General features: G+C 36.9%; 2 protein-coding genes across 2 annotated transcripts; both read right to left on the bottom strand.

Annotated features, from left to right (window-relative positions):
- Positions 1 to 41,688: 41,688 nt before the first annotated feature.
- Positions 41,689 to 48,610, bottom strand: LOC135074050 (solute carrier family 22 member 3-like). Its single transcript, XM_063968357.1, has 5 exons — positions 48,060 to 48,610; positions 45,855 to 46,302; positions 45,347 to 45,754; positions 44,926 to 45,175; positions 41,689 to 44,532 (listed from the first exon to the last, which is right to left on the bottom strand). The coding sequence occupies exons 2-5, from the start codon at positions 46,280 to 46,282 to the stop codon at positions 44,122 to 44,124; spliced, it is 1,497 nt and encodes a 498-aa protein (XP_063824427.1). The 5' UTR covers positions 46,283 to 46,302; positions 48,060 to 48,610; the 3' UTR covers positions 41,689 to 44,121.
- Positions 48,611 to 49,138: 528 nt separating this feature from the next.
- Positions 49,139 to 65,708, bottom strand: LOC135074285 (solute carrier family 22 member 3-like). The gene is made up of 5 exons (XM_063968566.1): positions 65,619 to 65,708; positions 50,938 to 51,385; positions 50,265 to 50,672; positions 49,946 to 50,189; positions 49,139 to 49,854 (listed from the first exon to the last, which is right to left on the bottom strand). The coding sequence occupies exons 2-5, from the start codon at positions 51,354 to 51,356 to the stop codon at positions 49,447 to 49,449; spliced, it is 1,479 nt and encodes a 492-aa protein (XP_063824636.1). The 5' UTR covers positions 51,357 to 51,385; positions 65,619 to 65,708; the 3' UTR covers positions 49,139 to 49,446.
- Positions 65,709 to 72,089: the final 6,381 nt, after the last annotated feature.

Below are 72,089 nucleotides of genomic sequence, written 5' to 3'. Positions count from 1 at the left end.
AATCCTTGGGGGAGGCCTTTGTCCAGCAGTGGACGTCTTTCGGCTGAAACGAAACAACAAATTAAAACTCTTTAAAACTCTCTCATTAAAACTCATTTATTTCTGTAAATAGGCTTAAAAAAAGCACTTTTACACGTCCCAGTATTAACCTAAAATGTAAAATAATATTTATTTTAAGAATTTACAATTCTGCGTTCTCACTATCGGCGCTAACGCACAACTGCCGCGCGATCAGAATGGCGTATGACGCAGCGGGTGGAGGGGGTTTGTTTTGCTAGAGTGACGTATTACTTGCTGTACACAAAACAAGACTCTATTCTAATGATGTTAGTAAGATTTTCGCTATTAGATGATACGTTTGAAATGCAGTAACTATTTTATAAGTACTCACGTCAGTTCGGCTCATTTGCTGTATGTTCGACATCGTAAGATTTTAGGGCGGCTGAAATGCTGTATCTCCTTAAAAATCAATGTTCGACTCAGAAAAAGAGTGCTGTAACTGTTTAACATACTAGTAGTGTGGTCGTATCTATTTTATTTTCGAAAGTTGCGTTTTTTTGACCAGTTACAGCAATTGGTCAAGTAAATTGTAAAAAAACTGGAAAAAATTCTATGACGTATCTATATTTTTTTTCATCGTAGAAAGACGATACATACACCATTCGACGCGGCTTTTTTTTCTTAATACAATACAATTAAAAGTCATTTTACCCAATTTTTGAGATACGACATTTCCGCTTTCTGCCGTCGACATAGTGGTAGCTCCGGAAAAGGCTATTTTTATGTCTGGGTTGAGTATGAGTCTGGCCGAGGCACTCAGGAAGTGGGCTCGTGCCTCAAGAGATATATTGAAGATTATTTAAAAATTGGAACGACCCATTTGATCCTCTGGGCTGACTCATGCGGGGGTCAAAACAGAAGTATAAAACTAGTTCTCATGCTGAAATATATTTTACAAAGACATAGTACATTGAAGAAAATAACATTGAGATTCTTACAGCCTGGTCATACCTACCTACCTAACGATTCAGAATTTGGGGATGTTGAATGTGCCTTGAAGACTCATAACCGTTTGTACACTGCTGATGACTATATTGAGGTCATGGAGTCATGTAGGCGTAAAAATAAATTTACTGTTACAAGGATGACCAAAGAAGACTTCTTTTCTATTTCGCCAATTCAAGACAGTATAACCAATCGTAAAACAGATATTAACAAGCAGAAGATTTCATGGTTATCAACTTGTGAAATTATCATGCGGAAAGAAGAACCTGCAAAAATTTATATGAATGAGAATTTAGCGGATGCTGAGCCTAAAATCACCGACATTTCCAAAGGGACAAAGAGTCGTAAAACAAAATTAAATATCGACTTTCAGACGGATCTACCAGTTCTTTATCCTGAAGGTCGTGAATTGTCCAGCGCAAAAATCAAGGATTTGAAAGAAATTCTGAAATTAGTACCACAGGATGCTAAGACATTTTACAATTTCTTGAAAAATGCGAACAGTGCTGATTTCGAAGATGATGTTGACGGATTTGGTATCAATATAGATTTTGACGTTGATTTGGATGATGTATCTGAATAATATTGAAGTTACTTTGGCGCTTCTATTTATTATCCTATGCTGTTTTCTAATAAGTTACAGATGCCCACCTGCGATTAGGGTTGTTGTTAGCTTTTGTTTTAAGATTAATGTCACGGAAATGTGTATCCAACATTTTTAGATACCTACTTAGGAAGTAGGTGTAGGAATCTCGTTTTTGTTGTTATCGTAAGCCTTGTTAATTTTTTGACGGTTTTAACGTAAGAGTGATCTCATTTTGTATGCCATGTTGTTTAGGTACATTGTTTAATTGTGTTATAGTCTAGGTATAGGCTATATTAAGACTGTATTTTTGATACTAACATCTATTTTAGCTAAAAGGTAATGTTTTAAGTCGTTTTTGTTGTGTTTGTAATAGATTTATTCCATAGAAGACCAATGTCGTTAAACTTTTAAGACTGATCTGCAATAAGTGCCTAGCCTACCTTAGAAGGTACATACATACATACTTAAAGAAGGTTATGAATATTTTTTGTTAGGTACCTACTTTCTTACTTGAGTACTGTCATATTTTTATATGGGGATGTTTTTTAAGACTGCTGATTTTTGATATGTCTAATTGTCCACGTATCACAAACAACGAGGACCTACTTATAATGTGCCAAAAAATAAAACTATGTGCCTTAGTTTGATGTTTGACTTTTTAGCTTATTTTATTACGGTGTCTAACTAATTAAGCAACACAGTGTTATGTCTCTTGACATTACGTAGAACAAATAGTACCCTGGTTTAAGAGTTTTTCAAAAACGTTTCAAGCTTCTTGACACTATTTCGACTCAAATTTAGTGTGATTCCGGATTTCGCAATAGCAAAACAGTTAAATAATTGCATTATTACTTGATATTGCGTAATTTAACTATTTCCAATGAGAGCAATCAATATTAGAAAGCAGTGGGTAACAATTAATATGACCTTATCACTAACCGTTTAAATTTGGGGGGCAATGTGTTATCTGAAACTTTAACATCGATTTTCTCAAAATGGCCGACTTGTGGGTTAACATGGTATTGCTTATTGGCGTCCACGTAACGTTACATGACATTACATCGAGCAAAACCGCGCGCTGCGAGCGCCGTGTGCGTGCTCCAACCGCCTGACGGTATTTAGGCGAATCCTTTGCTTATGTCAGTCCCCTGTCATTAAAAGGGTTCGATCAAAAGAGCGTTACTACCATTTCTTTATTCACTAAGTATCGCATTTTTTTAGTTCGTTCGTTCATTTCAGCCAAACGACGTCCACAGCTGGACAAAGGCCTCCCCCAAGGTTTTCCACAATGAACAGTCCTGCGTTTGTTCCGGCGTTTCTTCTCAGCACTTGCCATATGTTTGTCTCGAAGCGCTGGTAGGGCCCAAAAGATAAAGAGACATGTAAAGTGCCCCATAAGGGCTACCTTTTTTTTATTTACTATTTTGACGTTCATAAGTGCCACCAGTGGTCTAAACGAATAAAATATTTTTGATTTGATTTGATTTGCGTTACCCTGGCCTTTTCAGTAACAAAGTAAAACAAAAAAGCTCTGCGTTTATTTCCCCTGACTCTTGGCAGCCCTGCGCAAGTGTCCGATTCAGTGCGACGACACGTTTCGCCGGCAAACGTCAAATTTTTTGTCCGCAAATTGACACCGCCGCAGCGGTATTTAGGAGCACTCATTGTGCTGTTTCTTTGTCGACCCGCGCTAAGTCCGGGGTTCGGTGCCTGTGTGATGCTGATTTGTGAACGGCACAATCGAATTAATATTAATTGGTTCTGTGGACGTGTACTGTTTTAATTCGAGGTGGTCTCTACATCCGCTAGTGGGATAGATTTATTTATCGTATGGTATTGAGTGGCGATTTTGGTGTGGTGTTCCGTATAACACATACCTAGATGATATTTTGGTACTTACGAGTATTAATTTATCGATGATACATACCTACTATAGATGTAATTACTTACATGAAAAATCTAAATGGCACAATTTAGGCGGTTTTATCACTAGAAAGTGATATCTACCTGACAGCCCGAGGACAGATAATTCGTTCGTTCGTTCATTCGTTTCAGCCGAAAGACGTCCACTGCTGGACAAAGGCCTCCCCCAAGGATTTCCACAAAGACCCGTCCTGCGCCGCTCGCATCTGCCGCTGGGGTAGGAAAGTTCTTGAGTGGCCACCACGAGCCGGAAGACGTAGCGTGGTCAGGCCTCCCACTAGGTGGACCGACGATCTGGTGAGGGTCGCGGGAGGTGCCTGGATGCGAGCGGTCAGATAATTATTTTAAACTTATTAATGGCGACTTACCTAGCGCCACAAGCATATCTTTAATCTACGAAACTAATCTAAATTATATTCTGAAAGGTTTCAGTAAATACCGTAACATCTCACACTCGTCATTAGCAATCCATCATCATTCATAAGACCTATCCCAAGTAAGCTGGAATCATTTTTCACACGCGGCTCCGAGCATGTCCATAAATTATTTATCATCCGAACCATTTACAAAATAAACTCATTAATCATATCTGGAAGTTTGGCGACAGCCCCGAGCTTTGAACGGTGTTCTGAAAAGCTTTTGAATTTGAAAGTTCGAAGTTCACGGAACGCGAAGCATGTTAAGAACGTTACGTTTTTGTGTTTTATTTGGGAAGCATTATGGTTATTTTTAATGATTTTTGAAATATCTAACTAATTTTATTGATAGTTCTCATGTTTTTTTGCATATAAGTATTCAATAATTTAAAAAATCGACTGCATTCGATCGTATTGATGATCTTTAGTGTACTATTGCAATTAACATTGCTACGAGTATAAATAAATTATCAATTTTAAAAGGTTTTTAATTAAGTGATACACTCAAAATACGAAAAAAAACATTTTGTAAACTATCGGACATTTATGAAGGTACTTTTTTTAGTGTTGCAATTATGAAACCTTATAGAGTCATAGTAATAAAAAAGAATCCAAAGTGTATTTGAAGGGTTAAGTTTTTCAGTTTCCTTTCTCAATAAAATCTAAAAAGGAAAACTAACGACTACGACACTACTAAATCCTTACAACTTTTAAGTCTTAATTATCAATAAAATAAAAGTTTATTTTATTTATTTTATTTTTTGTAGACGGATGGCGTCAATCAAAGTCTTGTCCCGCTACCAAATAAAGTTTTATTGCATTTTTTTAACAAACTTTTCGAACATTTCAAGTGCTAATCGTTGTAAGTTACAATCTCCAGCATATTATACTTTATTTATATTTCTATTTTATCTTGCAAAATGTAAATTTTAACGTCAACGATTAGCTCAAAGCGATAGTCTTTATTTTGCCAGAAACATGAGTGTCAATTTTCAAAATTTTTGCTAAGAGTCAATGTCAAGTAGTTCTCAAATGAAAAAAAGCTTGTAATGAAAGCTGTTTTCAATAAGATTCTAAAAAAAAATAAGGAAAATGATTTTTGCGCGAAGTTACTTAATGATATCTTTCCCTTGAGATGTGGCTTGCCACAATTGTATATTTTTTCGAGTGTCGTGTTCGAGTGCCATCTTATGACTTCTGTTTTTGTATGCAACTGTATCTTTCTAATCTCAGTGGGCCCATAAAAGTGCAGCGATTGCAGCCGCGTTATTTATCGCTTCCTACCGCAACAAGGAAGCTGCCACTTAACAGAAACAGCTTTAAATGTTTATTTTATCTGACAATTTAGTGGCTTGCAAAATTGGCGTGATGAAAACGATGAATGCACCTTTTAAGGAGTATTTTTGGAGAATTAGGTTCTATTCATACACAATTTGATTTGTAAGTGTATATTTTGAGAGCTTCTAAAGAATTAACTTAAGCTGAGTTGCACAATCTTGCTTTGACCTTAACTAACGTCAGAAGTCCGTCATACAAAAAACACCGGTTTTTGTTATAGTTACGGTTAAAGTAAGTTGGTGCAACTCAGCCTTAGTCTTCATGAATTTCATTATCTAATATCTTATGATAATGATAAAATGTTTTTGATTTGATTTACGTCATCATTATTTAAAGAGTCAACAGTGTTAGACATTTAAACTATGTCCCTTCCAGAGCGAACACACGTATTACGAGAAAACGTATCCATCATTGGCTGCACAAAAAGGAAAATATCCCTAATAATCACAATACATTGTGCAGGTTAAAAATACGTCAGCGCTGAACCTCCCTAATTGACAGCAGTGACGGACAGACGCTCAGCTGCGCGACTGATCTGTGTGGTGGCAAGATATAGATGCGATGAGAAGTGGCGATTTACTTACAGAGATGCCGCACTGGAGTTGACGTCAGATTTAAGGACGTAGTAGACGTTAACGATAAGTCTTTTTTGACCTTTATATGTAGAACTACGGAGCGGCACCGCTGCGACAACGCAACGCACCGCATCGTCAACGCCGTATGCCGTCTCACTTACACGCCGTCTCTCCGTGGTGGTATGGCTCGCCTGACTTGATTGTTATTAATGGGTTTGATTCATGAGAAAGAACATTGACAAATTAGTTTATGATAGGTACCTATTCAGGGTGTCCACATTCTGGAAAGTCAGGGAAAATCAGGGAAAAGTCAGGGAAGCTCATAGCAGTCAGGGAAAGTCAGTGAAATAGAGGGGTCACCTGGAAAGTCAGGGAAACATTGAGATTTTGTCTACCAAAACACTGTTTGTCTCCCGAAATTTCCCAGTGATTGTAAAATGAGGGATTTAATTAATTTATGCTCTAGAAAGACCTTTGATCTTGACTATCGAAGCATTTTTTTTCAGGTTTGGAGTGATCTACATTATGACTTTGTTTTTAGTCATAATTATATTAGGTACTCCTTTTTAGTTTTTTATCTAATGAAGTGGATTGATCTAAATTATGACATAATTTTGTTCTTAATTAGATTACTTTCATAAAGTTTTTTTTCAGGATTAGAGTGATCTATGTTATGATTTTTTTGTCATAACTAGATTGCTCCTTTTTGTTTTAATAGTTGTACTTTTTTGTTTCAGTAAAATGATATATTTTCTATTGTCGATGTGAAAGTGCAACTTATAACTTATGTTTATTTTTATTTTTTTAATAATTATTTATTGATTTGATTATTGAGTGCAGACTAGTAAGCAGTTCACTGTGAGTGCTATTAATACAGGGTGGAAACGATAAGTGATCTCATTCGACTATTTCTAAACTACACAAGATATCGAAAAACTGATTACTGATCTTGAAAGTGCTTCACGAGCTATTTCAAACGATATCAGTAATAGGTTACAGAATTAACTGGATCTATCCGAAAAGTCAACGTGTCCCAAAATTCAAGGATAAGCCGGCGCCGCAAGATGGACATAGTCATGACTACTTTAGGAAAAATAAGGAAAAAAATATATCTCAATTATTTTTTAAGTTACACAATAAATTACGAAATTCTTCGAATATTGACACCCCTTATGATATTTTACATTACCACGACCACCATTTTTCAAATATTTCTGTTTTTTTTTGTTTGTATCGGCAACTTAAGTAGTGTTGCTGTCCACCCCAACTCTTAAAACCCCCAGAATCCTTGCAGTTTTTACACAAAAGTTAATCAAAATATTTTATTTCCTTAAAATTTTGAACGATTTTTACTTTCACTCCACTTTGACTCATCGTTTTGTAAAAAAAAAGTATGAACACTACTGCGGCAAGTTTTTTATAAAGTTGACGCAACTATCCAAGATTCCAAAATTGTATAATACTCTAACAAGTCTAGTCGCAAAAAAGATATGCGTACCATTTTTACAAGCACTTCGTATGTTAGTTAGTATGGGATAAATCTTACAACTGAATTTAAAACCAGTTCTCCTCAACCGATTGAGCTGAAATTTGGTATACTTGTGTAAGTACGATGACAATGCAATATTACCCAAGTAGCAATTGGTATTAATGGCAAATTCTTACTTGTCTTAACTCGATCTAAATTTACACTTAAGCTAAAACCAAATTAACTTAGAATAGAGATTTTTTTCTTTAAGACTTTATATTCTTCATCGAGCGCTACTTAAGCAAATTAAGAATACCCAAAACCAAGTTAAGTATTCTTTAGATAATTTGGTCTTAAGTTATTCTAAGCTTAAGTAAAAAAAATCTTATTTTACTAAATTAAGATTTTTTGTATGCTCACTTAATACTAAATAGTATAGATAAAGTATTATTTAAGTGTTGCAAAGTAAAAAAAGTATTCGTAGATTAACTTAAGACTTTTTAAAGACCATTGTCTTAGAAATAGTTTTCTGAAGATTAAGTTAATTACTTTTTTACTAGAATTAGTACATTTTGAGAAAAAATACACTTAACGGGACAATTTCGATAAAACAGGATCACGCCTATTAATTCAAGGTAATGCAGGAGCACCTGCGTGCGCAGTTTATTGTATTAATTTTTGATACAAAATGCGTGCGGTCGCCCGCAGACTAAATTATGCTATTATAAGTAAACTCAAAATAATTATGATTTACTAAAATAGGTATTGTCTAAAATATTTTAGAAATTGTATGGTAAAGTTGGGTACAACATGATATTATACAATTTAACTAACTAGGTGACAGTAGGCCTACCTTTAAAAAATGTTAAGATAATAACTACCGAAAAATGTTTCTAATAATTGTAATCCACACTTATTTACGCTGCTCAATCTTCTCATTTAATAAATTAGAAACACTGTGTGATTAAATTTAACAAAATCACAAATTGTTAAAAGTTCCATAAAAACTATTAAATAAAAACTTTTCACAATAAATACGGCAAATACCATAATATCCGATATTCAATAAATTTAATTGCTTATCGCTGAGTGTTGCAATTACAGAGTTCAAAGAATACTTTACGAAATATGCGGGTGGTGCAATTTACATGTTATAACAAAACTAAAAACGTAAAAACCAATTAAAATCCTATTAGAACCATTTTCGACTTCCACACGGACAATCCGAAGGAGAAATCATGTAATTAATAAATTAGTTAGTAAATGAATTGTTCCTTAATGTATAGCAGCACCAATAATTTAGCAAGACTAAGACAGAATGAAAACTATCTAGTTTTAATTAAATAAAACTAAAGAGCTACTTGATACCATATGCACTTAAGTAATACTTCATCAAGTGAATTTTAAGTGTAAGTTAAATCTAATGTTTCTAAGCTAATACTATGTAAAGTATAACTTGACTCAACTCTTTCTTAACTAAACTTACAAATTCAAAATCTTCTATACTCTTGCTACATTAAGACAAATTAGAATTACCGCCATTATGAGCTATGTGTAACAAAAAATTAATCAGAAATTAACCTATAATATTATAACAAGAGGACATTTAAATTGTAGTACGTCTTTGTTACACTTTTTCTAGTTGCATAAATGTCTAAGAAAGTTTGCATAAAATAAAATATTATTTTATAACCTCAAAGTTTTCTTTATACAATACAATTTCGTAATATTTTATTTATTTTATTTGGTTTTTTTCAAGGCCCTCCTGTTTTATAACATTTATCCATTGATTTTACACGAGAAACCACAATGCGTTTTATATTTCCTATGCAAAAATGCCATTCACGGTCTATTCTAGACATAATATTAATTAGTTATTAAAATAATTTAATCGCCATTTTCATTAACCTTTATCTAAAGTTGATTTAGTGTTAAAGATCACAATGTTTACTAAATTAAAGTTCCTTTTTAGTAAAAAGTGTCTTACATATTTCTTCATGAAGTTAAATAAACATTAGCTGTAAAAATAATTATTACTCTTAAATAAGTATTCAAGATATCTTCAACTCTATTTCCTTGTCTACAGTCATACTACAAGTTATATTATAGTACTTGTTCAGAGATTATTAAAACTACACTCTTAATTAGGGTTTAAGTCTGCCTTATGCGTTGTCTTAACTCTGTCTCAGTGATTTCCAAAGGATTGTGCCCTTTTTTGCTTACCATTGTCTTGGGGCATAACTTCAAGATTTCTTGAGTGCGACTATTGTCTTGGCCAAGACAACGGCTGGAATTAGGTTACTAGTCTTCAAGATATCTTCAATGCCTTATGAAGATAATCTGTTGCTACTTGGGTATGGTACCATTGAGCTGGATGGAGTCAGAGTCAGAGAGACATGGTTAGCTCAATGGTACCATAATATTGCATTGTCATCGTACTTACACAAGTATACCAAATTTCAGCTCAATTGGTTAAGGAGAACTGGTTTTAAATTCAGTTGTAAGATTTATCCCATACTAACTAACAAGCGAAGTGCTTGTAAAAATGGTACGCATATCTTTTTTGCGGTTTCTTAGAGTATTATACCATTTAAGAATCTTGGATAGTTGCGTCAACTTTATAAAAAACTTGCCGCAGTAGTGTTCATACTTTTTTTTTTACAAAACGATGAGTCAAAGTGGAGTGAAAGTAAAAATCGTTCAAAATTTTAAGGAAATAACATATTTTGATTAACTTTTAACTGTAAGGATTCTGGGGGTTTTAAGAGTTGGGGTGAACAGCAGCACTACTTAAGTTGCCGATATAAACAGAAAACCAGGAATAATTGAAAAATTGTGGTCGTGGTAATGTAAAATATCATATGGGGTGTCAATTTTCGTCGAATTTCATAATTTATTGTGTAAGTTAAAAAATAATTGAGATAGATTTTTTTCCTTATTTTTCCTAAAGTAGTCATCATGACTATGTCCATCCTGTGGCGTCGGCTTATCCTTGAATTTTGGGACACGTTGTATACATAGTTGGTCAGGGAATTTTGAAAAAATTGTCAGGGAAAGTCAGGGAAAAGTCAGGGAATTTTTTCGAACATTTGCAGTGGACACCCTGCTATTGTTCCTAGTTTGAGCAATATTAGTAATCTAGAGCCAACTCGATTACTGAAAAATTGTGTGTTATGCTTCATGGATACATAAAGTCTTTTCAGGTGCGAATGGGTGCCTTAAAAATTAATTATAACAGAATAATTGTGACTGTATTGCTTTAACAAATTGCTTACATAATAGAAAAATACCTGAAAAGCATAATTGAATAGATCAAACCTGGTCGAGCTGGCGCAAATGAAGGCCCAAAAACCAATAATAAAGCATAATTTTGTATAACAACTTTACAATAAATTTTATTGTTAACGATTTTGAGAGGTATAAACTGCAAAATCTAAGCATACTTAGTTAAAACTTAGTTTGGAGATTGATTACTAATTAAATTAAAAGCTTTTCAAACTTGGGATAAAGTTATAAGTGTACTTGAGACATTGTTATAGATATTTGATTTAAATTCCATTAATAAGGTATGTTTAACAAGTTCTCCATTTAACATTATTTTCTTACATTAAGGAGACTAGAGCTTGAGCCTAAGCTTAATTTATCCATAAACTTATTATTTGAAAGATCATTAGCAATTTTAATCACCGCCAAAGCAAATATTGCTATAAACTGCCAAAACTTTAACAATTTGCACACGACCAATAAAATAAATGTTTGCTTACAATTTCCGTTGAAAAATCCTAAAGCGATTCTCAGATCCCACACGTCACACCCCACAGTGCAAACAAGCTGGGCAAACACCGGCCAAGAAATGTTGCCTACCCACTAACGGCCACACAAATTAAGGATTTCAACGCAAAACCAACAAGTCATTTTCGCTATACTTCACTTTAACAACCCAAATTGAACCATAAAGTTAAAGCAATAGAGCTGGCCATAATAAAAGTATTAACGGCTTACGCCTAAGTTTATTATTGAAGCTTAACTCAGAGGAAGTTTGGATTTGTATGTTGTATGTTCAGGTTTTATGAAGACATCATTTTAGATTATGAGAAAAACGGTGTTGAAATTATTCTGAGTTACGACAGTTTGCCTGCTAAATAAGGAATCAAATAACGTTTGTGTTACTTAAAGCTATAGTTATGTCAATTATGAATATTGTTTACTAAGACATACAATATTTAAGTTTTACTATCAAAATCTACATTGAGAACTAAGTGGGTGACTTGTCTTTTGCTTTTTTAAGTTACTTTGTGACAAAATTTCCTACTATTAAGCAATAAAATATTTTTATTGAAAAAATAATATAGTTAGGTGCCCTCACAGAAACATAGAACAACTATACATAAAATTGTAATACCACTTTGCACCCCACCCAATAAAATCAATTTTATATATATTCCACATAAAACAGCCCTTAAATTAATAGACAGTAAAATATTGACATGGCGCCATTTTATTATCATCCCAGTTCCTAATTCACAGATTTTTATTGCCTTTCACTTTAATAATTAACTAAATACTTTAGGATGTTATAAATAGGAGTTGAAATTGAATGGCAATAGATTTGAAGTATGTAGGGACAGCTGTCTCCAATTCCGCCAATAGGTCATCCTTAGACAGTCAATGGAAAATGAATAGAAGCGTAACATAGAACAACGATTACAAAAAATAAATAAGGCTGGGTTGCACCATCTTACTTTAACTTTGGCAAACGTCAAAAATCTGTCAAACTCCATACAAAAAACACCGGTTGACGTTATAGTTACGGTCAAAGTTAAGTGGTGCAACTCAACCTAAGTTATCTTTGTAAATACCTATCAAAAATATCCAGCCCCAGAGTAAATAGAGTTAAAAGAAGACTCTTTTCGAATTTTATATACATCAAAAATATATCTCAGTAAATGAATAGTACGAGTAATATCAAAGACTGGATGCAGATAATCATGCTCATTACATCTCAATCTTTCCGCTTGTATAAGATGTATTTTTTGTAAAATAAAACATGGATTTTTGAGTAGCATAACGACTATTTTTAATATTAAAAAAAAACCTTTTTATGGTGCAAAAATTATTTTATTTATTTAGTTTATTTTATTTGTTTAACAATGTTTCAACAGCATTAAATTAAGTACTATTTGTTTTAATAACAAACATTGGGAGATTTGTAGTAAAATCTTTCATGTTCGGCTGCTTCTAAACTTGTTTCGTTTTCACTTTCGTAAACATTCTAAGTGCTTCACACTTGAAACGGTGATTAATGGAGACAGAAGCCCATGTGGCCATAAATGGGGCAGATTTACTTGTTATGGCCATATCCGGCCAGATAACACGAATATAAACAAATTATGGGGTCAAGAGGACGTGGCAGGAAATAAAAACACATAAATTAGGTAGTTGACACCATCATTCAATGGAGATTTGGTGTCATTCCAAGTTTTGGTCAGGGTCAGTATTTGATGACATGAAGGAAGAAGAATTAGGCTGGGTTGCACCATCTTACTTTAACTTCGACAAACGTCAAAAATCTGTCAAACTCCATACAAAAAGCACCGGTTATCGTCATAGTTACTGTTAAAGTTAGGTGGTGCAAATCAGCCTTAATAGAGGTACTTTGAGCTATCAAATTGCAATAAATTAGCAATGGGAATTAGGAACCTAAAACGTAACTGCAACCTATAATGAAACTGAAAATTTTGCAGTTCATCGTCATCAAAAAAAATCAGAAACAGACTGAGTTTCTTGCGCTGCTTCTTCTCAGTACTGGCCCGTTTATTGTCCCGAAGCAGGGGTAAGATTAATACTGGGTCGTATAAAAGGGCTTTTTAAAAGCCTATTTACAAAAATAAAATTAAGTTTTTATGAGATTCTGAACATAACAATCTTAGTGATCTCACGATTGTTTTTCTTTGCCATAAGTCCTGTCCTATGTTAAGAAGTGTCGATGAAAATCTATGTTAATTGTCTGCAAGATTGCCAAACTACAGCGACTGACTAAATTACACACCATTCAAATTGTGAACACATAATTTAAAAACATTAAACTGCATTACACTCAACTTGGTTACAAAATATCCACATCACGAAACCTCGGTTCAGAATACAAAACAAATGACTGCCTATAGAAAACAAATGAACAGTCATTCCGACTCAAAGACACGTCGACTTGAAAGATTATTGTAATAACTATACTTGAAAACAAGCCTCGAAATACTTTTAAGATCAAACGTGGTGTCGTGAGGGACACAACCAAATCAAATATAGTAACCTCGCTTTTAGGGGAGTAAGATACGCGCTAATTTTTCATCCATTTCATTACTTCATTCGCATTTGAAAGGAGGCACTATCCTCATACCTTACCACTGTAAAGAACCATCATCGCATAACCGAATACAGTAAATGAATTCCTATATTAAGTAATCACCTCTCGATAGTAGGACCGACGAAATCAAGATGATATCTGCCAATAGCTGTATGAAAAAAATGATGCTTGGCGCTCTTTTTGGAAGCTTTACGTTCCGAGCTCTTTTAAGTTTATTGAAAATCTTCCAAAATAGCTTTTAAGGCTAACTGTAATCCTACAGTCAGCTTTTAATAAATATATAAAAAGTAACAAACAAACACAAAACTCTACTTTTACGTACCTACTCTTTTTTTTCCTAAAAATAAAATAATATTGTACATTTTACCATTGATAAAATTGCATCTTCATAACAACTAAAAGAAGACAGGTATGTATTTTTGAACCAGTTACTTTTTAGGGAGTTGGACATTTTTTGTTTATGTGGAAGTGAGTTTTCTGTATCCAGCTACATTGTGATGGTGTCCCCAGAGAGCTCCCGTGGGCTGAGCCTCGGGAAGTGTTAATAGCTGTTATTTGTTAACCGTAATTAGGTGGAGGATGGCTGTTTTTACTCAGCCCGGTATGTGGTTTGGAAGTTAAGATTTACTCTGGGTTCATATTTTATGTCAAAATAATAGCTAGGATACTAATACTTTAAAACTGTGACTTCTTGTCTTGATCATTGTTGGAAGTCAAATCGTGATCAATATTAGAGAAATGGAATGAGATTCACGGATTTGCTATTTTTAAAATAATATTATGCAATAAAGTAAATGTAAAACACCACAGTAATTTTTAACCGACTTCAAAAAAGGAAGAGGTTATTGAAGCTCTGCACAAATCAGGAACCAAATCCATAACCTGATTAAAAATGTTTAAATAATCACCTAACGGGCAATAAAAGAGTAGAAGTACATAAATTCGTTTATCAAAACATACTTTTATGAAGTATAAAGATTTTTATTCGTATACAACGGTAGCTACCATGAATTTCTTTTTGTTGTGACAATTTCAGGCATAGTAAAAAACTAGCAACGATCCATTTATCTGAAAGTCCTTGAACTAAAAGCTCGACTTGGAATTCAAGTCCACCGCCACGTGTAAAGAAAAATAAACGTTTAATTTATTCTACAATACATCTAATCTGGATCTTGGCCATAAAGTGGCGAATGAGACCGAAACAAACGTGTTCATCACGTTTCGATTGAGTTACGTGTTTCGTCGTTGACGTGAAAATATACGACAATTAGCTGGGTGAAAAAACGCAGCGGGCAAATGTCGCCGCGTGGGGCTCTGCGGCAGAAATAACTCCTTGCTGTGCTACGGAGATTTACATAGAGTTGTTTTAATCATAAATGTAAAGACAGATGTCTTATCTGTGTTTGTGAGTTTGTTTGACCATGACTGACTTTGAAACTATTGATATTTGTAGCGTCTTACTGGCCGGCTTCGAAATGAGTTTTTTTTCCACTTCGTAGCACAGCTACGTTTTGCTACGAGTCATTGGGGTCAGAGTAGACATTTTTTTCTCAAATAATGGTAACAAATAACGAATTTGAACATTGGTATGGACCAATGTTCAAAGTTGTTTGTTGTAGGATATAATTTGTAATCTGCTGTAGTTCCACAACCTTTCACTACTTGTTTTATCTTCATTATACTTATTTTGCGACAAAACAATCTAAACTCTAGATCATAATACTTCACTTTTAATGTTATGACCACAGAGCGAAGATTCCATGCTCTGTGGTTTTGACCGTATGCCAACTTTTTTTTAAAGTGGAGCAAATGTTTCATTCGTCATTGAATTAAATTAAATACATCACAACTAATTTTATTTGCAATAACCCGTCTTATTCTAAACTTTTACACAAAAAAGGGGTTTTAATAACTCTTCATACGTGCGCTAGTGCTGCGCCATGACATATCGACAAACAGATGTGCCCGCGTCCGCGACGTCACAACATCCACTAATTTATGCTCTCCTTAACGCCCGTCCCACCTATTAGTTGCACACAATATATTTCATGTGGCGCGGTAGGGTGACCAGATTTTGTTGGCTGAAACATGAATAAAAATGAGATGTTTAAAATACAACTTCACCTTCTTGTGTAATATTCTTTAATAGTTTTCAAAAACTTTTCAGAATTTTTTTCAGCTACTTTTGGCCTTATTTCTGTACGATTGAGATTAAAACAAACAACATAAAAAATAAGTAAAAGATAGTTCTAAATATTCATGATTTTATTGAAGAAAGGTATGATTAATTGATAAAAGTATCAAATCTAGAGTTTCTATAATATTATCTGTAATATTGTATTAAGCAACATGTATAATTAAATTCATTCATTCCTTAACAACACGATACACCCAAGTATCAAAACTGTAGCCAACCTACCCGCCGTAAGTATCCCCAGCTGAGTTATCGGTTGAGGCTGCTTTTTATTTCTGGAACGCATCGCGACTAACAGCTCAACGGCTTTCATCTTGTAAACGTTATTAATCGACACTGCTCCCGGACAACACGCCCCATCACTACGTACAAAACGTCTCGGCCATTTAACGGTGGAGATGTCTTTGGAGGAGATACATCAAGGAGAATACAGCGAGTGTTTTGAAAGTCTTGAATGTAAAGCAGCAATGGTTGTGGTGTAAGCAAATGTGGACGAGAAAGGATTGTATCCGTTGACTGATTATGCCGCAAAATGTTTATGTTCGCGGTCTTTGTTCGTTCAAAAACACAATCAGTCATGTTCAGACAAAACGAGACTGAAAACCATTGTCGAGAACACTCGCAACACAGCACAATGTATTATACCGGTTGATAGTGAATTATATGTAGAAATAAGTCTGTGTCGTTTTTAATAAGAGCTCGTGAGATATTTTAATGGGGAGTGATGTTATTAGACGCAGTTTTGTCACCGGACTAATTCCACGCTGGTCTGGTGTGACGGGAGGCGCGTTCCTGTCAGATATTATTCATTGCTTTTTAAGCGCTCCAAAATAACGCTGCCACGTCAAATCTACTAGCAAAATTATCTCGCTTGTCTCGATAATTTATTATTTCACTCGTGCTTATTAATGCCACCGATTTAAAGAATGGTACTATTATTTTTGATGTTGAATGGTACAGAATGACTTGTCTTAGTGACTGATTTTTTATGACAGCGTGATATAGGTTACCTACTTGGCGGCGGATTAGCAAGCTGAAGTGGCAATGGGCAGGGCACATAGTGCGCAGAACTGACGGCCGATGGGGCAGCAAGGTTCTGGAATGGAGGCCGCGTACCGGAAGGCGCAGCGTGGGACGTCCACCTACAAGGTGGACCGACGACATCGTAAAGGTGGCAGGGAGGCGCTGGATGCAGGCCGCTACCAATCGATCAATGTGGAAAGCATTAGGGGAGGCCTATGTTCAGCAGTGGACGTCCTATGGCTGACATGATGATGATGATGACTTGGCGGCGAATGTAATATTTATTTTAAATTCTTAGAAATCAAATATACGTGGATCTTTTTTCTACACATAATTTCACAAGTAGTACAGGCTTATTTTCTGAATTGAGATTTTTGACTTTGATCAAGTATGAAGTAAGAATGTTAAATTCTTCCTAGAGTAGAAGATGAACAAGTTCAAGCTGTAATTCTTAATTCAGAAACCGGGCCACAGAATAACTCAGTCTTATCCTGTTGAGAAATCTTTCTGTTAATCCAAAAACAGAAGCTTATAGTTAGTTCTCTTCTCTCTCTCCCTTATTAATCTGACTGAAATTATCAAAATCTGGTATTGTCATAGCACTGCATTCAGCTCTCACATGCTATTATTCCAGACAGCGCAATATGAATTGTATCGGAATTTCAAATAGGCTACTGAGTTAATGTCAAATGGGTTACTGTACCTGTGGCCTAAATCACGTATTTTGACACAGTCAAATCTCATTTAGAAGTCATTTCGATAGAACGATTACTCGATAGAATTGCAACTCAGCAATTTGTCATTTGACGTTTAATCAAAATAGGTAATAGGTGAATACTGCGGAGGCAACGATTGAATACGCATAAAAACGAAATCGAAACAAAATCGGGCGGGCAAAAAGTGACTCCAGCGATCAAATCGCTTGCATGTCGTTGAAGTTTGTTAATAAGGCTACTGGACTTAAAAACTGCATCTACTTCCAAGCCAACCAGCACACAGTTCAAAGCGGTAATAAACCAACCTTTGTATAGAATACTGTCTCTGAGCAAACACCAATAGAATCGAGTTAGCATCTGGCGCTGGCAGTCGGAGGCGTCCTAATTGACAGTAATCAATTCCGCGCGGCCCGCTTTCAATATTCCCTCATCTAGGATTTTTCTCGGGTCTCGTTCGTTTTTGCATCGCTCTCGTCGTGAATTTATCGCTCAATTAGTCTTGTTTAATAGCCGCCTGCCGGGCTGATGTCTGCTTCTCGCGCCTCCGAGGGCTGTCAGTTGTTGTTTTTTTTTCCAGGTCAAAATCAGAACTCAGGGTCTTGCATTTAATATTTTATATCTCAAGCGTCCGTGTGCGTCACAATTTAGTACGTGTTCGCTTGGGTTGAGCTACTTATGTATTATAATATAATGATTTAAGGGTTTGTTAAATAAATTAGAATTAACATCATTATTACCTACTTTCAATTCTCAGTTGTTGATCACACGATTATTAAATTGAAAAATAACATTATATTGCGTAGAGATTACAATAATAAATATGAAGTATTTAGGAACGGTGTTATTGATGAATAAATGTTTCTGAAAATTGTTATCCACATTGATTTATTTATAAATACTTACATAAATTACCTAACATGCCACATTGTAAAGGCACTACAACTTTAATTTATTCTAAAAAGGATTCTTTTAATCTATAGTATTGCAAACAAGTTTACCAGAATGCTATCTAATGTGCCAAACTGCTAAAACTCAGTAACCTTCAGCACCAAAAGCTTATCAATCTGCATCTGCTGAAAACCCAGAAGCCAGACTTGTTTACGGCAGCCCTGGCGATTTGAAAGACGCAGAGAAATGGGATTAAATTAATTGTCGCATCAGTCAGGAGGGCGTCGGGCTGTTTTTTATTAGACGAGTGCCCCCCTCCCTCCCCCCGCCGTCACACCCGCGACGATCCAAGTAAATCACGTGGTTAAGGAGCTCCGAGCACGTGGATGTGGCAGTTATTTTCAAAATTTTATTCGTACTATCGATTTGTTCGTTTCAGCCAAATGACGTCAACCGCTGGATGATGATAAAAGACCTGTCTTCTCTTCCTGCATCCCGAGACTGGAGGTGCTTCCCGATTGATCAGATCAGCGGTTCAGCTTTGTAAGGCCTACCCCACACCTCTCTTCCGGTCCTAATCATTTTGTGTTAGTAAAAGCTTGAAAAAACATTTTTTAATGTCTAATCCGGAGCACATATAGCAACTCTATTTGCTCCGTAGTATTTAAAATAAAACCGTGGAAAAGTTTTTCCATCCATTTCATTCGTGACATTTAAATTAACTACGCACTTGTGCTGAAGTGGTTATCATGTATGTGCATTTATCATGTCACTTACTGATAACCATTTAAGTGGTGGATGTCACTCAATCGCTCAAACGAGATACGTCGATAGACAGTGTTTAACATGATTTTCAATTGCTTTCGCGATAAAACGTTGCGATAGTGTCAATACCAATCAATACACTTTATAAATATCTAAAAGTGGTCTGACAAAAGATTGTGCAATATTTTTTGAGATTTATTTTTAGATTTTTATCATTTTTTGTCTTTCTACTCTCACCGCTGCGATTCAAGTACCTGGATGCACATCTATCTGGATAGATCTACAGCTTGACTTTAAAAAAACTAAATTAATGAAAGTCGAGTTTTTCCATAGATAAAGTTCATCTATCATATAACTGCAACATAAACTCTGAATGAAGCACCTTTTTATAATAAAAACAACAAATAAAATAAGTACCGCATCCACAAAATTGCATCGTTTCGGAGCTCTCGTGCGACGCGCCCAACCGATTTGTTCGCGCTTTGATCTCTGGTGCGATTTATCGACATTATTTTTAACGCGAGTGCCCCATCACTGGCTCGTGAGTGATAGACTCCGTGCACAGTGGATGCGGATTTTATGTATGTAGACAATATGTTATGTGCTTTTTATTCATATAAGTAGGTACACAGGAATGTTTGAATTGAATTTTATGAATTTCTAGTTTTATGAAAAGTTGGATTTTAAGTTTGACTTTAAATTCTAAATTTATAAAGATGCATACGAATTCTTTGGCGCTGTTTATTTCACAGACAAAGGACAATGTTCGTTCTCCATACATTGTTCGCCGTTAGATCAACAGTGCCGAAAAAATACTTTCTAGGTTCTAAATGACACAAATCTTTATGTAAGAACAATTATTCCTGGCGGACCAATTCTATAAACTTATTGATAGCAATATTGTTATCATAACCTCTTACTTTCTAGTATTGTATTATATTATTTTATGCACATCGATTTGGGAGATGTTCTGTATTGTAGTTGTCGCAGCCAAATTGTATTATAATATTGGACGGGTTTTGGAAATAGCTCGGCGTTCCACTTTTATGATTTACTTACTTACATTTTGCACGTAAATAAATAACATGAATCCTATGTTTACTTTCCACTCTTGACATTTAACACGTGACTTACCAAACTAACTATCTCCATGGTTACCGTCTTAGTCTATGCATGACTAGGGATTGAACAACTTTTAATTGAATATTATTAACAATTCTCGATAATTATTATCGATTGAAAAATATTCGGTATTTGAATCGAAAGATATACTCAATTTTATCAATATCAAAATATTCAATTTTAATAATAAAATAAATATTATTTACTACTACCTATGAAATGTTCTGAACATTGCCTGGAGCGCTCCCCCAATCCTGGGTTTTCCCTTTCCAAGCTGAGAGGACATCATTTTGGTTCTATCGATACATTATAAAGGTACTTAATATTTGAAATGTATTACCAATTATTGTTATAAGCATTTTGAGCGAATAAAACTTTCAATTCTATTAGAACTTTAGACATTTCTCTCACTTTAAGCGGCATTGGATTTTTCATCGGATTTTGAAACTGTTACAGATATATTAAAGATGATCCCATATTTTTTATTTTTTATTTTTTATTTTATTCATAACCTTCGACCAGTTGGACACATTAGATAGCTTCTTGTAGTATCGTGCAATATATTTTTAACTTTTAATTAAAATCTAGTCATACTGTAGCAATATGGACGATTTATTTTATTTACAAGATCGGTATCTTATTGTCTATGATGACCGCAGTCAACATCACTATTACATGGATTCCTAACAATGAAGTTCGGCATTGCCTTGTGCCGATTTTACATAGATTTTATCGACACAAATTATGGAACTTCATAGGATATGGAGCAGGCCACGCCCTAAAATGTCCGGATGTCGTCATGGTATTATGGAATACATATAAAAGACTTTTATTATTTCATTTTCTAATCCTCAAGTGTCCGTTACAATCTAATTAATATTAGAGTATTCAAAAAGTAAGAGATTAATTTTGATACTTTACTGCTGTGCCCAGGAATCTAAGGCGGTTTCTGACAATGTCCTTTTCGTTCCTTTGAAGACTTACCCATCGGCATATTTCGTAGCTTAAACTTTTCGTGGCTTTCGTAGCCTTCTGATGTCATCGACTTTGGTTCTCTAGTGGCACTATTAACAGAAGTAGTAGTAACAAACAACAGTTCATAATAGCATGGCAGCGCGCTGTGAATCTCCAGTAAGTTTATGTCCTGGATGGCTATCAAAAATATTATTTTTTATGCAGAACACGGCAAGTATTTGATGTTAAGTGAGATTCAGTCTAGGATGGTACAATAGTGTTCGGGAAAGTGCTGTCTTCGAATGCAGGCAGCGAATTCCAATCCCTAGATGTTGGTATTATAAAAGAGTTATCGAACTTCTTTACCTTGAAACAATGGCTGTGTATTCTGATGTATGCTTCTTGATTACGTACCGTTTATTTTGGTTTATGAATAGGTACTATAAAAGCCTAAACAACTTCGCCAACTACGTAACAACAACCGTTACTTTCAAGAAGTTCGCCCGCAATAAATCAACGGCATAATCAGTCATAGTTTATGCGAATGTTGTCGGGGATCAATCATGTCCAGCGCAAAGCCTTGTAGGCGTTGTATAACAATTTTCCGTTCCCAACGCGCAGGCGCGTCACGATGTGATTTGCAGTTTGTTAAGATACACACTGCTTGGGTGGATGGAGAGCGAGGGTAAACGAAGTTACAGCCTAATCTAATAGCTGTTCGTCACAAATCTAGGGAAGAGTTAGTAGCTCAACTATTAATATCAATCGAGTTTGAGTTTAAATTAAAAGTCGTAAGATGAAGAGATTGGTCGCCGAATTAGTCCGGGAGTTTGAGTTCAAATTCATTACTCGGTTTTAACTCAAAAATAGATTTCAAAGCTGAATTAAACACAGGCTTCAATCTTGAGCTTGAATCACGTTTTCTCATATGAATGACTACTAGAGAGGCAGGAAGGGAGGTATGGAAACCAACCATGTAAAGCAATACAGATTTAGCATGTCACTATTTTTTTTTTTCATTAAATGTTTTTTTCCAAGTTCGGTTAAGATTTGATGAGCTGAAAAGGGAAATCAAGTTGATTTTTTTCACACTAACCGTTTGCCTTTATTTAGTCAATTCCAACCAAGTCTATGCAGAAAATAGAAGCAAAAACCATAGCTATCTTACTAAATTGTCAAAACACCAACCACCAATTTGTTTCGATTTGTTCGCCAAACCCGCGAACTTTGTATTCAAAGGTTTTCATCACATCCACTCGAATAAAGCACACACGGGCTTCGCATATAAAGGGCTGAATATGTCATTGGTGCGCCTAATGAACTATTTGAATGTAGGCCTTATTGGCCGCGGCGAATAAAGCAGTACATGCGATGCCGCGGCTGCGTGCGCGCATCCTAATCTACTGTTTAACGCCGTATTTATAAACTGGTGGCACTTGTTGGGAAGGTTCTGCGTAGTATCTTATATTTATGTGATGTACGTATTACACATAATGACATAAGACCCGTAGTAAGAACTAAATACATATATGAGCAAACTGAGAGTATGTTTTGTATAATGAATTCAGTGCTTCATGACGCAATAAGTACGTATTTTTATATTTCATAAACATCATCTTATCCTATCTTATGTATACTAAAACAACGCTATTTAATAAAATTACATGCATAAAAAAACTCCTACCAAAACATGTAGACTTTTTATGGTGTTGATTAAAAACTATGTGTCTCCTATATGCAATGTCTAATCCAATGTTCCAGAACTCTATTTAAACTTCAATAAATAAATCAATTCTCCTCGTGTCAATATTCATTAATTTACGCTACCCCTAAGTACCTCTTTTATTACACTTCATCACCATCAAAATAGCCTCTCAAAGCCACGATGGCACTATGCATACGGCTCCGGTAGCAAGAAGTGGGCTTCACGTTTGATTGAATGTGAAAATTATACGCTGCGGACGCGCCGGGCGCGGCGACTTCGCGGCGGCACAACCGCCCTTCGCTGGGAACCAGCCTTTGGAGCCAGCCTTGTTGTGGAGACTACTGATGAAGATGGACTTTTAATTAGTAGACGGATCCTGAGTTTTGACGCGGAAGCGTCAGTGAGAGCCAAAGCACATGATGCGTTGCGCCACAACGCCTCGTGTACTTTGACTCGGACGCGCCGGCCGTGGCACCGTGGCCGCCCTTCGCTGGAAACCAGCCTTGGAGCCAGGCTCGCTGGACTACTGATGTAGGTGAACTTTTAATTAGCAGAAGAGAGCCAGCAGAACCAGACGTTGACGTTTGACGTGGAGAGTCAAACACACGATGCGTTGCGGCGCCGCACCGCAAAGATTTCGCCGTATCGCACCGCTCGTGTGCCCGCCACAGATAATTCCATGTAAGATGACGCAGTATCATCGCTCCGGCATCGCACCGCCGCCGCAACGCCGGCGTGCTTTGGCTCGGACGCGCCGGCCGCGGCGTCTGCGCGGCGCTAGCACCCGTCCTTCGCTGGGAACCAGCCTTTAGAGTCAGCCTCGATGGACTACTGATGAAGATGAACTTCTAATTAGTAGACGGATCCTATTTGAGTTATGATGATGACAATGCATTGCGGCACCGCACCACTGCACTGGTGTGCCCGCCATTAATATTTCGCCGGCTGCGTTGCGCAGTGTGTATGGAGCCCACCCTTCGCTGAAAACCAGCTTTTGAAACCTTACTGGGAAGAGTATTGACGCGGAGAGTCAAAGCACGTTGCGGCGCCGCACCGCTGGTGTGCCCGACACAGATACGAGTATGTCGATGTAAGATGAAGCAGTACCATCGTGCTATTTGGCTCAGACGTGCGAAAGCATGAAGCCCGACCTTTTCGCTGGGAACCAGCCTTCGGAGCCGTCCTCGCTGTGGAGACTTCTGATGAAGATGGACTTATAATTAGGACTGGATCTACATCGATACTACTTTGATTTTGATTTTTGACTGGTCTTGCACTGCCCGCATCCAAGCACCTCCCGCGGCCCTCATCAGATGACGGTCTGGAAGTAAAGGTATGGATGCGGGCAGCGCAGGACTGGTCATTGTGGAAGACCTTAGGATCCACGGATCCACCTAGTGGGGGCCTGCGTAGTGTCGGCAAGCAAAAACTTTTCTGCCCCAACAACCATCAGCTCCACGCTATGTGCCCCTTTTAATTAGTAGACTGGAACCATAGGATTAAATTCGGATTTCACTCTGTTTTCCGCCCTTTCATTGTAAAATTCTCGGCGTCCGCGGAGAAAGCATCAAATTAGTAGTAACTGAAGTCCAGGTTAATTTTTAAACACATTTTACTAACCACAGTTTACTATCAAATCCGTATGGTCGAAGGTCAGTTCTTTGTAACCATACAGGTGGGCGTGTGTAACCAGACACCACTCATAAATGTGACAACCCATCGTAGGCGTAAAGTGCCCTCGGAAGCACAGAATCCTTATCAGACAATCAGGTTGAGAAGTGTTAAAAACTTCAGGCTCATGAATGAGTAAAACCACGTCACTATCACCGCCACGATCACGGAGTAACCAAATCCCTCGAGTGACGCTAAATAAACGCATTTACTGCACTTTTATGAACTACAATCTTGATTTGGGCTCGAGTTACGACGTGTGGGGATACACTGGGTGATTTCTTTGGGATAATATTTTTTCGTTATTTTATTTCAACGCAATTTTAAATCGAATAAAACATTTAGGGGCTTATCACAAAAAAATTAACGCCCATGAACACTTGTTTAAATTAATTAGCATGGAAATGTCATTATAAACTTTCAACGTGTGTTTATCTTTATTTTATGTTTTATTAATGGATAGGCTTTACTACGTTCTTTACATCCTTGAAGAAGTGTAAGTAAAGATAATTAAAATAAATTAAACGAATAAACAAACGGACTCAACTTCTATTTTCGCTCTATAAAAACAGATCTCAAAAAGTTGTAGAAGAGCGGTCCGTAGCCGAATAGGACAGACTTTTAAAATAGCTGTTACCATTCAAAATAAATATAAACGCACACCGCACATGCTCAGTACTTAATGGAACAAACGATACTTGCTTAAGTGAAACAGCAAACGAATGCACAGCGTTGAATAGAGCTCTGTGATTGGTTCATATGTCACGCGCACTGTGAGACCTCATAGTAATGTTTGTGAATACGGGCGTAATTCGCTATTACTTGGAATAACCCTTAAAATCTTATTTATTTTCTTAATTACAAAACCACCCGTGTGTAAACAGAGTCGTATCCCAGAAGCCGGCTCACGCTTCGTTTTACAGCCCAAATAAATACGTCAATTCCTACATGCGACCTTAATTTATTTTATTGCCTTTTAAAAAGTTTATTTACAACTGTTTACGAGACTACGGCGCGACTGACAGAGAAACACATGTGGGACCACCCTTCTTCTTGTCATTGGTATTTCTTTTCTAGAAAAATTCAGCACGAAATTGAGCAATATCTATGTCGTCGCCAGTGAATTAGCTTATACTGTTGATTTTATGGGGAAATTGTAATACAATAAGCGCTACATGATACAACTTCACTAAAAAGTAGAATCAAAGTAAAAAATTAAATAAAATAGGTAGCATAAGTTTTGTTTAGACTACTATATGTCAAAACTTAAAATATTCACAAAATTCTTATTTGAGGCGGTTTTTGAAGTTTAAGAGCTCTATTGCTCTTAAGTATGGAGCTTTTGTATGTTTCAAAATACATATGTTTGGTCTACCAATACACAACTACCATCTCATTTATGATCTGTCATCATAGCATTCTAAGATAATATGGATAAGTAAGTTACTTTATGAAGTAGGGATTTAGAAGATTTATGCTCGTTTTCACCATCCATCCCTAATTTTTAAGGGACCCCTATAAAAACAAAATTCCTGTTATGTGTTACCATAAGGGTCACTTAAAAATCAGGGATTGGTGGTGAAAACGGGCATTAGAAACCTGTAGGTACGTAAAGAAGTAATTGACTTGGCATGGTTCATGGTGTAGGTACTCTCTGTACAAAAACCACTTTCTTTTCTCTTCCACTCAACCTACTCCATTGCCATTACAAAGGCGATAAAAAAGCCATAAAATTACAATTTAGGCGCTGCTATCGCTAATCGTCGGTCGCATGACAACTAAATAACACTTAACGTCTGCCAATAACTCTGCGCGTAGGTACGACACTAAAATGTGCGCGTTTACATTCGTATTGTCAACATTAACGGTGTAAAAGAAGTGGGTTCAGTAGGCCTAATCAGCAGATGTTCCGGCAGTTAGAGGTAAGCTAGCCAGTTCCTCCGTGGTTCCACCTTCGGCCTGATCTCACTTACCATCAGGTGAGATACAGGCTTCCTCATTGTGGATAAAAAAAAAGATAGTAAATATTTGAAACTCAGATTCAAAAGGTAGAGGCACAACTCAAACCCACCTATCTTTAGTTACCATGCACTTATTACGACAAACCAATTAAAAATTATATCAAAATGGCCTTCAGGCTACGAGTAAAGATCATCTTCTGAACAAGCTCGCTCCCCCATTCATCACATCTTCATCCCTATGTTAAGTTTTCTAGATTAAGCTAGCTAGTACATAAAATACTATACTGCTGTGGAAAAAGATTACCAATTATTCATCGTCATCATCATCATTTCAGCCATAGGACATCCACTGCTGAACATAAGCCTCCCTCAATGCTTTCCATGTTGATCGAATGGTACTTACTAATAAAATAATTAGGGTGGGTGTACCAGTAACAAACCGAATAAGCGACATTTTAAAAGTAATTTTGATATTGTGACTCAATTATTACAACAATCATTGCAAAAAAAGTATTAATTACTCCTTGTCTATCATAGAATCAACGGGACTATTCCCACCTCTCGTTCCCACCACTGCAACTCCTGTGTAGCCAGGATCTACAGCTTGACCGCCACAAAAAACCCAACCAATGAAGGTCAAGTTTGTCCCGGGGGAAAGTTAAACTGTCATTTGACCCGAAACGAAATTAATCAGAAGAACATAGGAGGAGTTCGAAATTAAGGTTCGACTTCCCTCCATTGCAAAGCGGATGACAGGTGACAAACAAAGGTTTAAAACCTTTAAGAAAAGGTTATGCACCACGGACAATAAATATCAATCAAGGGGGCCTATCTTATGAGCAGCTAGCAACTACCTGCCAATAATATTTTTAACAAAATCGCTTAAAAGCACGGAAATTTTTCCTTGTCGCGACAAGATCGGTGTAATAAATTGCAGAAACAGATGTAATTGTATTTCAACAGAGCAGCCCTACTGTTAACCCTTCAAGTATGTCGCCGTGTAGCTGTGTTAATTGCACTCAATAAATTGCCGCGATAAAGTCTTCGCCCGACACATAAAGTGCTAAACACATAACCTCTCAGATAGGTACCCGATCATTGTGTAAATGGCCCGACACGCAGGCCTAAGGGCCCGGGCACACTTATCTCCGCTTATTATCCAATTTTTCGGTCGGTTTTATACAAGGTGCTTTTTTAAAATATTTTTCGAGATTTATGAATTAAAGTGTCGTTTAGAAATACATTTTGTAGCCGACCTAACGATTCTTTCAATTCAGTTCCATTAAAATTAATTAAATGTATTATTCTAAAAGTAATTGTATAAACCTACCATGAAACTTGTTTGTGTTATTTGCCGAGAGATGTCACTGCTCTTTGAGACGCGTAAAGCTGTACCGCGGTGTCCAGATTTTTTTCCCTGGCTTTATATACCTGGAGTATTTTGACATCTGTTATCCTTTGAGAACCTTTGACAACCTTTGTGAACCATTGACAACCCTTGTCAAGCAATAAATTGTCACCTAAATATTGACGTCTTATTTAAACCTAGATAAGAGTCCCTTAAGTGCGCCGAGAGTATCCGTGGTTTATTCATGGTCCTTCGAGCCGGATATCATCAGGAAGCTGATGTCCATTGGGCACTGGTAACGGTGCAGGTACCGGGATCACACTTTGTGCATTTTTGGAGGGGGGTGACGTCCTGGACAGTGGATCGCTGTCACAAACAGGACAGGTCAAGAAGCTGGGTCAGCTAGGAGCTGCTGACACCAGTTTGACAGTACCAGCTGTGGTGCTGTCAGGGCAACCAACTGGTTGAGGAAGATCAGGAGATGATGATGGTGGTGCTGCGCTGAGGTGGCGCAATCTGGTGGAGATACGGTCGGAGCCCTAGGAAGTCGTCTTGGAGCCCTAAGGGGTTCGTGACGGAGCCCGAAGGGAGTTCGTGTCGGAACCCGAAGAAGTTCGGGTTGGATGAAGAGTTCGCCGTCTATTGTGATAGTGTGTGAGTGAAACGGATATAACTGTGAGTACTCTTTTGGCATTTTATTAATGAGAAGAAGATTGAAGGATTTTGGACTTTATTTACACTGGTAGTTTAACTTAGAAAATTTTAATTGTTTACATTGACTTAGGAAAATTTTAGATTAATATTTTAGGACTTAGAATAATTTTGAAAAAGCGGTTGCTACGGGGAACCTATGCCCGATTTCTGTCAGAGTTATTAATTTTCTCAAACACTTAGAAATTTTCGGAATTTTTAGCATTTTTTTGGATATTTGTTTACATGTCAGTTGAACTGTCATTTATGATGGAACGGTTAGAGAACTGTCAATTTGATCTTGCGTCAAGGATAGAAAAAGCGAAGACGAATTTCAAAAAAAGTCCGAAAGATCGTTTGACCAAAGAGTATTTGGAGGGAAGGTTGGAACTTCTTGAAGGTTTGTGGAATGAATTTCTGTTGGGTCATAGGGAATTGTTGCGCACTACGGAACCTAAAGTATTATCCGAGTCGACCTATATGCAAAACGAGACCTATGACAAAACGGAAGATTGTTATATCGATTTTAAGTGTAAATTGAAAGGGGGTTTAACTAAATTCGTTATAATCCCAAGTTCGTCCAACAATGATTCCAACCAGCCCACGGTACAGGCGCCTAATGTCAAACTTCCAAAGGTGAATATTCCGGTCTTTTCGGGCAAGTACTCGGAATGGAACACGTTCCGAGACTTATTCCAGTCTCTAATCCATTCCAACAAAACTTTAGGAAACGCACAAAAATTACTTTATTTGAAAGGGTATTTACAAGGTGAAGCCGAGCAACTTTTATGCAACATCCCAATTACCGATAGCAATTACGATCAATGTTGGCGTTTGTTGGATGAGAGATACAACAACAAAAGGTACATTTGTCATCACATCCTGAAAAGACTGCTAAGCCAGAAAAATGTCACTTGTGAGTCGGCTAGTGGTTTGAAAGGGTTGATGGATACCACAAACGATTGTTTGTCTGCTCTTTCTAATCTTGGTATAGATACCGGTACTTGGGACGTGCTTGTGATTTATATAGTAGCGTTGAAGTTGGACCCTGAGTCAAAAAGGCAATGGGAATTTAGCATCATGGATAACAACTCTAGTGAGCTACCTACTTACGGTCAATTCGAGGAATTTCTTAAGAACCGATACCGCGCCCTTGAATTTTTGAGCTCAGAGTCCAAACCGATTCCGAATAAAAGCTTGCCTATCAATAGAACGAAAACTATGCACGTTGCGACGTTAGCCTGCCCCTTTTGTAAGGAAGAACACAAATTGAGCACGTGTAAGGGGTTTAGAGATAGTTCAGTGGAAGTTCGACGCGAATTTGTGGCATCCAACAATGTTTGTTATTGTTGTCTCGGGAACAATCACTCTGCCAAATTCTGCCACAGTAAATACAAGTGTCGCATATGCAAGAGGAAGCACCACACTCTGCTGCATCCTACTAACAAGATTGCTGCTCAGGAACCCCAAAACGGGGAGGTTACTACGGCTGATACCAAGAAAGTTGGTGCTGTTATTTCCTGTACGTCTACAAGAAGCACTGTGGATTGTAGCCAGGTATTGCTAGCGACGGCACTTGTAGATACTGTATCTAAACACGGCCAAACCTATACAATTCGTTCTCTACTGGATCAAGGATCCCAATCCTCTTTTATTACGGAGGCTATGGTTCAATTATTGGGGTTGAAGAAGATTCCAGCTAAAGGGCAGATAGTAGGAGTAGGTGGTACGAACGGGCTCACGACAAAGTCGATGGTAGAAATAAAAATAGCATCACGGGTCGATCCGAACTTTATTGTAACAGTAAAAGCTTACGTACTAGGATCCATCACTTCGCTTTTGTCTAACCAAAAGATAACAGCGGAGGAGTGGAAGGAGCTTGAGGACATTGTCCTCGCGGATCCGAGCTATTATACTTCTAACAGTGTAGATTTGTTGTTGGGGTCAGAAGTATATAGCCGGGTAATTCAAAACGGAGTCATCAAGGGACCTCTTGGTTCACCACTTGCTCAGTGTTCGTCATTGGGGTGGATTCTGTCTGGTGTCGTTAGCACGCCCACGAAGCCCTCTGAAACAATAAATGTGATGCATTGTAGCGTGGAGGATAATCAGACAATCAATCTTCTAAAAAGATTTAGGAAGCTAGAAGATAATATTCCGTTGCCAAAGGCACGAACATATACAGAAGATCAAAAGACACGTGAAGGATACTTTACCAGAACTACTCGTAGAGATGACACTGGTCGATACATTGTGCGTCGTCTTCCGGTGAAGAACGAAGATCCCGATGTGAAGAATTCTGTGCAGATACCTGAAAAAAGAATGTATTCATTAGAACGAAGACTGAAGAACGGCGATCTGAAACAGAAATACTCAGAGGTTACTAATGAATATGTTGACATGAATTTGGATCACGGTGAAGATTCTCCAACGGTGGCTGAGAAGATACTGTCAGACTTTTCTGTGGACGATCTCATGATGGGTTGTGAAATTGTCGATGAGGGGATTCAAATTTACAGAGAAATGAATATGACGTTAGGTAAAGAAGAATGTGTGTTGCAGAAATTGTCTACTGACAATGAAGATTTGGTAAAGGCAATGGAAAAAGGTAAAGTAAGTCAACGAAAAGGAAACGAAGAAGGGCTGAAAAGGAAAGCTGATAAAATAATGAAAAGTGGTGGTGTTACCTGGAACCAAAGTGAAGATGTATACCGCTACCAGGTCGACGTGCAGACCTACGAAGAACCTGTAACAAAAAGAAAAGTTAAAATAAAAAAAGGATACGCTTGAGAAATGCGATGGGTATTCAACAACAGTAGAGATACAGAAGGCTATGGGTTGTATAGTTTGTTGCATGCCAATCTGAAAACTTTAGTGCTGATGTTGAAATGTAAAAAAAAATGTGTACTTACCTAAACGCAGTTATCTCCGGTTCTTGATCCTTTTCTAGTGTGAACATGTTGAAAGTTGGTTGGAGATTTGAAAACTCACAGCTTCAGGAACGTCGCGAAGGTGTAAAACAAAGGTGGACCATGCAAATTCGTCAACCTAAAAGTTGGCGATTTAGTTGTCGTAAAGAAGGACAACTAGCTACGGGTCTTGGCTTAGTGGCAGGGTGATTGTGGTCCATCCCGGTAACGTCGATGTTAAGGTTGTTGAGTTTCAAGGTAAACGATTTGGTCTCCTTCCTAAGGCTAAATAATTTTAGTTTATTTAGTTTTAAGGTTTTAAGGTTTTAAGTATATTTAATATGTTTTTATTATTTTATGGTACACTGGTTTTTTACATGGTTTATTTTAATTTTATTGTTGATGTGTACCGTAACATATTTCATGGTGGGCGATGCATTCGCATTAAGTTTCATCGGGTTGTTCAATTTTCCTGTTGTTAAGGACCTTGGACGGTCCTTGGTGGGCGATATGTATAAACCTACCATGAAACTTGTTTGTGTTATTTGCCGAGAGATGTCACTGCTCTTTGAGACGCGTAAAGCTGTACCGCGGTGTCCAGATTTTTTTCCCTGGCTTTATATACCTGGAGTATTTTGACATCTGTTATCCTTTGAGAACCTTTGACAACCTTTGTGAACCATTGACAACCCTTGTCAAGCAATAAATTGTCACCTAAATATTGACGTCTTATTTAAACCTAGATAAGAGTCCCTTAAGTGCGCCGAGAGTATCCGTGGTTTATTCAGTAATCTTCTTCAAGTTCAAGAAAAGTTTTTCAATCGTAATTTGATTTGAGTTCACACGCAAATACATCCTGCACTCTTATTGTCATGCTACTTCTTAGTTGATTAGTCAAATATTAATTTATTTTAGGGATAGAAAATAACTCCTCTTTAATAAATTTGTGAAGGTAGCAGGGAAGCGCTGGATGCAGGCCGCTACCAATCGATCAATGTGGAAAGCATTAGGGGAGGCCTATGTTCAGCAGTGGACGTCCTATGGCTGACATGATGATGATGATGAATAAATTTGTAGTCATAGCGGTAACGGTAAGCAATTTAAAACCTTCCAAAAATCTCTTCTACGTAATTATTTAACTACTACGTAATTGCCGGATCGAAAGTGAAATTTTTCCCATAGAAAAGTTGATATAACGTTATTAGACCATAATGAACCTGTGGTTACCGTACGGTGATTTATTATAATAAAATTTATAAAACCTGCACTATCTGAACGATCCTTATTCCAGGAACTCATCACGTTTATCGCAAAGGTTCCGTCCCGTATGATTAAATAATAATCCGCTTATTATGCTAATATGAATTGATCGTTGACGGCAAATACGTTGTCGGATGCCAATCATTGCGAATCAAAGAGCGCAGAAGTTCCACGTGTAATAACTTGACGACATTAGTAAACTGCTTAGAGATTATTTTTATTGACTGTAACTTCACTAAGCTTTCATGTACTAAATATCTTGAGAAATTTGTCATTTTATGATGTAGAGCTTGTGCTTTTAATATTTAAATCTCTCTCCCAATCACAATAATTTTTACGCCCGACAAAAAGTGATTAAATATTTTTTCCTAAAAATTTTCGTCTGTCAAATTATTAGATATTAATTACTTTCGATTCGAAAAAAAAGGTACATATATAAAATATGTATTATTTTATCATGCTCATTCAGTCAGTCATTTCGAAATCGATTCCATAACAAAATAGGTACATTGTCTTTGCTAGTTTGTGTTCTATTATTTTTATAGTCATTTAATGTCAGCTCTTTAAAACTTAGGCAGATAACATCACAGACCATCTGCTTCAACTTATGATATGACGACACTCCCTCTCCCAACCAGTCGGGCTAATGTGCAAACTTCTTAACACGACTTAATTATCGCCACTCTACTTCGACCCCTTTCCTTGTATCCGATCAACACACACGTATATCACAGTTAACTGGTTCTTCAAAATAATCACTTGATATTTTATGGTGTGTAATGATTACTGAAGACGACATTTAAGATGCGTATCTCCTCTAGATATAGTTAAGTCGAGTAGTTTACGATTCTAAAAGGAGATAAGTATCTTTTAAATTGGATAAGGTAGCTAGCTGTGTCGAAATAAACTTCATGGGTTATTTGTTCGTCTTTTTTGTAAGGAACATTGCTGTTAAAGATCTTGGGATACAAAAATGCTTGTTCTCTCTACGCTTGCAATATTATACGAGTAATTCCAACATGAAAGAACCGAGAAAATAACATATTCAATATAATGGTCTTACGGGAATTAATTGCGCCAATAAATTAAGGTAGTTTTGTAAATAAATATGATAAAAATCTACTGAAATAGGACAACCATCTCATTGACTTCAACAATCATATTATTTCAATACCTATGCTATATTAAATTTTTAAGCTCATTGAAAGTATGTTAGCCGGTCTTGTTGATTTTTCTTCTTCTTATTCGTTACGCTCTTGGCAGAGCGGTCGTGGTCACGTTGAGGCGTTGTTCACATCGGTTGTAGAAGCGGATACAACTCTCCGCACGATCTCCCGCCATCTCTCTCTATTGGGAGACTGTCTGGTGCAGTCACATACGCCGTCGCCCACTGCTGATTTCACTTGGTCGGTCCGGCGCATTGGTGACCTGCCACGCGACCGGGTTCTTTCGACTTTTCTAAGGACGACCAGTCGTTCTATGGAGTTGTCATCCCGCCTTGTTGATTTACAAGATTATATTTAGGAAAATCTATTAGGACGTTTTACACATACAACTGCTTAGACAGTTAATACTGTTAACTTTTCAGCGACAAGTGGACAGGTGCGAGCTGTTAGTTGATAGCTGTAGATAATACTTATCTGAATACGATATAGATACTACTCTATTTTTATACTATCGATCCATTTGTCCCAAAATAATATCATGTTGAGTTGACAGCACTTTGATACATTACATTACTTAGGGCACAGAGTGTTCTTTTTATATACCGCCGATCCTACTTTGGAAAAAATATTATTATACCGCAATCTAGAGTTCTAAGAACGCCATCTATTGGCGAATCTATATAACCAGCATCCACATTTAAAACAAATGACAAACTTCAAAATTTAAAGCAATAGGGACTGAGTTTTTTGCGCTGCTTCTTCTCAGCACTGGCCCATTTATTGTCCCGAAGCAGTGGTAGGGTTAATACTGGGACGTGTAAAAGTGATTTTTAAAAGCCTATTTGCAAAAATAAATGAGTTTTATGAGTTTTAAAAATCGAATTCAAAGACACAAACGATTCACGTAACCAAAGACATTGCTTTCCCAAGCAGTAACCAGTTCATTACCCTCACTCGGTAACTTAGTGAACTGCTAATATAACTATTGTCGGAGATGGTCGAACAGTTCGAGCGGTCGGTTCCAGCCACAGGTCAGATCGTCCCCACGTCTCAATAAAAGGGATTACATGCGAGTAGTTGAACGGTTACACAACCCTATAAACGTGGGCAGGAGAGAACAGCAAGCACATTGAAGAAAGCTTGGTAAACAAAATTATGTTTTTCAAGTATTGATTTACATTACACGTTTTCCAGGAAAACAAGCCTGAAAAGCGACTTGACTCTAAACTAGTAAAGACATAACGGGACTATTCCCACCTCTCGTTCCCACTGCTGCAATTCCTGTGTAGCCAGGATCTACTAAAAAACCCAACCAGTGAAGGTCAAGTTTGTCCCGGAGGAAAGTTACACTGTCATTGGACCCGCAACGAAATAAGTCAGAAGAACATTATTATTATTGGTTTTGGGCCTTCATTTGCGCCAGCTCGACCAGGTTTGATCTATTGTGGCAGCCCTTGTCTTTAGAGTTCACTGCTTAGTCCCGTTGAGGCTACTAATTTCCAGATTCTTTGGAGCGTGATATCTGCTATCTCATCCGGGTGCATGATGTGTCGCCCGAGATGGATACTTCTTTTGCTCATAAGCGGGCCGCATGAGCAAAGAACATGCATGGCCGTTTCTTCTTCTGTATGGCAGAATCTGCACAGGATTTCCTCGGTCATGTTCATGTTTGATTTGTGTTTGTTTAGTTTGCAGTGGCCGGCCAGAAGAACATAGGAAGAGTTCGAAGTTAAGTTTCGACTTCCCTCCATTGCAAAGAAACGTAAAACATAGTAAAACAATCCGGTTTCTCGTATCTAGTCAATTCTTTCTTTTCTTCCCCGATTCTGGCTCCGACGGAGCTAAAAAGATATTGATCAATCCAATCTAAATACGAGTACAATCATTAATATTGTAGAGACGCCATAGTGTGTCATTACTGCTGTTGCCCAACTAGAGCAATTCGATAAGGTTTGTACAAAATGCGCTGGCTTATTTCCCCAGGCTGCATGTATAATCAAACCGTTCCCATTCGGGCCGGGTCTGCCGGGCCCAATAATCGCAGTCGCGCTGACGTTTCGAGAATTTTTACTGGCGGTCCGAGAGACCCATGTAGGTGGTTAGGTGATTGAGTCTCTACGGTAATACAAATAAAAGAAAACACCACTTCGAATTGCAGGTATTTTACGATTGGAAAACTGTTTTACTGTTGATGTTACGAAAATTCGTTTGCATTATTCATTTCGTTTCATTTCATTCAGTTCATTTCGTTTTCGTGCGCTTCGCGGATTCCCTAGCAAGAGCTGAAAATCAGTGTTCTGCCCTTTTCAGGGCAGTGTTTACATTGAGCTCTTTGCTTTTTGCATCGCTGCGACACACATCATGCAGGAAGTATTCTTCAACTTGTTACTGCTTTTGTTTGTTTTATGCATGCTTATAAAACTAGTATTCTACTGTATTCTATGCTTTTCTTACTATTGTTATGCTGCAACTTTACTCTTCAGGTGTGTTAAGTGTATGCAAATAAATGATTTATCTATCTATCTATCTATCTATTCATTCATTAGACTTAATCGAGTCATTTGAAATTAATATATTGAAAATTTTCCTTTGTTTGATTTTACCAATTGGCAGTCTAGAATATTTTTTTCATGTGAGCTGGAAAAAAAATCTGAGGGCTTGGTGTGAGTTTACATCAAAAGTCCTCACTAGTAAGCGCGTTAAAAAATGTATGAAAATTGTATTTCTTTAAAGTTACGCGCTCACTAGTGACATTTAATGTAAACTCACACTACGCCCTCTGTATTTAAATAATTTATTTTCTATATAAGGCATTTCATCACGTTTAATTAAAAGTAAAAATAATTGCAGCCTGTCGAAAGTGAGGCATGCATGTCATAAAAATATATCAATAAAACAAACATGACGATTCCACATTCCGTACGCGTCTGTACAAAAACACGCAAATCGTTTTCCATTAAAAACAACTCAAAAAACAGATTGAATTATTTCGATCAACCCAAAACTGCCCGTGTGGCCATTATGAACCATTGCAGCGTTTTAAATCGTCGGGTTAATTTATAATTGCTGTAGTATTCGGTTCCGTGGTCGGAATCACAATAAGAAGACCACCGGCCTCGAATACCGCGTTGAATGCTAACTAGGATATGCGTGTTTCGCAACACCTACATCGAAGAATGTGGGATTAATATGCACAGCGGTGGGCGAGGGTTAACGAAATTTTGGGCTTGGATCCTGAAATTATGCATTCAATATACTTAGGAATCTTTGGTATTAAAGCTCTCATGATGGTCAGCCTTCATGGACATTTATTAATTGTTTTTCAATAGCTTCAAAGTAGGTATAATTGATTTCCGTATTCACAAACGATGCGTTCTTAAGTGAAGCAGCAAATCGGAAGCACTGCTTTGAATAGGGCACTGTGATTGGTTCGTTTGTCATCCCGTGCGTCCACGCGCATTGTGAGACCTCATAGTAATGTTTGTGAATACGGGCGTACCTAATAGTCAGATAGTCAATCTGAAACTTTTTATTATCATCATAACACTGTTGGTACTTCCTTATCTTATAAAATATTACTTAGTACATATGTCTAATCTATCTATCTATATAAATAAAAATGAATTATTGATGTTCGTTAGTCTGATTAAAACTCGAGAACGGCTGGGCCGATTGAGCTGATTTTGGTGTTAAAATGTTTGTCGTAGTCCAGGGCAGGTCTAAACGGTGAGCAAATAAGGAAAGATTTGCTTATTTATTGCCTTTAAGGCGGAACAAAGTTCGCCGGGTCAGCTAGTTAGTATAATAAAAAAACAGTGTTTGTGAGTGAAGAAGTATTTTATGTCTTTGTATTTATATTCAGCTGGAGTTTTAAGGCTACACGATTGCAAGCATCTATCTCTGCCTTCCTGCATACAAATGGTACTGTAAGGCAAGTAACTTATGGTCCTTCCTATATACTTGGGCAATCATCATGAGAAATAGGGATAGTGGACGATGGCACTTCAAGGTAAACTGTGGCATATTACATGGTCAAAAGGCGCTATTTTTTTTGCTACAATTTTTATGTGTTTTTAGCCGATACATTAGGCGATACATTCAAAGAATAAATTGATAGGAAGTGACATACAGTAAAATTTATTACCTATCTAATACCGATTTTCGCAATCTCAAATTTTCTAAAAAAAAGCGCCACTTTATACCAGAAAGCTTTATATTTCCTTTAATATCAATGATACTTTCACCAATTTTCTTAAACTTATCCTTTGCATACCTACACCTACATATCTACTGTTTTTATGACACCGATACCTGACAAAAGCTTTTTCATTTCATTTCTGCTTGAAATTTTCTGGATGCAAGTCACTACCAAACAGCTAATCTGACTCATTGGAGGAGGCCTATGTTCAGCAGCAGTCCTATTGCTGAAATGATGATGACAATGATTTGATTTGCATTAAATATTAATGCAAGTTACAACCTCAAGCTCCCTCAGGACGGCTCCGCAGAAGGGCACAGACCACACACGATCAGCTGATGCTATCGACGGCGGCCATTGTGTTGCGTACGCGCATACTTGCAATATTGCGACGTGACGTCGACATGCGCGCTTTCTATAAACGTCAAAGTTGAGAGAAACGACAGAGGATAGGAAAAGTCACGTGACTAGTAGCTTCTGTGTCAAATTATAATTTATAAGCTAACAATAACCCTGTTCTGAATTCCGATTCTTGTACAAAATCCTGTGATTGTGCCTATGGTTCAATAGTGGGTTTGTATAGTAAAGTGTAGTAGTGTGTTGTCTTGAGTGAAAGGATTCCAATTCTAAAAGTGCTCTTTGTTGTCTTGAGTGAAAGGATTCCAATTCTAAAAGTGCTCTTTGGGAATACTCTCTTGAATACTTGTAAATAAACGTTTTTTGAAGTCTTTTGACGAATCTTCATTAGTCACACAGAAACATCCTGAGAGTGGACGGTGCTTTAAAACATCCCATCTCGCATGATTTATTGCAAATTAACCAATTTAACGATCCGATTACTCAGTGACAAGGTGAATTCCATTGAGTCAATTCATCATGTTTCAATTAAAATAACAAAGCACATGTTACGTTACAGATAGAGCACGTAAAACATTAATTATTTTGGAATTACTGAACGTACCAAATTAGCCTAACCAAGAATTAAACCCAATAACATGTAACTCATGGCGTCGTGCACCACTGCAACAACAAACCCCCAGTAATTCTCCCACAAGCATCTCAAATGGCGGCTATCAGCCATCTTTGCAAAACTAAACGTGCCATTTCTCGATCAACTTTCAAACGCATAATGACGGATACCCGGAGCCATAAATCATACAAAACATCGGGTACGCGCTCCGCTCCAGTACCGAAACCATAATCTCGGTACCGATACCATAAAGTGGTATCAGATGAAGAGATAGCACGCCCACCGCAGCACCCATCAATCAAGGTAACGAGCGATCTTTGTCTTTAGCCTAGAGCGAGACATACTTAACATTTTTATGGACAGGGTGATGGTAAATTGTACGGTTCTCTGAAACCTCGCAATTTATTGTTAAAGATGTTATAGGTATTGGAGCGGTAACGAAGATGGAAATTATAAATAAATAACTATGGTAAAAACTACGGTTGGCAACGTGGATGAAAAAGCGGAATATAAAACGTCAGTCTACAAATTACAAAAAAAGCTTTTCGCAACAGCCTAGCGAGCTTTTAAGCATTAATCATTTTAAGGACATTCAAAAGGTATTTTGTCCAATAATTGACAGCGTCCAATAACTGTCGGTTTACCCTACAACACTATTTTCAATTAGAATCCCATCTTTTTATTAAAAAAAAAACTTTGACCATGGCTTCCATAGTAGTGAATTAGCATCGATTAGGAGTTAAGATTACTAATCTGTTTCCCACACCCTGTGTGGAGCATATCAAGCTATTCATCAGCACTGTCGAAGGCAATCGCGATAGATGTTCCCACAGTAAAAGTTGGAGAAAATAATTTATGGGCATCATCTACCAGTGGTCTAAAATTTATTACAGGCATAGTGTATCCTCACATGCATCTCAATAAGTACTTTTATGTCAATGTCTGAAAAAATGATATAAAAAATTAAGTAGCAGAGATATTATTTACAAATGACTCTTGATCTCTTGATTTATTTTATAAAAATGAAATCTTTGTCTATTTGGGATAAAGCAAAATTATCACTTCATTTTTGGCGACTTCTTTAATTATAAAATAACTGTAGGTTCTTTCAACATTTTAATGCTTTTTGCGTTTGATAATTTTGTCTATCTATCCCCATTAAACCCATTTTTTACATAAAATAATGAGTATTTATCTCTGAGCTTACCAAATGCCAATAACAATAAACTGAAAAATAAAGCAAACGTTTTTTTACAAGTAAGAAACACAAATTAAAAGAAATCAGATTTGAAACATTTTTTTAACAGTGGCACAAAAAAGCAAAGCTACATAAATGTGTAATCTGATGTACTGACGACTATTCTTGCCGTACTTATTCGTGTAGGCACTATCTAATGCAATCTTTCATGCACCTAAATAATACCTTGTTACGGATCAATTTTCACAAAGCCAACTTCAAACCGCCATTTTGCAAAATAACATATTACGCTAACTGAAGATTACTGGTTACCACTTCTTACTTACAATCTCGCTTTAATTTCAACTTTATAACGAAGTAGATAAGGATCAGATATTTTTTGATGCTTTTGGCATCAAAATCTCAAGTCACGTACATTTATTATCACCCATTGTCTTGGGTGGTAAAATTATGGGGTTCTAGTCAAATTAATAGTTGCAATATCGCTCGTAATTTTACTGCACTGATTTTGAAAGTGGCTGTTGCAAAATATGTTCAATAAATCAAAATAGAAAGAATACGAAGGTAGATAGGTAGGTAGGTATGTATTATATAAATAATTACGGTATTCAGCAAATCAGGTGACCTTTTTTTACCTTTTTCATAAAACTGAACTAAAACAGACTTTTATCACCATTTTCATCAGCTTTAAATTAACATTTGGCACTGCATTCTTTTTCTTCTTTGTCCTAGTCATTTCCCATTATTTGACACTGCATTCGTTAGCTAAAAATCTCTGCAGCATATTTTTCAATTTCATTATGAGGAGCTTAAAGTTTATCTCAAACACTAAATCGCAAATCAAAATGTCCAATACAAAGGGGATGCGGCATCTCAAAGTTAGATAATAGACCTGCAGGATACATCACTTAAAATAGAGGTCAGCGAGTGAATTTGCAATCATAAAACAATTTCCGAGCGTCACCAATGAACGTCCATCTCAATTGTATGAAGCTGCGGCTTTTTATGCACAATGTTTCATCGTAGTCATTTGAGACAATTTATGTAACCACCCTGGCTGCCCTGTCACTGTGTAAGATTCACACTCAGCTACCGTAGCGCTGACCTACGAACTAAGTAACTTTAAATTTATTTGATGTACTTTGTGCCGGACGGTATGGGGTAGCAACCCTGTGCGGACCCTTGATACCGTACGCCGACACGGCGCGATGCGGGGTGCAGCGCGAGCGGGAGAGCGAGACGAAGGGGGCGGGGAGCGCAGAAATAATAACTCGGTTGTGGTTGAGACTGTGACCGGTTCCTCGGAGCAGTGGCGAGAGCTTGGTGTTGTAGCTTGTTGAGGAGAAAACGCGGAACTGACTGGGTCCGGATGGCACCCCGATATTTATTTACTTTCATTAGAGTGAGAAAACCTAGCTGCCTCTCGCTCTAATGAAACAGCAAATCTATTGCCCTCTCTCTCTAATTTAGACCCCCCCTGGGCGGCAATACCGTATAGAGAGCCTGTTTTTTATCTATTCGGTGACCTATTTTTTAACTATGACCTTGACCTAATTCTTATCGGATTCTAATTAGCTCTTCCACTATTCTTTGGAATCTATGTTATTTATTTTCAGACAAATTACTTCTTACTATTCGATAGGTAAATAAAGGTACACAGGTACAGGGTTAATTACAAATAAATCATTTGTACAAATATTAGGGCTCATTTGGCCACACTATTTTAAATTAATTGCCTTTATGGCTAATTAAGATTATCACCAATTAAAAGTAAATAACTATAAAGATCTACACATAATTATCTGTCTAATTTACATATTATAAATATGACTCGACATACATAACTAGACGAAATTATAGGTTTAATCGATATACATAAAACAAAGGGCTATCAAATTATACATTTCTATGGTTTTCTAAAATAAACTATGATTTATACATCTCCAACGTCCCACATACGCCTATTAATCAGTAATTAAGGACTTGACACATTACTAATTGAGAACCAACTAAGAGAAAGTGGACTGTATTACGAAGTTATCGATATTTAAACTATACAAACTTTATAAAACGAAATAACTATGAAACAACTATGAAACAAAAACGAAACAATTATTTACAGCTATAAGTTTCTATTCGGGGCCGTCCGTCGTGCACATACTTTTTGTTATCTAAATTATTTGTAAAAAATAACTTGTATTCTGTTGCTGTACCTAAATAAATAAACATATAAGTAAAGGAATTCCTAGACACAAAATTTGCATGCTGATATTGTTAAGCAGAATAGTAGCACTTTACCTAAATTTAACACCTAAACTATTGTACCTATTCTTTGCAAATAAATACTTTGACTTTGACTTTGAACTTAAAAATTTGATTTTGATTGCTCTCTTTGACTGATGCCAGCATCATAATATGTGAGAGAAACAAGCAAATCAAATACATGCAAAGTAACATTTACTATGAATTAGGGTCTAAAGGTTGTAGAATTTTTTAGGTTCAGCTTGGTCGTGTACACCTTATTTATTTGTTAACTTAATTGTCTGATATGTCTGGCTCTACATCATAGTTTTTCCAAAGTCTCGCCTCTAGATAGACCAATAAACAGTTGTTGTTGTTGAATTTATTTTTTAATTCTTTAGTAAAGGCTGTAGATTGTGTCATACTTATTTTGTGACTCAGAAATCTCAGTGAGACATGGCTCAAATTCAAAAGCCGCCGCGTGACAATCGGGAAGAAACGATAACTGGGCGAATCAAACGCACCGACGATCAGCTCCAATTTGTCGTCCATCCTGTGAATTCACTTACGAGTATGATCCATTGCCGGTTACAATATAAGCAAATTGTTTCAAAACTTCAAAGAAATGACTACAATGAAGGATACAGGGTTTAAATAATATAGACCAAACGACTGATTAAGGCCCGATTCGACCAAACATTTACCCGAGAATAACTCCAGTGGGTCTAGACAAAGTGCAAATTATAATCGCAAACCAGTCGAAAAGTGGTCGAAAAGCCCCTTTTTTGTATGGAGTTTTGACGGATTCGATTTTCGATTCGATCAAAAAGTGCGTTTTGTCTAGGGGGGCTGGTATAACTGGCACATTGACAGTTTTAGTATGGGAAATGTCAAAATGTCGATTAACTGACGATTTATTCTGAGATTAATATTTACTCTTGTTTGGTCGAATCCACCCTAAGTAGTCATATGATTTGTTTGCGACGTTTGTATGAACATAGAGGGACTATTACATAATTCCCATAAATAAATTATTTTATTAGATCTTTTCTGTCAAAAGAATTGTTTTGAAAATAATCCTCCAGAAAAAAGTTAAAATCTCTGCAGACGTTTATCAAAAATGCATTGAGTACATCCATTCTTTCACCAATTTCCTTATCACTGTACTCAAGATGGTTGAGACAGCTCTACGTCAATACTGATAAGGCCATCTCTATCTGACTGACAATCATGTGACTTGATGCATGAGGATCTTAAACCTGTCATCGATATTATGATAATTAAGGTCACGCACGATAGATTATCTGCTGATACGGAAAGTGATGACATAATTTTTGGAATAAAAAATGTAATCATTGAGGAAAAGAAAGTAAAACTAGTCGTGTTTGTAAGAGTGAATGAAGTACCTACTCTTTTGGTCATATGTCTCCTTTAATTTTGGGTCTTCAAATCATTTAGCAAAACTTTTTAATCAACAGTATCTTTAATTTCTTTGCCCTTAGTTTCTGGCAGCAAGAGGCTCAGGAGTGCGCCAACAAAGGGTATCACAGTCAATATAGTTTCAGCTATCCAATGAGGATGTGCGTTTGCGATGAACGGGGCAATCATTGCCCCAACCTTTGCCCCTCCGCAGCACACACCGATCCCCATGTTCCTCAAGGGAGTGGGGTAGACCTCGCTGCTATGGACGTAGGCGATGCAGATGATCATAATGGCGAAGACGAGCCCGATGCAAGTGAGAACTCCACAGCCCCAGTGGGCGTAAGGCACGAAGATGAGGATCAGCATAAAAATACCGACTGTTATGAACGCGGTGAATAAAGACATCCTCCTCTTGAAGTATCTGTTCGCTGGTAGCGCAAGGAAGTTGCCTATAATCTGGAAAAGGTATAAATTAAATTTATTTATTTTAAACCGGAAAGCGCAGAGTAGGACGTCCACCCACAAGGTGGATCGACGACCTTATAAAAGTAGCGGGAAGGCGCTAGATGCAGGTCGCCACCTATCAGCCATTATGGAAATTATTCATAGAACATAGTGGACGTCCTATGGCTGAAATGATGATGATGATGAATTTATTTTAAATAAATTAGTGACTGTGTTAATCAAAGTAGTTCAAACATTCATTTATAGTTTATACATTCGTTCATTTTTATCGGTTGTCTTATTACTACTAATGTAAAAAAAAGTGAAATGATTGTACTATTTTAGACAAATAATAATATTTGGGATCATTTAAATCAACAGTCAAGGTATTTAAAAAAAACTTACTTGAAAAAAGCCCATCATGGGCACCACAACAAATATATTCAGTCCAAGTAACGTTGAATATTGGTTTATACCAAAATAACATATTCCACCGGCTATCCACATAGCGACACTGGTCACAGTTATCCTGGCTAGTTTCATATTCCTGAATAGATCCAGGAACGTATACTTTTGCACAGCCATTTGTTGATTTTCAAGATGTTTAACGGCTTCTTGAACTGTTTCTCTTATGTGAGATGTATTAAGTCCATTGCTGAAATATATGAATAAGAAACTTTAGATTCAACGGTGATTATTTCAACATATATTTTATGTTATAATAATTTCTCAGAGAAAGCTACTAATGAGGGCTACTTCAGCTTAATAGGTGTTTGTTCCTCCTAAGAACATAAACAAGTAGTTTTTATTTATACATGTAACTTACAACTTAGCGATTTTAGTCATCAGGGCAACAGCTTCCTCAGTCTTCCTTTGCGAAATCAACCACCGAGGCGTCTCTGGTAAGAACATCAGCATTACCAGTATCAAAACCCCGACTATTCCAAATATTAGTAACATAGATCTCCACGACGATATAGGAGCTCCTATTGCTGCTAATAACATGACTGCAACTCCATCAGCAAGCAAGGACATAGCTCCAGAAATTTCTCTGTATTTTGGTCCGACCATTTCGACATTGAGCACGACGCTAAGTGTCATGACGCCGCCTGATCCGAAGCCAGCGAAGAAACGCATGGCAGTAAACGCCCAGTAACTTGGCGCGAAAGAAGAAGCCAAAGTGAAGATGACTGTTGTCATGCCAGACAGAATATACGCGATGCGGCGGCCGAACCTGAAAATGATAATTTGAAATTGTTCAATAATGAAATATGTATGTTTGTTTGATAAAGAAAGATGGGATGACAATCAATATAAGCACATTTAATTTTTACCTGTCAGAAACCCAGCCAAACGCCGAAACTCCAATGACTAATCCAAGCATTGCAATAGTCTGTGTAAAACTTGCAAGCCACGCATTACCACATATCAAACCAAACGATGAAATCAATGTTTCTTCAAGCACCGAGCTATGGTATGCATATTCTATGCAGTCGGCATAGCATGTTGAGTTGGTGACATTTCTAATTAGGTTATCTTTGAACTTCACACAAGTGAAGTTAGTTGTCGGTGTTAAGAATACTATACACATAACATTCCACATTACTATGAGTCTGCTTATTCCTGCTATAGGACACACAATTGCTTGGTATGAACCAAAGTTTCCGATAGTTTTGCTGACATAGTCTTCTTCTGGTTTGGCATCTTTTTCTAATGTTACTTCAGATATTACATAGCTTTGTATTCCCTTTTTGATCTTCATTACTGCTCTTCTTATTTTATCTGAAATCATAAATATTACAAATTAAATAACTATTTTTTCGGTAAAAAAATACTGTTCTATGTAGAACACTATCACCATAAACAAAATAAAGTAACTGGTAACTAAGGAAGTAATAACACGTTATGAATTTAGGACTTTTCTTTGTAGGACTCGGCTCACTGACCCACTCGGCTAAATACTTGTCTATCCTATTGGATAAGTATTATTTCAAGTTCCTGAAAACGCGTACCCATTTTGAAATTTATCATAAGGTTAACAATTTAGCATCATTTTAAACCTCTCTTCAACTTTTGAGAGGCTTCATGATTCATGACTAACATCCCACGTCAGCTAAATTCCCTCCAATCTGAGGCCACGACAAACGTTCACGGTCATTTTCCCTTTCGCTGCTACAACGCCCGGAGTCCCTCGTTAGCGAACATGGCTGCTCAGTAATAACACTTCTAGCAACCTGTAATCTTGCCCACTTCAACCCACTCAATCTGCTGAGCGAAGAGATTAGAGGCCGCGCACATTTGCTTCTTTGGGACATCGGGTTTGAATGATTTTTTAAACTTATTTCCCGAATCATTGTGTTAAATTATAGAGAAGTCAATGCTGGATGCATTCCCTGCCTTGCAACTTCTGATTTTTGAAGAAGTGGAAGAGTTAAGGGAGTAAAATGCTCTACAGACTAATAATAAGACGATAAAAATAAATACTCTTAAGAATCATTACCTACAATTTACATGAAATACGATTTTGGAGACCGATTCTAAAATGTTCCATATTGGTATTGTCCTGGTTGTTTATGATCTTTCAACGAATACGTACTGCCACATCAATCGTCAGACAGCAGCCGCTATAATTAAGTAAAAAGTATCAAGTGTGTTCAGAGCCTTATTAAATCGATCATTTGACTGACATGGGCTATCAGGTAATGATCATGTCAGGAATGGTCTGAACACTCATCGGAATGTCGATGAAAAAATTGGTCAAGTGCGAGTTTTGAATCATTTCTTATTTTATACAGAAAAATTCTTTGGAAAATTATGATATGACCTTAGGTAAACTGAGATTCTCTCTCTCTCTCTCTCTCTCAATTCGTCTGTCAAGCGTGAGAGTGTAAGCTAGATTATCCCTTTTGCGTCTAAAAAATTAAAAAAGATCATCCTCTTACAATTTTTTCAAATAAGACAGAAAAAAATATCGGTTTTATTTAAACAACTCAACCTAAACAACCTCAATAAATACTGCTTCAAAATCAATTAAGTCTGACTAAGCCTACCTACACAGTAAAGAGCCCTCAAAATAAATTTACTTTTCTAACTCTCACAGGCTTTTATCTGATGCCTTGCGGAGGGCAGTTAAGGTAATCAGCCAGTCATGGTCGATTTGTGACCGCTCCGAGCGATGGCTGGTTGGGATTTGTAGTCATATTCAGGGAAAGGAAATTGCTGTTAGCTGATCTGTCAAGGTTTAGGGCGTAGTTCAGTATGAGTACTTTAACTGTCAAATATTTCCAAAGAATTCGACAAGAGACAATGTATTGATTTAAGGTCACCAGTGATCGCTAATTCGAACTCAAGAAAGTTACATTCAAGTAATATAAATAAGTCATCAATAATATGAAAAAATAGAGAGTTACTAAGAGTGAATACAAAACAATTAGGAAGCTTAAATACGCCTAACATTTCTTCCAAAACATAACTATTTGTTGATTTTTGTATAATATAAAACAACGAAATTCAATAAAACAAGGTTAGTTTATACTCACTGTATCCACGGAACTGCTTTAAAATTGTCACCCAAGCGTTTATCCACTGTAAACTTCATGAAGAAATCTTGCACACATTATTCTTTTATGCGCCGACGTGTTTCTCCAAACCAACACAAATTGTTAATTAGCCAGCTAATTAGTTGTCACGTGTTTTATTCAAAAACTCAGACAATGACCTCCAAAACTACTTTGTTAACCGAACATATTTTTCTCGGATAATTCAAGCTAACAAATTCGAAAACTATTTTTATTTTTCAACTTTTGTAGGCGAAAGTGAAACAGTGTATTACATCAAGATGCGAAAACAAAACAACTTAAAGGACTTTTGTGATACACGATGAATCTTTTAATCTACGATTTATCTAACGTTTTTCACGTAATCTCGCAAAACACAGACTATCTTTGCATGAATAGCTAAAGCAATATGAAGATCGTATCTTTAAGTACATATTTATATAGGCAAGTTATCTCACGGGCTTACGTTAAGGTCATAGCAGACTTATTAACTCGGAAACGGATCAACACCGTATTAACTTGAGGCGGTCAGTAAACTTTAATACTGCAACACACATTTATCCGCACCGTAACGTAAACGCCTCGCCTCGTGGTTGACTTTACGCGAAAGGAGATGACAGCTCGCGAAAGGAGATGACAGCTCGCGAAAGGAGATACGGTGTTGATCCTTTTCCGAGTTGATAAGTCTGCTATGACCTTTAACCACAATTCAATACATGGTTACAGAAAATGTTCAAAATTTCCTCAAAATGTATTATTTTCAGGTAAATTTTTTCTTGTGGTTAAATAATAACGTCGAATTGTTTATCACTTACTTTTCATGCAATTCCAATATGCACAGTAAGTAGGAGTTCACTTGCAGATGAGAAAAACAATCATATTTAAACACGTTACATCAAAAACACTTGTAAACACGTTACGTCGAGATCTCGTGCTCCAAGTCACACACTACACAGTTCTTCACAAACTAAAAAAACAGAATCGACAATAAATACTTCAATGTATAAAGCAAAACTATTTTTTACGAATCAGCTTATCCGACCCGCATGTCTTAATTAAATAATTACTATAACAAACTGGCAACATACATGGATACGCAATACACACCTTTGTGACGACTCACTTTTCAAAGTTGGTTTCTGTATTTTGTTTACATCTTACTTCACCGAGGACATAAAAATAATATAGTTTTTTTTTACCGTTTTTAGAACGAATTTTAACATGTTAGAACTAATATTTAATACAAAACATACATTATACAAAGTCTCTGCAGTTAACAATGCTCAACCACACTAACTTGCAGGATTCGATTTCGAAACGTTGGCTGCAATTCGGCACGTTATAATACATAAATATTACACATGAACCATCATATTGTGTCTTCCATCTTTTTCCCCTTCGTCTCAGGTAAAAGAAATGCCAAAACAGCTCCAAGGAAGGGTAACACAGCAAAAATAGTCGAAGACATCCAATGGGGTTGCATATTCGCGATAAAAGGAGCCACCATCGCCCCAACTTTGGAGCCAAAACAGCAGACACCAACGCCCATATTCCTTAAAGGAGTCGGATACAACTCGTTGACATGAAGGTAGAACACGCAAAAGGCGCAGATGGAGAAGATGGTAGCGATGCCAGAGGTCACAGCACAGCCCCAGTGACCATCAGGTATGAAAATAAGGATGGTCATCATAGCGGCAACCAGGAGGAGATTGCAGATGACAGATATTTTCCTCCCTAAGTACTTGTTTACAGGAATCGCGATAATGTTTCCTATTATCTGAAAAAGAAAAGTGAAATCATTGGTAGTGCATTATTTTGGTTTTAAAGCTCTTGATCAGATAGCATTTATGATCACTCAGATCACTCACCTGAAGAAATCCCATCAGAGGAACCATAACAAATATGTTTAGTCCAAGCAACGTAGAATAATGAGTAATACCAAAATAGCATATTCCTCCCAAAGTCCAAATGACTGCATAAACTATAGTCACTTTAGTGATTTTTCTGTTATTAAACAGATCCAGATATGTCTGTTTTTTGACTTCCACAGTTTCTAATTCTTCTATAACCTTGCTCACAGTCTCGCTAATGTGGGAGGTTTCCAGTCTATTGCTGAAATAGGAAAAAAACGCCTTTAAAATACGTATTTTAGTAACGTGACAATAGAACATCTGAAACATAACTCACAATGTCGCAATTTTGGTCAACAATTGTATCGCTTGCTCTTTCTTCCTTTGTGCAATCAACCATCTTGGAGTTTCTGGTATGAAGAGCATAAGAATTAGTATCATGCCTGAAACTAGTCCGAGTATCAAGAGATATGTCTGCCACTTAGATGTGTAGTGGGCTACTACAGCTAAGAACATTATAGCAAGTCCGTCTGCTATCAACCCAGTAGCGCCTGCGGTCTCCCGGTATTTAGAACCGACTATTTCTATGTTGTAGACCACGTTAATAGCCATAATGCCTCCTGAACCGAAACCAGCGAAGAACCGGAAGGCGTTGTAGAGCGAGTAGTTAGAAACGAACGGTGCGGCGATCATAAAGAGTACGCAAATCGAAGCGGAGAGCACGAACGCTATTCGACGACCGAATCTGAAAAAAACGTGAGTTTCTGTCATTTAAAACTATTTAGTGTAAGGTAAAAATGAGTGAATACAACTTTTCGTTCTTGCGGCCCTCCAAGATCTACTGCTTTTTCATGTCATTGACAAATCCAACCAAAGAAGCTAAATTAGACCCAAAATAATGTTATCTCTCATTGGTAGATCCATATAAGAGAAGCCAAGACTCAATTTAGGATCCTCAATATTATTGAAATTATTGATGAGTAATATAATCTAAGTTTAAACTGATATACCTGTCAGAGCACCACCCAAGTATAGCAACTCCAAGTGCTAATCCAAACATCGTAATGGTCTGTGTAAAGCTGGTGAGCCATGCTCTGTCACAAATTAACCCAAACGTAGAAATCAATGTTTCATCAAACACTAAACTGTTGTATTTGTATACAACGCAGTCGTCGTAGCACGTGGAGTTTTGCACTAGCCTGCGGAAACCATCTTTGAACATCGTACAGACAAATTCTGTTTTAGATGTCAGAAAAACTATGCTCATAATGTTGCAGGAAGATATCATTCGAGCAATCACGCTTATTGAGCACACCAGGCTTTGGTAGTTGCCGAATGCCCCCATCGTTTTTGTGACGTAGTCATCTTCAAATGTTTCTTTTTTGGACTGCGTCACAATGTATCGGCTTATTCCCACTTTTATCTTCATGTTTCCTTCTTTTGTTTTCCCAGTAATATCTGAAATGTACAGAAGAAGAATAATCATGATAAAACTGTGTCTTTTCTGAAATAACTGCCAATGACGTCTCTTTCTGACGTTCTAAGTTTCTTAAATTGTATTTTTAATGCTTTTAAATTTTTTATGCTCTTTATTTTATTACAATTTATAAGTAGCCCAGTTAAATTGCTAACTACCTGACAGCCCTAAGACGTTCTTAAGACAGGCCTCGAAAGCTCGTCTCATCCTCACAAAACTCATTTACGATTAATTACACATCATTTTGTGTTCTTACTCAAAATGTATTCCTGTTTTCATGACTAGCGGTTCACGTACCTGACAACACCTACTGTGGTTGCCAGTACGAATTACGCGAAAGATTGTGATGAGCACGAGACGTTTTTCCTAAAGCCAAACAGTGTATGTTTTGTGTATCCAAAATTATGTAACTAATTAAAAGTACATTAATCCGGTAATCTTTATAATATTAGATGCTTAAACTTGGTTTGGAGACAGTAAGAGGTGTGTTAATTATTGAAAAAAATATTCCCCTATTTTATCAGTGTGTGAATCAAAGTTTATCTAGACGAGAAGACACTACATTTTTTAACAAATCCTTACGAGGATCTTGGTAAAATTAAAGCGACCATGATATGCCGCTCCGTACACACGTGTTAGATCAGTGATTCTTAACCGGTGGTACGCGGACCACTGGTGGTCCCTGGAGGCATTCCAAGTGGTCCACGAAGTGCACTTGCACACCTTGGTCAAAACCAATTTGAACTGATTTTTGCAGTCAAACTGGTTTTGACCGATTGAGGTGGTCCCTGACAAGACAGAAATTTGGTAAAATGGTCCCTCATGACTTAAAGGTTAAGAACCACTGTTTTAGATGAATGAGTCAGAACAGAGCTGTATACGCTTCAAACTCACTCTAAAACAAATTGTATAGAACTCTATCGTCTCTCGATAGGATGAAAAGAGAAGAAAATAGGAAAAATAAGTCGACAAACTTATTCCAGGGGCAACAGAACGTAAAACATTCTTCTAAGGGCCGATTTTTCAAATGTCGGATAACTTTTAACTGAAGAATAAGTTTGGCACATTGACAGTTTCAGTATGAGAAATATTTATGTTATCAAAATGACAAGTTTATTCTTTAGTTAAAAGATATCTGACGATTGAAAAATCAGTCCTAAAAATAGGAATCAAACCTACGATGACTGCATCAATTTAGTTCACAAGTGGGACAAATATTCTCCTTCTGGCAGCCCTAGCACGAGGCGTTCTTATGACAGGCGTCGTCGGGTCGTCGCGTCGCCATTTATAAAACTCAATTACGCGCCTTCGCCCCCTAATAATGATAATTGATGACGGAATTTGCGAGCTTTTTGCGGAGATCCGAGCCGGCTATAACTCTTGGGGCGAGTTTTCATTAAGATACGATAAAGTCGGCTAAGGTTTTTGCAAGACGAATAAAATTTACATCGTGACTAAAGAATCGTGGACGCAGGCCTCTACCAACCGGACAACATGGAACTCATTGGGGGAGGCCTATGTTAAGGCCGGGTAGCAGAGAAAATGGCGAAAATGAGGTTTTCATTTTTCATTTTTGAGGTACTAAACAGTAAAATTAAAGGCTAAGATTTTTATTGGGCATAGTTGAGGATATTTTCTAGGGCTATTAACGGATGGAAACACGATTTGATGAAGTTGACTCGATAGAATAAATTCCCAAAGTTACCTCTATTCGTTTTCTATTTATGGTTTTATTTTTAAAATAAGCGATTTGAGATTCTAAATATTTTACTAAACTAAAGTTCAGAAATAACTTGAGGGCTTTTAACGGATGAAATTTTTATATTGCGTCTTATTTAGTTACTATGTTAAAAAATGTGGAAAAAATCGTCCATGACGGCTTGGACAATCTCAATCAGTCGCGCGGTGGCGCTTACGGAGGACGGACGCGTGTCAGTTTTTTGGCCGTGACAGTTCGCGATTTGTCAATATTTTTGACAATGATGACTTTGATGAGTCACAGTATAATAATATCAGTGTTACTGGAGAAAGTAAAATTTTTGAAAATTAAGAATTATTAATTTTGTCTACCTATTGAAATTTAAATCATTCGCATCCTTTTAAACGAAGACTACTCATGATACATAGTACATTCCTCAAATATGAGACAAAACCAATGAGTTAAAATTACATTTTAATAGTACCTACATACAATCGTCTTACACTCTTTAGAAGAGCACACTGACACAAATAAATAGTAAAAAATACTGTCTAAGGTCTGTAGCTAAAGGTCTAAGCTGTAAGATAGAAGAATCTTCTAGCCAAAAAGATGGCAGATGCAGCAGATGTCAACGGATTTAACCTTTAGCTGCCGACCTGGTCTAAACGCAGCACTTACGCCGATGTGACGTCTGAGAGACGTAAAAATTTAAGTAATGAAATTACAAGTGTATTTGCATGCTACATTTTTCTATTTTATGCGTTAAAAAGATTGTTATTTAAGGTAAGTAAACTACAGGATTTCAAAAATATACACGTTATTTTTCAAGTAAAATCAACATTTATTCGAGAGGTCACGATTATTTGGCACTTAATTTTAAGGACTTACTTTAGTTTTGTATTTCTCATAATTAAATATTAAACAACGAATGAATTTAAAATATGTTATCTTTTGTAAACAATTATCAAAATAAAACATAAATCTTACTTTTTAGTTACAATATAAAAAAAATGACAGACCTTGAATATTTGGTACATTCACTACGTACGTTTGCAGTCACTGCATATTTTTACGCAGCAAGCAAACAAATGTACCTTACATTTGTTTCTTAAATTTGCAGTAACAGTACTCGTTCGCCTTTTTAACCGTACGGGACAGATCGCACACGTCTTTCTAACACCTGGATCTGGATTTGGATATTTTTTTGGTGGTAGAGGCTCGGGCATATCGGCGGGTCCTAAAACTCGCTCGATAGGATTCTATCATTGTAAATGCGTAGTTTCATTTCTGGGAGGACTAATTCACGTACTAGCGAGGATAAAAATCGGCCACGACTGATCTCGCCCTTGTTTTAGCTTACGAAATTTTGTTACATAAACACCGTACTTACGTCTGTGAGACGTCGATCGCTTCAATACGGGGACATATGAACTTACCGCGGATGCGAAGTCGGCTGGGGGCTTGCGACGCGGAGTGAGGAAGGTAGCGGGAGAGACGACGCCGAAGGTGGCGTGATTTTAGAAATATTTCAAAATGAAAATTTATTACGTCTGAGAGACGTATAGGTCGGTAGTTAAAGGTTAAAACTGGAGTTCATGTGACTCCTTGTAGACTTGAGTGTCTAGAGCGTCCCTTCCTCCACCATGCGTAAGAATTTTCACAAAAATACTGTCTTGTAGCTAAAGGTCTAAGCCGTAAGATAGAAGAATCTTATAGCCAAAAACATGGCAGATGCAGCAGATATCAACGGATTTAAAACTGGAGTTCATGTGTATCCTTGTAGTTTTGAGTCTCTAGAGCAGTGGTTCTTAACCTTTAAGTCATGAGGGACCATTTTACCAAATTTCTGTCTTGTCAGGGACCATCTCATAATCGGTCAAAACCAGTTTGACTGCAAAAATCAGTTAAAAGTGGTTTTGACTAAGGTGTGCAAGTGCACATCGTGGACCACTTGGAATGCCTCCAGGGGCCACCAGTGGTCCGCGGACCACCGGTTAAGAACCACTGCTCTAGAGCGTCCCTTCCTCCACCATGCGTAAGAATGTTTCAAAAATACTGTCTAAGGTCTGTAGCTAAAGGTCTAATCTGCAAGATAGAAGAATCTTCTAGCCAATAACTTTAAAACTATAATTTGAACGAATTTTGCTATAAGTGGACAAATTTTTGCTCACGATGGACTAATTATCTGCTATACTCTCGACTCTCTAAAGCACAACATTTATAAAAATTTTGCTGCGGTAATGCACTCCAGGTAACCATGTGTGATGCTCATTGCTCATAGTGATTTTCGATACAGAGCCCCGTACATACGTTATACATAAATTATGGAAAGAAAACACCCAGACCAATACAAACAAATATGTATGCAATTTTAGTATGATATTTTTATTTATTAATAAACAAAAAGACTGAACAAAATTGATGCGTGTACTGATTAATGTAATTAACCACATGCAAAGCTTTGTGAATTGCAACAACTATAATTTATTATCCAAGCTTAGAGCTTCGCTAATCGCTACTACGAGTAACTGATCATAAAATGTTTTTCCAATCGCTCAAGCTCCCGAGGATCTACCGATAGGTCGGGTGACGTAATCTTGAAATTCTTTTAGCCGGCGCGGAACTTCCGGAAGGTCGGGTGACGCCACGCCTCTTTGAACCGTGTTTACTTTGGCAGTTATATTCTATATTTATTCGATTCTAAAATAAAGGTATTCCCAAAAATTTTGAAAGTTGTTTTAATTTGTTTCACTTGGATATGATTTGTATTAGAAAGTGCTGTGAGTGTGACGCTTGAACGGAAGGAAGTCAACCTAACCTAACCAACTGCGTATTTCTAAACTCCGTATTTCTATACTGTGTAGCCGCGAGAGCTCTTTGGCGCGCTGTCTTCGGCGAAGTATTGCGCGCGCAGATTTTGACAGCGCGAAATACCTACTTTAGCAGAAATACCAAGCCTTAAGCAGTGGACGTCCTATGGCTGAAATGATGATGATGAGTTATGAGTTACATAATGAATGTCATATGTTTCAATCAAAGTGAAGTGTGTTTTATGGCAGTTTATTTTATTTTATTTTTCTTTATTCAGAAAACCACAGCTCTTTATAATAATAATTCGTGTGCAATAAACAGATAATCATTACTTGTGAAGCGATTTAGTTAACTCCCTTGAGATAAATTTACCTACATCCAAAATCGAAAAGGATGGTCATAAATTCTTGATAGATTAGAGGCCCTGCCCGCAACTGGTTATTTATTCTACATAGTTACATTAGTTTTATTGTACACGCAGCCTCAACAAATCGTACAAGCAGTAACTTGACAAAATTCAGTTCTCTATCAGTCGACAATCAAAATATCGCACGATAAATTGTCGTGTTGTCTCTTATACCCAACAACAATGGAAACGCACCGTGCAGCCTCACAATATTTCTTCATAACGCGGCCCTGTTTAATTTGTAAATCGGTTGACGACTGATTAAAAACTCTTTTGAAAAATTCACGAGAAACCAACGAGGGGAGAGACGTCTCACGCACGCTGCCTAGTGGTGTTTTTCTTTTCTTTATTATCTGTCAAAAAAATTAAATAAGGAAGGAAGGTCTGAGTTTCCCCCGTTTACTTTTAAATGGAGTGTTGAAAATTAATTCCGTTTCCGTATATTCGATTTAGGGGTTAATTGAAGAACGCAATTTATTTATTTTTATCTACAGCGCTTATAGGTAGAAACGACAACAAATAGTCAGACCCTACATATTTGTTGCTCTAATTACAACAACAAAAAAACTGTCGTCGTACATAAAAAAATCACTGTTTGCTTCAACACCCTATATAACACCTCTTACAATGAAGCTCTAAATCCGCACTAAAACTAATCCAAAGCAACACCTTTGATAACAATATTTACGTAGTTACAATTACATAAAACGGATAATCCTACAAATTAGCTATATCAGAATCTCTATCTCTGCTTTATTGTAATCTCTAAACAAATAATTTTCTAAACAGAACTTTAACAGTCGGTATATCCACAATTTCTTAGAATAACCTAATAATTCGACACGTAAAGTACAGTTCGCTGCAATAAACGTCCGAATGAAATATGCTTCGCTTCCTCGACTTGCGGCGTAAATCATTCAATCTTCTTTACGAGCCATTCATTCACTCGTTCACTCGTTCGCTCTGAGGCCGTCTGAGGTAATTTTTGTTATTTATGTCGTGTCCTCACGCCCTCAAAAGGTTACTTACCGCTTTTCAAGCTTAGAGTGAGAGAGAACGAAGGTAGAAAGTCTGGCTTTAGGCCGTTATGGTGGTGGAAAATGACCAGTTGCTTGCATTGCTTTATTTAGGTCATGGATTACTTCCTAACATCAGACTAACTGTTGTAACTTCTATTTTACTTTTTTTAAACTATTTTGTGTAACTAAATATGACTTGCGCAATACACGTATAGCATTAAACTCAACCTGCATACAGGATAATTTCTATCCTTTACAGTCAGTATACAAAAAAGTAAACAATGTACTCATTAAACTGCCCTGATGTCCATATTATTTTAAAGACATTGCAGGCGACTCTATCAAAAATGCTTTACGATAGAATCAATATCTGCTTAGTTTCTGAAGTTCTTGCGAACCTGTATCTAATATATTCTATTTACATAGCCCTTTATTCAATAGTTTAGTATCACGTCCATGTTAACTGTCGTTTAACAGCGTAAACAAGACAGTTCTGTCGCGCTGCATTGACACGCCATAACTCTGCGCTATCGGCCACTGGTTCTTTGAAATCTTCCTACAATAACATGAATAAATCTCAGGAACTCAGATGCGTGAATGTGGGGTTGGTAGATGCGGTAATTATACGGTTTGAGCACACTTCAGACGCGTAGCGTGACGTAACACGTAAAAGTGAAATTCATCAACCAACCAAGCTACAAGAGTTCAGACGCGTAGTTTTCATAGTAATTAGAAGTTAAATGTGAAAGCTACAAATATCTATTTACTAAACTTTTTTTACTTGTTTCAGGTGATCTAGAGGTCGAGAGAACAGGTGAGTAGATATTAAGTTTTTAATTATTATTATTATTTATTTAAGCTAAGTAATAAGCAGCACGGCAAAATTTTGATTGGGTAATTGGATTGGACTTTGACTTTGCTTCAAGTGAAAGGTCGCGGATTCTATTCCCATCTTTGGCAATTTCGTTTTTTTTTTCAAGTTATTTAAAATTTTAGATCGATAGACGACTCTTAGCGCCAGGAAATTTTAATAATAAATTAATAACATGTCGTTACTACTCACTGAAATCGACATCTTCGGTGAGTAGACCATCTTTTTGGAAATTAAGTATTGTTACTATCCGTCTTTCGTCAAAATTCGAACCCAGATTACTCAAACCACCAAATGATATCAATAAGCCGCATCCACCATTCGTTCCTCCATGATGTCATCGTTATCAGCTGAGTGCAACAATAACCGTTAATTTGAACAGCTGAAGCGATCGCGTCATATTTACAGCGTCGTAACCGTTAGAGGTGTTGGATGCGCGCGCGCTGATAAGCCGGACGATTGTCGCTGACGGTTGATGACAACTTAATTATAGTACATAGAGCACTATACTTACTTACCCGAAGAGTAGGACTATAACTTGGGTTAAGCAGTTGAGGTTGAGAGGTTGATAAGTTGAACAATTTTTGTGTGGTTATTTACCCTATAATATTTTTAGAGACAAATAGGTACTTAGTTTTTAACGGAAGATATATTGTGAGGAGAGTACCAAGTAACTTAGTTCTTCTGTTATTTTTAAAGGTAGGGAAGGTACTTTGAAATTCACGTGAGCTTTTTTAACTCAAGCTTTGATAATAACATAAGATGTTGAACAAAATGAAGGGTTTCTTGGACTCTACAGGCAACTAAGTATATTAAAGTTTAGTTATCCATGCATTTTTAGATAAAACTCAATTAGGTATTATGTAAGACTATGTTACAGAAGAACAGACGACTGTGAAAAAAATATCGTTACATAAAATAAAATAGAGATAACAAAATTATAAAACTTTAGAATATCAGCGAATAAATGAAACCAAACAAAGCGTTTTATTACAGCGAACAGTTTCATAATTCAAAATTTAATAATCAACTTTCTCCCTTAAAAGTACAAATTAGTCATGCCAAATCAAAATACTTTTATTAAGAGGACGGCTGTCACCTAATTAATAACGAATATTAAGGCAGACATCAAAGCGTAATTAAAAAACAAAACGTTGTAAGAAAAAATAATTTTTTGACACAGAAAAACGAGCTTTCGACGGCGCTCAGCGAAATTAATTCTTAAGGGCGGCGATTTGTCTTCAGGCTCACGGTTAAGAGTCTTACGTAGGCTATGATTTGTGTACAGACTGGCAAGTTGAATTAAAATATTCATTAATGAGGGTAAAAGGTAAACAAAATTACATTCACCGAGAGCTTTACTGCTAACTATAAAACAAATTTTATTTTCAATTTTAAATAAACTTATTAAAAGTTATGTTATAAATAACTTTAAATAATTAAAAAAAAACGAATGGCCTAAGGGTGGGAACCCACGATTTCCAATTTTTTTCGTCAAAAATTGTCAGTTACAAAAAAAATCAAGACAAGAAAACAAGAGTTTCAAAAGTCATAGTCTAAAGAAAGAGTTTTTTATAACTTTTACAACTCTCTTATTTGTAATTTGTTTACTTTTGTAAAAAAAAAAGCTGGTTGTGTCCTTTGTTTGTTAATAATAAACAACATCATGTATGTAGTGTTGTTGTCGTTGTAAATAAATAAAATAAAATAAAAATCATACGTGCGCCCCTTAACACGGCTATTTGTCTCGCCAGTGTAAGATTAAGAGCGCCACGAAAAAAGCGCGAGGGCGGATTCTTTTTAATAGGTTAACTTTTCATCTGCTAACAAATTAACAAGGGTGCGCCTCTTAATGCAAATAAACAGTGATTAATTGGATACATAATTCGGAGCTTTTTTATCTTGTCTGCCTTAACGTCTTCGTGTGAGGGATTCAGTTTGATGTAAGCATTTGGTTTTTGGATAACGTCCTTATTAATACCAACTTTAGTACCAAATATTATGTCGGATTATTTTTCGAAGTCTTTAAAAATACGAGTATATAGGCAAGGCAAATACTCTGTCGGTGTTATGTGAACATTTCAGGCCTACTAGGTACCTAAACCGTTTAGGTATAGACTTATTCTGGGTCAAAAAAAGAGACAGCGTGGGGGGTGTAGACTTCTTCTTATCGTATCGACTACAAACCTACACAGTGTCAGCCCCCAAAACTCCGCTACAAGACTGTGTATGGGGTGTAGACTGAATCCTCCAATTGCCTCTAGTAAATTGTAGAGTCGTGATCCTGCAGTGGATTTAATTACCTGATAATCATGATGACTATGATTAGTGATGTGGTCGACAAATGTCTATGGGCGATGTTGACAGTGTTAATAATACGTGTAATACGTGCTTGTTTGTTATGTACAGACATCAATCATAAACAATATAGCTTTCGATGGTTATAATAGGTATCTTCTTTCTGATATTGCAACAAATAACAGAACAGAAATAATGTGTAGTCTTTTGTGTTGTTGACTGTACTTGATCTGAAAAATACCCGAACCATTTTCTAAAAATATTGTATTCCAGCGATAACATCTAACTGAAAGTGAGCTTATTGTTATAACGGACGCCATAAATCAAAACATAAACACGAAATGAAGTTCACGCCGATAACCATAGTTAATAGCGTTGATAACTATAGATTTACGAGTGAAAGTGCGATAGTGTTGCCAGCCCGATTGAGTAATAACAGAGTAAATACAAATGAGTAGGTCATCTTCATAGAAACTCCCGAGCGCGGTTTGTATGTGAGCGCGCCAATACGTATGCGGCGCGCACGCACACACTGACAAAATTTACGGTGAGTTGCCCCGATTTTGTCAGTGTGTGCGTGCGTCGTGCCGCATACGCATTGGCGCGCGCTCACATACAAACCGCGCTCGGTGCGTTTCTATGAAGATGACCTACTCATTTGTATTTACTCTGGTAATAACAGATAAAAAGAAAGGCACGGTCGTAAACATAAATCACTATTATTTGTCGCTGTTATTATGTAATATTGAACCATGATTATTAACTCTTGACTTTTAGGTACTATTATTTGTGTGTCTGTATAGTTTTAGTGCCAGATAATTAACTTTCTTGATGTCACGCTAGATAGAGATGCTAGACGAATGAATACGAATAACAGTTTTTTTCAGTCCAAAGACTCTTGCGATAAAAGATGACTAGGAAAAATCCAACTGAAATCCTTCATTTCTATGTTTAGGGCAGTCAATTTTTTTTTTTTTATATTTTATCCTGTCTGTAAAGTGTCATTAAACATTTTCTGTAAGCAAATAAAAACAAATTATCCGATATTTTTAAGAATCATGAAATCGTTTAACCATTTAAATTAATAAATTGGTTTATTTTTGCATAGGTACTTACTAAATGTTATGTCAGAAATTAGCGGTAACATAATTTACGTAACATTCCAAGTCATTACTTTTCTTTTTGTGCTAAAATTTTTTATGAACATTCTTTAATTAATAACATTTTTATTCTTTTGAAATTCCAGAATAATTACTTCTTTAGGTAAATATTAAAATGACATAAAATATCTAATGGCATCGACAGGCATTCCTGAAATAGCATGGGACGAAAAATGGCCCATCAAGGAATCAAAATTGCAATCAGATCACTGAGCAACTTCAACTGGCTTGCTGATATAATTATGCTTGGATAAAATCTAGAGCCATAGAATCGATTATAGCAATTGCAATCGAGACGATTGTCAGGGGTAAAATCGATTCTTATAATCGGCAACGAGAACGGCGTAAGAAGAAGAGACAATTCCACCGTCGTAATCCCAACTAATATTATAAATGCGAAAGTAACTCTGTCTGTCTGTCTGTCTGTCTGTCTGTCTGTCTGTCTGTCTGTTACGCTTTCCCGCTTAAACCTCGCAACCGATTTTGATGAAATTTGGCATAGAGATAGTTTGAGTCCCGGGAAAGAACATAGGATAGTTTTTATCCCGGTTTTTGAAACAGGGACGCGCGCGATAAAGTTTTTCTGTGACAGACAAAATTCCACGCGGGCGAAGCCGCGGGCGGAAAGCTAGTTCTTAATAATATGCATTCGACAAGTGGTTTTATCCAATGCCATTAGCCATAAAGCATTTTTGGTCCGCGGCTCGCAGTTAGTCACGTTAAATGGCGCGCCGCGGCGATACCCGCAAGTTATGACCCAGTGTGCTTATCGGCCGATTTATTTTACTTGTTTTGGGGTTCTTTGGGGGTGAGGAAGAGCCTTAATTAGACGTCTTGAAATAAAATGTAGAGATTTTTATAAGTTTCTCATAATTATCATGAGATAGATACCAGGATGCGGGAAGCATAGAACCGGTCGTGAAGGAAATCCTTGGGGGAGGTCTTTGTCCAGCAGTGGACGTCATTTGGCTGCAACGAACGATCAAATGAACGAATTATCGTGAGAGATGTCAATTTTCACTAGATAAGTATAGATTCTCTCGTGTGAGCTCCAATATCTGACGTAGCTTGATCGAACGTTGCAATTTGACAAGGGTTCCTTTTACTACAATTTATTAATGAAGTGTTTCAACATTGAATATGCTAACAAACATCCTCATGCCATGTTTGAAGCAAATAAAGATTCTTATTCACTCTCACTCAAAGATTTTACTATGAGAAAACTTATGTGAAGTTCGAGTAGAAAGTTATAAAGACTAGGTATGCAATGGTAGCTTTACCTATGGGTAATACAGCTGGAAGATCATTATCTATCCACAACATTTACAATTTTGATTATTTATCTTGTAACCATTGATTTAAAATTCCACCAGGCCCAACACAGAAGTACTTAAGTGAAGGAGTAAAAACGAGGATGAGAATAGTCGCATTACCGCCAACCGCGACCGCATGCAATTTTGGCCGTGTCGGTGTCTGCCTCATTAATTTGTATGCATCTAATGAGTAGTTGAAGCGCAAATTAACTGATTTTAGAGAAATTAGAGGATGTGGTTGTGGTCTGAGGTCGCCTGCCAACCAACCCGTCCTTTTATGGTCTTGTCGATTCAAATGCTTTACATACTCGCGTGAAATTCATTTTTTTATCAACAACGGGGAAGCGCATCTCAGATCTAAAGTGATGATCAGGTCAATGGTGGAAGTGAGCTTCAACCGGAACCTTCAACTAAAGAGGAACTGGCTATCTCACCTCCACCTGCCGAAACACAACAATGATTTTTACATTGTTGCTATCGCGACAGGTGAGATGGTGGTAACTAAGCAGGTAGACTTAGAACGAGCCGAGCAGAAAACGTTGCCTCCGCTAAGAATCAAACTCAGGACCTTCCGGTCTGAGTCAGGTGATCTTACCACTAGACCCCAGAGGCGGTCAAAAATTCAACAAGTCGAGCAAAGAGTGTTTCCCCACTTGGAATCGAACCCAGGACCTTCCGGTCCGAGTCAGGTGATCTTACCACTAAACCCTAGTGATGGTCAAAAATTAAAAAATCGCAAAGTAACAACAAATAAAACAAAAATAAAATTCGCGTCTCTCCACGCCGCTTAAAATATACACAAGCCCCGGAATAAGCCGCCATGTTTCACTCGGGCCTTAACTTTTGTGAAAGCTGTCTCCTAGAACAGTATTTCATGTTAAATGGCCTAGCTTTTTGTCGTTAAATTTGTAACTTATTGCTGGTGGTTAGGGCTGGCGACGATGGAAAATAAAAAATATTTTAAATTTATTTTATGACCCTCTTGTCTCCTACTTTCTTATACTAAGGCTGGGTTATACCATCTGACTTTAACTTTAACAAACGTCAAAAGTCTGTCAAACTCCATACAAAAAACACCGGTTATGGTTATTGTCACATCACGGTTAAGGTGGCAGTGCACGTGCAACTCATCCCAAGTGAGTAAAAGCTCATCCAAACTTGAAATATGCCAAAATGGGCATACTAATGTAATTTTCTGTTTCATTGATAACTCATGTTATTTTTGTAATTTAATGGTACAAAAAGTAATAACGTAAACTACTCATAACACCCTTTACATACACATACATACCCTATTGTCATGGTCCTGTGTTTTTCTCAAGACTTAAAAGTCAATTATTACGATACACTTAATACAATTCACCGAGCTAACAAATCATTGGATCGTCCCAAATAATCCTGACTGCATTAGTAACTAAATAATAAATAATCTTGATTTGGTCACTAATGCAGCAGTAACTGAACATGTGGCAGCCCTGCGGATGTGATGTCACCATGAATCTACGCGGATGCGGAAGTGTGTAGCGATTTGTTTTCGCTTTCGTTATTTAATGGCTATTCGTTACGGTTTTGGCGACAACAGGTTTATATCACACATAACCGACCAGAAAATGTGTCTATACCAAAACAAACGAGCATTCAAATCATTGTTATAAATATCTACCAATATTAGCATATCCTTCTTCCTTTCTCCATTTTTAATAGCTTGGACAGAGTCTCCATTCTTTCGGATTAGATACCCCACTGATACAAATGTCGAGAATCTTCTTTATGTTCATCATGAGGGGAAAAAAGAGAGTGGAAATCTCTCCTAAAATATTTTCCTATACTCTTATAACTTGAGTAGGTAAGTGTGCTCTATCATACGCCTACAATCAGATGAAGTCGATTTATTGAGTGTTTCATAACTTGACGACTTATTAGCAGTGTGATATTGTAAACGACACTCATTAAGGAAAAGGGTACCTTCAGTAGTTCGTAGCTATTTTAGGAACTGTCCTACTGATATTTTATAGCGTGGTGCTCCTATAGCAAATGGGTTGGTTTCACCGTCCGACCTTTGCTTTGAGCCAGGCCAAGGACGTTTCACTCATACAACTTAATTTTAAATAATTAGAAAAGATAAGTACATCGTTGCGTTATTTTTAAATAATGAAAGTACGAGTAAGTGTGCCGATGCCGTTTTAATTCTGTCATTTAGCATTTAATTTAAATTAAAAAGCGAGCGCTACATCTTCCGTTTTTACGGCTAGTCTCTCCTTAGTCGACGGTCCATTTAAGAAACGCGTTCTAATTAAATAATTATAAAAATGTAACGTTTATTATCTTATACGTAGAGACGAAGAATTAAAAGTCTTTCGAACAGAAATCTTGATAAACTAATTTAAGTTCTAATGAACTTGTTCAGATGTAATAATGAATTTTTAAAATAAGTTACTTTTGCATATGCTCCAAACAATGTTTTTTACAACACACGCTCTTTTTTTTTTTTTAAATCGCTTTTAAAAGCCTACTTGCAAAAATAAATGATTTTTATGAGACTTTTATTTACACTAAACACAAAATCTAGATCAAAATCAGCTTATGTTTAGATACTATGATTCACAGACACACAAGTGAAATAAAAAATGTACTTACTTAAGTATCAATGTATCACATCTCACAAATGCACCACCATCTGTAATGTTGCTCGCAGTAACTTTGGTCACACTGAAGAAACCATTGCTGAACCAATTGTTTACACAGACGTCAGAAATACACAGGCTTTGTTGTGTTAATACAAACGGGAATTAGTTTGAATGTCAAATAAAATATACAATAGTCGACCGTGAATTTTTTGACAAGAGCATAAATACTTCTATATTTTGACAAATTCTTTCAGTAATTTTGTAATAGGTAGTTGACACTACCCAAATAATTCCAAGATAATATAATTTCTCAACAGGAACACAAAATTTTAGCCCTGAAATTCCAATTGTTTATTAATTAACTTAAAGTAAGATTTTTCGTAGTTTTACATCAATATTTATTAGGGTTAATAAATAATAAATAAATAACATCATGGGAAACACTTAGGTAATGTAATTACCTACTCATAATTTAAACGAAATCGTCTTCGTAATTTTCTTTACACGCAACGTATTTTCAACCGACTTCAAAAAAGGAGGAGGTTCTCAATTCGACCCATATGTTTTTTTTTTTTTTTTCTATGTTTGTTACGCGATAACTCCGCCAATTATGAACCGATTTGAACAAATCTTTTTTCGGCGTATAGGTAATACCTCAAGGGTGGTCCCATTTAAATTTAATAATAAAAAAAACAACCCCCAAGGGTGGAAAATTGGGGATGAACTTTTTTATACGCAATATCTCCGCCGATTATAAACCAATTTGAACGATTATTTTTTTTGTTGAATAGGTATTATCAAAAGGGTGGTTTCATGCGAATTTGAAGAAAATATTTCACCCCCAAGGGAGGAAAATTGGGGATGAACTTTTTTATACGCAATATCTCCGCCGATTATGAACCAATTTTTTTTGGTCTCAGTGTACTGCCTACCTTCAGTGGTAACATCAAGGTAATAATTAGTTAACTAAAAAGCAAGAAATAAGTAAAATTTTATAAAAAAAAAACCGACTCCAAAAAACCTACACTAAAACGTAGAAAAATAATTACTAATTACCTACTTATTTATTAGGACGAATTATTAATATTTATGTAGGTATACCATGATTGATACTTTTGGAGTCGGTGCAGGCAAACTTTACATGTTTCATAATCTTGGCACCGACTCCAGAAGTATCAATCATGGTATACCTACATAAATATTAATAATTCGTCCTAATAAATAAGTAGGTAATTAGTAATTATTTTTCTACGTTTTAGTGTAGGTTTTTTGGAGTCGGTTTTATCTTCGTACCTAAGTGTTTCACTTGAGAATCAAACCCTGAACCTTTATTTAAAAGAACATGTAAAGCCTAGTCCGTTAGCACGTAGAATTTTGTCCAATGACCCCAAGCTACCCATCCTTATCGCTCGCGCGTAATTTGTATTGCTGTCGCGACTGTGCGACGGGCGCCCGCAGTGAGGGTGCGAGCACGATAGCAACATAATTACGCGCGAGCGATAAGGATGGGTAGCTTGGGGTCATTGGACAAAATTCTACATGCTCACGGACCAGGCTTTAGATAAATAACAATTTTTTTGACAGCACTTTAATTAAATCACGTATTTTTGAAAGCAAACCACTGGGACAGTTGACAAGCCAAATCGCTGAGTCGACAGAGAGAATAATTTCGACAAAAACAAACCTGTTATGCGAACACTTAATTAAAACGCAAATTTGATACGCTGCCCTTTGTAGCTAGGGACGGCCCGTGAATTATCGATATTATCCGCCATTGTAGCAATTTGCTCTTAATTAGCGAATAATTAACGAGGCGGACAATTGAAATGGACATGTAATATTAATTTGGATGGACGGTTGATTGATTCTGTATAATTGTTTGCTTGGAATATTGACGAGGCTCCGTCAGAGGCTAATTTATTGAATGAAATAAAACGAATAACTCTTAAAATATAACTATGCTAGCAAACGTAAAAGTCACGTTACCTGTTATAGTAAGTTTTATTTATTTACAAACTGAATAATACCATTGGACATCAGTTCCCCTGTAAACTAGCTGATGAATGGATAAATGAAAAAAGAGTCCACTCCATACATAGAATCATTTCGTCTTCCCAGAATAATGAAACCAATCCCATAACTTAAATTTCCAGCATCATAATCTTAAATCACCATAACACGAGCACTTCCATAAAACCTAAAAAATATCGTCGTTCCCAATCCTCTCTAAAAGCTTTTACTATGCAAACTGGATAATCGAGACTCATATCGATAACTGCGGCGCTCGACATCGTAACAGCACTATCGGCTCTCGGTTTTGCATAATCAACGTAGGATTTAGCATAAAATCACTTCAGACTGCTAACAGCTAACCTATTTGACTTGCAAAAAATAGCCGTCAACTCGCTACGCGATCTCTCATTCGGATTCACTTTGAAACGATTCTTATTAGCGATTTTGATGCAATCGATTCCGGATGACTGAGGAGTTGGGTACAATACAATTTTAGTATAGAGTTGCTAATTGTCCGAGAATGAGGGTTTTCGCGAATGAAAAATCCGCCAGATGGCAATACGTAGACGCGAGGTCCAAATGCTGCATGATTGGTTATTTTTGACATGACATTGACAGATATGTCAAAATCCACCAATCACGCAACAGTCAGACCCCACATCCACGTCCCGCCATCTAGCGGATCTTTCATTCGCGAAAACCCTCATTGTGACAGCTTTCCACATTGTTCATTGCTCACCTCAGTCAGAGGTCTTAGCATCCAGCAGGAATGATCTAATCAGACAAAGTTATAAAATCATTTTGGATTTTGACCACATAAAGTTTTCACCAACTTCTGAGACTTCATCTATGTACTAGTTTTCAAATGCTCCTACATCTCCATTGGCTGAAACCAACTTTCTCATTAGCTGCTGAACATAGACCTCTAACTATTTCCTGATTGGCCTGTTTTCCCGTCTTCCTGCAATGGTCGTCTGTCCACCTTGTACCCACAATCCTTAGACACACCACGCTGCGCCTCTGTTCCAGAACCTTGCTGACCATCGGCTGTCCGTAATGGACTGGACGCTGGACAAAATAATACATATAATTATTTCTAGAAGTACAAAAATGAAACATTAGGCAACTAATATTGCTGTAAATACTAGCCCACAGAAACCTTGCAAATATGGCCCTCAGTGCCCTAAGAGGGACGTTACATAAGCCGTTTCTTTATTGATAAAACATTGACAGGCCTCATAACTAGCCTCGTGCCCTGTTATTTGGTATTTTTTCACATCGCCCTCCACTGCTATTATTTGTAAACGGCGTACATTAAAAGCAATTAAATGGGGCCTAAATTACACCCTGCGAGACTGTAATGGGTGGTTGCCTCCTAATTTGTTAGTAGAAATCGGTCGCCATAAGGAGGCTTGTTAGACGTGAATTTGATGTCGTTTTGGGTTCGGTGGGAATGGGGTAAGACCAGGTTTTTTTAGTGATTTCTTAGAAATCTAGTCAAACTGGTTTAAGACATTTTTTTAATTTTTCCCTAGTGAAGTATCTTGAACATTATTTGCAATTACATTCTGGTTGTGAGATTTCTTTTTTTAGTATGTTTTAAAGAGCTGGTTTTCAGTTTATAGCATTGATAGAGGTTAAAATAACACGAAACTTTTAAAACCGTTAAGCCATTGATCTCATTAGATCTCATTGCATGCATTACAGTGTTGTGACGTGACGTGTGGTTTGAAAAATTCAAAATTCCCAAAATATTTTTACCTATTTCAGCACCGTTTCACGCTTGACCAATATTTTAAGTGCGGTTGAATGATGGGGGCCGACCAAACCAATGTTGCACTCTGTTATTTCGGTCATCGATTGGCCTAATGTGTGTGTTAGAAATAATTGCAAAGGGTTTGGATAATTGACAGCTAATTTGATGATTCGACAGACGGTTAACTACTCGTTATTACGGTTCAAACGTTAGGTAATTATATGCTAATATAATTGTAGACTATGTAGAATGCCTAATATCTAGTTAAATGTCTGAGGGAAGGTATTTGGAATTTTTCTAGGAATTTTACATGTGTAAAAACTATTTCGGATACAGTTTTCAAAGCGTCTCTAGTAGGTAGAATAGAATCATGACAAAACTATAAATAGACTAGCTACAAAACGGATTCCAGTTTTCCAGTCTGTATGAGAGGTCCAGGAACTAATTCACTGATTTTCTATAGTGTGTACCTACCTCCATCCAGATTTCTAATTAACCATAAAAGACCAAATTTGCAACTACATTTTTATATCTGCATCTGCTATGTGAAATTAAGTTTTAATTTCCAGCGTATTTATCCAAAATGAGGTGGAATTGTGTAAAGCAATCGTTATAATTTGACAGTTCATAACGTACGATTATTCTGTCAAACGCTTTGTATAACTGACTTTATCGTACGTTATGAACTGTCAAATGATTACGATTGCTTTACACAATTCCACCTCTGGTCAAAGCACCGCAAGTGTCAAATTGTACACTGTGTGTTGAGTGTATGACACGTTTTTATAAACCCGAATAACCATCGACTCTATGGACGGACGGCCCAAACTTCGCTCTCGTGTTACAGCTTATGGATTAAGTCCAGAATTGACGCCAACAAAGGGGCTGCACAATAGGGCAACGTAGTTAGCAGGATTATGGGCTTGACGTATGGTTCAGTTGACATTATTGAGTTGAAATGTATTTAGTTGCACGCACAATTATATCCAGAACCTCCTCTTTTGAAGTCGGTTAAAAATGTACAGTCAGCACATCACACGTACTGTGCCTTTTTATTTAGTTAATAGATGTGATTTTGCAACAAAAGTACCTATGCTGTTGACTGTACTTGAATACTACCAGAGCGTTTTGAATAAAACTGAAAATGATTTGCCCACTCATTTGCTCTAAAATTTTGCCTCTGGAGGGAAAGTCTTTTAAATAACAAATTAAGAAATGTACCTAGGTAGGTAAGTAGGTACTTAAAGCAAAGAAAAGCGCCCGAAATGCCATCGTAACTTTTCTGCTATAAACTAGACACATACCCATGATTTTCACTAAACTAAGGTTTCAACTATCTATTCACACATTACGCAATTCAAAAACTATTATAAATCAAGGATAATCCATCAAACTTAAAGTCGAACATCATCCATTCAAAGCCCGTCAAAAGATGATTCAAGTAGGGTGACAACACCCCATCTGTCCTGTACTCAACCGCATTTCAGACACCCGATACTAGTTATTTGCTGTCTCTATTATCCATCTAACAATGCTACTTGTTTTTATTATAGCTAGGCAATTATGAACTCTACGAGCTTATAATAATTGTCAGGGTCCTAGCGAAAATAAAGCATTGTTGTACCAAATTTGGGACGGACATTTTGCCATTCGACGCAGACGATTCGGGTTTCGTGTTTACAAATCGGATTTTAGTTGGTAAATCTGTCCAATAACGTTACATGCTTTAACAATGAATGCAATCACATGTTTTTGGATTCATCTTTTCCCGAAAAACATAACTTTGATTATACATCTATTTTCTTAGTCGGGCACTAGGCTCTTGTTAGTGGTCGTGGTTGCGCTGACGAGGTACACGGTGGGGTGTTCGATGTCATCTCCGAGGGTAGCTCTCCTCGCGATGTGCTTCCATTTCTGACGGTTAGAGGCGTCGCGAGTACACTGTACCATTGTGGACTCAGTAGCCTTTGTGATGGCGTCTATCCAGCGGGTTGGCGATCTACCGCGTGCTCTCTTGACTTCCACCTGGCCTTGAACTACCAGTCTCTCCAACGAGTTTTCATTTCTATAATTAATGAAGATAGTAGGGAAGTATACCAGTATCTTGCTTTGTCATGTGGGAATTCCAATCATATACGATACTATAAGAACTTTTCTACGTGATTTAAGTATCTTATCTTTTAAATGGCTGTGTTTTGTGTATCAAAGAAAAAATTACAGGAATTAACATTATAACAACTGGTAACTCTGAAGTAACTCTTGATGGAAAAACCTCGGTCGTGTCAACTGTCATGGCGCACTCACGCGTCTAATTACCCCACAACAATGTAGTCCACAATGCCGAGGGTAGAGCCAATTAATAAAGTGTATTATTTTCCACGCCACGATCCTTTCTTCAAAATTATACGATTTATGTTCGAGCAACTGGGGTTCTGAGTCTGATAACGCCATTAAGGCTTTAATGCTTTTAATTAGGCGCTGAATGTGGGTAGTATAATGTTTTTTATTAATCAACATACTAAGAAAAAATACTCAGTATTTTCTCCAGTTTTATCTCTGAAAGCCTTTAGCGGAATCGTCTTTTGATAATAGGCACATGTCTCAAGCATACTCTATCTTTTTGTAAATTCAGTTTGGTAATTGATGGATTCGTGTGTAGGGAGGCTTATAATGTTAGGCTGCGTATACAATAGGATTTGAAAGGCGTGCACA

Source organism: Ostrinia nubilalis, chromosome 8, assembly GCF_963855985.1.
Source record: "Ostrinia nubilalis chromosome 8, ilOstNubi1.1, whole genome shotgun sequence".
In the NCBI taxonomy this organism is placed as follows: Eukaryota; Metazoa; Arthropoda; class Insecta; order Lepidoptera; family Crambidae; genus Ostrinia; species Ostrinia nubilalis.
Note: the sequence above shows the minus strand (reverse complement) of the source record. Positions and strands in the feature narration are given on the sequence as shown.

Bases quoted from the DNA above. Each gene is read 5' to 3' on its own strand.
- LOC135074050 (XM_063968357.1), bottom strand. From the start codon at position 46,282: ATGAAGATCAAAAAGGGAATACAAAGCTATGTAATATCTGAAGTAACA. The intron at 45,755-45,854 runs GTAAAAATTAAA...TATCATTTTCAG, and splicing joins TTTGGCTGGGTTTCTGACAG to GTTCGGCCGCCGCATCGCGT. The intron at 45,176-45,346 runs GTAAGTTACATG...CATATATTTCAG, and splicing joins ATGACTAAAATCGCTAAGTT to CAATGGACTTAATACATCTC.
- LOC135074285 (XM_063968566.1), bottom strand. From the start codon at position 51,356: ATGAAGATAAAAGTGGGAATAAGCCGATACATTGTGACGCAGTCCAAA. The intron at 50,190-50,264 runs GTGAGTTATGTT...TTCCTATTTCAG, and splicing joins TTGACCAAAATTGCGACATT to CAATAGACTGGAAACCTCCC. The intron at 49,855-49,945 runs GTGAGTGATCTG...TTTCTTTTTCAG, and splicing joins CTCTGATGGGATTTCTTCAG to ATAATAGGAAACATTATCGC.